We start from the raw sequence: 72,089 nt of genomic DNA, 5'->3' as shown, positions 1-72,089 counted from the left end.
CCTATGCATTGAACCGCCAACCTGGGTAAAAAAAACGAAAAAAAACAGTATTGTTTCTCGAATGACAGTTACCGTTACACACAGTTACGCACTCTTTAATTTTAAGGTCTAATGCAAACTGTAAACAAAGTAAAATGTTAGTTTTAATCAAAATAATACGTTAATTGAATGAGTTATAATTTGAAAGAATTTCGATTGTAGATAGAATCCGATTCTGAACGCAAGTGAATGTACAGACCCCAATTATTATTTGCAAAAGTAATTCCACTGTTAAATAAGCCGATTCATTTGAAGCATCACGGACATGAATCAATTGAGTTATCGAAAAGAAAGAAAAGTTGTGAAGTTGTGCTCGGCCCGGAGCTCCGGCAAGACGAAGACGACTTGATGCTGGCTTGCAAAGGCCCTCAACTCAATTTTGAAGAAATTAATACAGAATCAGATGAAATTGTGACCCGAGAAGCAGGGCATATATTCCGGGTTGACAGAGGCCTAACGAATCGCAACTTTGGATATCAAATCTTTCAACTAAATTATATTAGATTATTAAATTATGAAATTAGGTTTTGCACAATGACGACACAAATGAACTGTCGATGAATCAAATTCATTTTTGATAGTTGCCGTTAAAAATTGAAAAAATGACGAGAAAGTGCCTGTTAAAAACGTGTTCCAAAGTGAAAAAAAAACTGAAAAGATCACCCTGTATGCGTTTCCATCTTCAAGGAGCATTATTTGTATAAGTCGCATTAAGGGCTGAGGACAGTACCGTGAAGTGATAGGTTTTTTGCTATTTTCCCGTTTCGAAAATAAATTTTCTTGGAAACGGTGCAGAATACAGAAAAACCCACCTGACAATGTCTTCGAAATTTAATTGAGAATATTCTGTGAAATTTTCAGAATGATTCATTGAATTTAGCGGTCGTGTTGTATTTTTTTCTGACTGAAGAACTGCTGAAAATTGGAACGCTCGGAAATGCATACCTCTACTTGTTCATCGAATATCCCGGCTTTGAAGGCTTGTATCATAAATCTACCGTGACAAAGTCTAGATAATTTAGTTTAGATGCGATTAGTACATAAAAACATATATGTTATCGCGATAAAAATAAAGTCTTATATTTTTCTGTGAAACAAAGTCAGTTTCAATGCATCCACCATTTTTTTTTTCGCTTTGGTTTCCTGATAGCATTCTGAAAAAGGAGAGAGAAGTAAAATTGGCTCGACAAGGCTGCCAAACACACAGACATTCAATCTTACGATGCGCAAAGGGAATTGAGCGAGCCACGTGGTCGATTTAAAACTCAACACGTGGCCCACTGTCCTCAGATCTTAATGAAGAACGATAAAAAACCTGGATTAAAACTCTGAGACTTAGTGAGGATTTCCGTTGGAAAAACAAATATTTATGCGGCTTGCATTTCGTTTCCGGTAAGTCAATCACAACTAATAGTGAAAACCATAATAAATTCATTGTTAACACATCTATTTAACAAATATTGTACAACGTGACCAGCGGTTACCGTCGTTGTCCAAGTAGCAATTGAAACTTGTTATAATTTACATGTTTCACAATTGCTTCATATCGGTTATTTTTGTTAGATATGTTAGACCATTGATTCAACACGTTTTTGTAAGGGATGTAAAATTCATTCATATTACTGCTTGTGAAACCAACTGAAAAATCTGAATGGATTAAGTTCCATATCCGGTTTTTCAACTGACTGTACGACACGATCATTTGAGCAGTTTCAATTCCGGTTTCCACTTAGCAAATGTTACTGTTGTGAAACATATGAAACAAGAAACTTGTTGCACATCATACAAGAATAGTGCGCTTTTTCATTCACGTAAGCGGATATAAAAGCATGTTTTTAACTGCACACATGTTACTGCATTAGATTTTTTTCAACTGTTTAGTGTGAGACGACTTAAAATTTTTAAATTTAAATGATGAACCTCTGATGAACTTTTAAACTGTAAACAAATACACGTCGGCTGTCAAAAAAAAGTTCATTTTGTGAGGTTATGTTATGTTCGTGCAAACCTAATAAACAACCAACTGGGTGCAATTCGCGAAGATTTTGTTTTTAGCTGCAACACTTGTGATATAAAATAAATGTTTTAATACAACCTGTATACTTCTGTCTGATTTTCGTAAGGGATTTCAGTTGGACTACAAGGTAGAATTTGGTTAAAGTGCATATTCGTAAAACAAAGCATAGTGTGGGGGAATCACTTCTTAGCTGTGGAACACATAATCAATGAAAAGTTGGGGAAATTGAACGATTTGAATTTAATAAAACACATTTCTCTTATTTTTTAAACATCATACTATTATTTTTTTCAGAAATACGTTTATTTCTTAGGCAATATACATAAGTTTTTCTTCGCCGTGGCATCCACAATACATAGTACTTTAAACCTAATATATTTCGAATATCATATTAGCATGTTGGTATTCATTAGTTAATCTAAACACTGTTTTTATCAAGCGATTTGCTATTATAAATTACATTAAAATAAACATTTATTTTGTACATGATCTTATAACTATTTCAGGTTTGATTGTATCAGTTCATCACGTTTATTCAATATAATATAGCTGGCTATTGTTTGAACTCATGGAAGAGAAAGAAGTCTAACATAAAATAGAATTTAAATTGGAACGCCAATGGACTTAATGAAATGATAAAGAAGTAAGTTCATGTAAGGAAGGTCACGACAAGCAAGAATGTCGCGAACTGGGACATTGGATAGTCTACCTTGAGTACGCAAGGAATTAATTTTTTTTTTTTTTTCCATAAATACGTTTATTTCTTAAGGCAGTTTACATAAGTTTTTCTTCGCCGTAGCATCACTTTTACATAATATTCTTATCCTAATTTAATTCTAACATAGTCACAACGTTTAGAATTTATTTAAACATATTCTCTTATAGCTTAAATATCATCTTAGGTTACTCGTCATTAATTATGAAATCTACTCGGAAATATTATTTGAACCAAACGATTAACTTCTATAAATTATAAAATAAGCTGTTATTTTCAGATGGAATTTATTAGTTGAGATCTGACATCACGATACTCCACGCATGTCCAAACGATATGATCAATATCGCGATAATCTTCGCCACAATCACAATGGTTAGTCCCATTGGAAGGAGATGGACGTCGAACGTGTAGTGACATGAGTCTGTAGTGTCGTGGACATGAGTCTGGACATCCCTACTCACATCCAGTCCCCTGAACCATGCTCTTGTCGATATTTTAGGAATAATTGAGTGCATCCACTGACCCAGATCATCTTTATCCCAAGTAGCTGGCAAGTGTTCTTTGGTGAGTCGCGCTATAGACGTCGTTGAAAGCAAACGGTATCTTATAAATTTCACCCTCAATAGCACCACGTTTGTCAAAAGTACATGTAAATTTGTCATTGTTCGAAGTTGAGTGTTATTTTTAACACTTTTTGTTATCATTATAGACTATAAGTTATCAAATCCTCGTGATCGAATCAAAAATTTTCACTAAAATTATGGAAGAACAATTTGTTTTTGTTTATCTGTATTACTTGAGCTCCTTGGTAACGGATTCGTAGAAACCAGAAGTGTTGCTGGAATTATTTTGTTCAATCATTATTAAGGGGTCGGAAATATAGGGTGACTAGTGTAATAATTTTGATTTCAATGGTAGTTTTCATAAATGGCCACGGCCAAGCTTCAATTTCAGCTAGAAAATGGTATACAGATTTTTGTAGTTTGTAAACTTTGTTAGCAAATGACCAAATAATCTCACTTCAGTTTTCGATTCCGGAAGCAGCGGAAAAGGTTGAACAAAACCTGTAAATTTTCTCAGAGATGGTCGATTTTCACAAATTTAGAACGGTGAAACAGTCTTATTTTTGATGAGGAGCACATCTTTATTGTCTATATAGGGGTGCAAATCAGATACTCGAGGAAAAATACACGTAGGAATGTGGTCAGACTTTAAACACTTACGGCTCAGTCTATTTTGTATCAATTATTAATATTATTTCATCATTTGATTGGAAATATTTCTACGATTGGATTTGAATGTATCAAGCCACGTATTTTCAATTATAAATGATTGAAATTTTGATTAGTAGCGAGCAGTGTCTTATTTTGTCTGCTAAAAATCTCCGATATACCGGATTTCCCTGCCATAGATGACGGTTTTGAAGGAGTAAGCGATATATCAAAGGGAAAGCATCGCTCTGATTGGTCAATCGATGCAAAAGCGAAACTGTTGGAAGCACGCGAATCTATAAATATAAGCGAAGTTATAGCTAAAGTTTCAGTCCTACGTGTAGCATGCCGGAGATAGGTTGTTAATTGGTATACTCTGATCTTGTGTCATGCAAGCTCGGATGAAATTCCATGTTATGTCGTTTCGCATGAGAAATTGACAACTACTCTAGGGTAAATTTTGAGTGCTTAAGATTAATTTCTAATTTATATAAGATGAACTCGATTGATAATGAGAAAAAGTTGATCGCTTCAACCGAAATCGCAGAATGGTAGAGAAACTTAACGCTATAAAAATAACTGCTTGCGTACAAAACTTGAACACAAGCTTGGTGAAGAGAAGCTTAAATATTGAAATCCGTATCGCAAGTATGTACAAAGATATAATTGCATACATTTGGGACATTGGTGTAATTTCGTCGGCTATGAAACAAATACAAATCAAGATTCCACATCAAAGGCTCGAACAACCCCATGGGGCTGATTCTTGTAGTTTTTTAAGGTATCAACCGATTTTCACAAAACTCAAATAAAATTAAAAGGTTTTATAGTTATATAAAACTGCTGAATTGTATGCGAGTCTGACTTTTGGTTCCGGAATAACAGTTTAATGAATAAACGCAACCTCGTGAACACACTTCAAGCGTAAGCTGAACTTTTCGATTTGGAACGTACTCAAGAAGGCCAGTTCATTCATATGTTTCGTTTAGCAGACAACGAAGCGGACCGGACTGTATATCTTCAAGATAAGATAGGCACTTAACCGAACCGTTAAACATAGTTAGGCCTAACATAATTTCGCATCATTTCATGCGAGTGGTTTATGTAGCTGAGAAGCATCGCAATGGACCAACCACCATCAATATATAGAAAAATATTTACAGAAACGCCTGCTGCCCTTCCTCCGGTCGTACGAAGGTGACACTTGGTTTCAGCATTGTGTCATTAAGCAAAACCGTTGATGGAGAGGTATAAAGTCAACGATGCAACTATTCCATGTAGCAATCAATTCCAATGTATTTAAACCGATGTATCATAACCAATATGTTCGATGTTTAATTATTTAACAAAGGATCCTCTTATTTACAGTGATTCATCAGCTTCTATGAATTTAGCACTCATCCATATCATATTTCTATAAATACTATGGGCTTTTGTTTATTATAATCATCAGGATGTGAACCAGTGAGCAAATCAAAACTAATTGAAACAATACAAACGTAACAAACACTTTCCAATGGATAATAACAATGCACCTCCTGCTGGGAATCTTTCAGCGCACAATCTGCATGTAAGGGGGTGGATTTGCAGCATGAGTGCCAGTTCCGGCCGGCCTGGGTGATGTCCAATTATGGTGATATTCGATGCGGCTATCTCCAACGAAACAGGAAATTCGCCGAACCCCTGTTCATGCCGTACCACGCAGTCTATTGTTTCCCGTCGTAATGAAGGGCTTCCATTGTTCGGAAACGGAAAATGAACCCGCACATTTCCATAGTTGCCATTTATCCTTTTTTTTCCTCCGCTCTTGTTTTCTACTGGGCCAGTTCGCTGCCCGGATCGGAATCTAGTTCTTGGAAATGCGAGCGAGGCAGAAGGAAATCGAAGGAGTAAAAACTTCTACATGTGGATTTGAACTTGTAACTGCAGTTGCAAAGTGCAGAAGATGAACGTTTTTTTTTGGTGTGCCTTCTGCTATCAAACAATATCATCCAGGGATTTGAATAGGTCCGGAACTGGGTGTGAAAGTTTGCTCGCCATGCTCGGAAAAGTTTGATACAGTGTACGGTGAAAGACGGTAGCTATTAGCTTCGACGGAGACAGTTTTCAATTTTTTTTGGCATTAAAAATGCCTTACTCTTCACTATACGGGGCCGGGTGTCAATTAAAAGTTTCAAAAATAGCCGCGTAACCTTTTTGTGTCATAATTTTGAACGTTAATAACTCGGTCATTTGTTGATGGATTGTTATAATTTAACAACCAATCGATTCGGAAACTTTTAACTTAAACATGTATGACGACGTCGTTTCAGTATTTCAATAGCATACTATTGAAAAAATGGTTGGAATCGACCTATGTTTTCATCCACCAATCCCTGCTTTACAAAATGACGTCAACTTCTTGTTCGGCATAGGAGGCTTTGCGTCATGCATAAAAAACACCGCATCGTTCTGCGTAGTATGAAGAGAAATCTATAAATATAGGCTGCACAATATTTCTTTGCCTAGTTGATGTTTGACTGCGAATGAAACAAGTAGCTCGTCCAGTGAGCTGACTGGATGTTATATGCGTTCACTTGCTGGATTTTCGCTTTTGCATTATGTGTTGGTGAAATTTCCTGCTGTCTGCACAACACCGCTTCGTGTTCGTTTGAATATCTTATATATCATCTAGCTATTGAAGAACCGAATCAGCGTGGTCATCGGTTCTTTTGAAATATCCCATGTATTTAGCAAATTGTTGGTCGATTTTGCCATTAAAAATGCCTTACACTTCGCTTCCCGAGGCTGGGTGTCAAATTAAAACATGCAAAACTAATCGCTTAACATTTTCTGCCATAATTTTGAACGCTCATACCTCAGTCATTTGTTGATGGATTTATATAATTCAACAACCAATCGATTCGGAAACATTTAACTTAAACTTATGAGAAAACGTCATTTGAATATTTCAATTGCATACCATTGGAAACTTGGTTTGAATTTAGTGTTTTATTTTGGTTCTCTGGTAACTATCAGGCCAATTTAGAATTATCGGCCAAAGATTTTTCGGATCTAATTTGCAGCGCTTGTTCCTCGATGATTTGTTAAATGATTTTCCTCATTTTAATGATTCCAAAGCCTCAATATAGTCAGCTTAAAAATGTTTTAATTTGTCAACGGATCAGTTTGCATACTTAAATCTCCATTCCCATACGAACAAAAGGGTGGCGCGAAAATGGATTCAGTATAAAGTTGTGTTATTATGATAATCATAGAAACTTCTTCTTTATTATATGTGACTGAACAAGTTGTTGTCCCACCAGGAATTAAACGCTTCAAAAGATTCAAAATTAAATTCTGAAACTTATCTAAAAGCGGCCTCCTCGGTTTGGTAGTATAAATGAGTTCCACAGGCTCACATATACAGTACAATTAGATGCAATATCATATAGTATCAAAGATAAACTAAAGGTAAGTTTACCTGCGATTTTACATGTATCGTTTGAATAGCAACCCTCGTAGAATTTGGTTAACCGCCAGTTTCAGTTCAATTATTATTTGCTTCAAAACACGCGTTGTAACTATGACAATGTTCATTCATGTGTTAATAACATCAAGTTACAATATGAACAAAATTTCTGAATTTTGTTGCGTATCCATTTTGTATATTCCTAATATGCCAAAGCGAAAATCAATGTAAGTAACTAAATATTTTATGCGGACTGTTTCACATTTTTCTTCCTCGTATTGTTGCCATATTATTTACCGACACTTTCCGAAGATTATCGACGATTTTGAAGAAGGATTAATAAAATTACACTATTACTGAGCTAACTGGTACAACTTTTTTCGTTAAAATAAATGAAATCTTCTCTTGGATCGATTAACTGTTTATAAAATTAATAAGTTTGTACGTTTCTCGAAGATTTTTGTCATAAAATAAAACAGTTTCATTTGTTCAGGATTAAATCTTTAGGTTGTTTGTATCTAAAATTGAGCTTTCAAGTAACTTTGAATTCTAGTTAAAGGACGTTATTCAAAATCTTAACAATGTAAAAAATTGTGGAAAGGGATCAAAATTGAATATAATTAATTATCAAGAAAGAAACTAATTGTCAATTTTATCATTCGCCAACAATCTAAGCGCTTAAATAAACCGGGTATAAATAAACGATATAATAATAATAAGCGCTTAAACTAGAGCAAGTTTGTAATTAGTCGATTGAAAAAGTTTTTAGTTTAGTGTATCATCATCTCTTTATTTTTGTATATATTATGAAGACCCTAGGAACGTTCCATTTTTAATGTTATTGTGCTCGGTCGTGTCTTGAATACAACCCTCTAATTTTTTCTCTGTGTGCAGTATTGCCTTCAGCTACTGCACCGTACTTCAACGCCGAAAGTAGCAAAAAGTTTATACTCGTACCGGATGAAGTTGAGTGATAAATGGCGGATTTGTGCTCTGGCGAAATTCGGGTTCATAATATGACCTACTTTGCTTCTTAGGTGTATCAAATTCAGCAAGAGTTGACAGTATTTTGGGTTGTAGAGCGAAGCTGAACCAATTTTGCTAGGACTAAACAAACCAATTCGAAATATCATAGTTTTACTGCTCATCTGAGCAAAAACGCCCAATTTAGTCAGCTTAGTTGCCATCATAGCTTGGGTACTCCAGCGGCTCGGTTAAAGTTGAAACTTCCAATCCCACAACCAATTATCACCCAGAGCCGCAATTCTATGCCCTAAACTTTGTAGTCCCTCGGATCCAACGCAAAAGAATGAGATAAACAATTCCACAGGAAACGAAATTGAAAATCACGTAACGGAAAAGTTAATTATAAAGATTAAATAAATGAAACGTTGTGGCATTTTTCCCACAACTCCACATGGAGGACGACTGGGGAAAACAAATAAAGTCGTTTTCTCTCCTGCGATGATCCTTGGCCCATGGGAATCAGAGTGTGAGATGCGGTCGAAGAAAGAGTATCGGATTGCTCGGTATTCTTGGTTTTGCCATTTCTCCGGTATCGTGGGATTATATATTGAACCTTTCATTGGTTCATGAGTCTGAACGATCGGTCCAGAGATGGACTGCAATGTATTCAATCTCATTGCCCACCTACTGAACAACTATCAAATTAACGAGCATCATTTAGATTTTTGTTTCATCGTCTAGGCTCCGTCCCCGTCCCAATAGTTTTGAGCCTGAATCAGCCTCTGGTCCTTGAAATGGGATGATATTTTTCTCCGGATGCAGTGACACGATACAATTACAGACACTGCAAAGTGGTCAATTGCAAGCAGCATCCCGTTCCGTGTTATCTAGCTACTGGCCACAACTTTATGTACCGAGTGTAAAACCAGATTGCTACATTTTGTCCTGCACGGATGGAACCGGCACTAGCATATCAGTATTTCGGTTGAATGAGTTCTACGGAAAAATGTATACAGTTTCCTTCAGTATTTGATCTGATGAATGCGAAACCGGTTGTACTTGTAATACCATTTGGTATTTCAATTCGGTTAAGTTTGAACAGTTTCCGTTGGCTTGGAGGGCCGACTGTCAATAGGAACAAGAGATAAATTGCACTCAGAAAGCCGCCACCATAGACATTTTCTCTTGTCCGGCACAGACGAATATATATTCAGAGAAAATTATTCGTAACTAGAAGCCGAGTCTTTGTCATAATCAGGAATTGCAGGTCATTTTGTTTATACCGTGCCAGTCTGCGAATAATCTGTGTTTATTTCTCATGAGAACATTGTTGAACGGAATTGTTTTCGGGAGCTTGAAAAACGGACTTTGTTTTATTACAAAATATTAAAAATTTGTGGAACACAGATTAATCTATGCATCTGGCGTATCTGGTCATACTCAGAGTCGTGAGAAAAGAAAGTTAAACGTACCAATCGGACTGTCAAACGGAACACCAAACGAGTAATGTGAACAAACATTATATTATTCCTGATAAATTCAAGAGGAAAATTCAAAACTTTAAAACTGTTATCAAGGTTTTAAAACTTAAAAGAAGTTTACTTTATTGAAAATATGTGAAAACATTAATTTTGTTTAGTATAGATTCCATTTATTACATGCAATTATTATTTTATTACTAAATTGGTAATCTAGTCACATGAATCGAAGAACTTGTATACAGAACCAATAAACATAATATTCTTTCTCTCTTTGTAGAACAAACCGAATACAGACATGGAAACGAGTTTTTACGTGAATACGGCTTACCTTACTATTGGGTGCTCTTCCAAAATAAGCCCTCTGAGAGAGAGATAAGTTTTTGATCGTAAAAATCTTTTGTTGTGATCAGTAATTTATGGTAAAATTTTCAGTAAGAGGAGCTAACCACAAATAACTCAAAATTGAAGTTTTCTAATCAACGAGCATCAATTCAAAAATCCACCATGCTACTTGGAAATCATTATTAAGAACCAATTTCACTTTCTTTGTAACCATTGAATTCTATTATCCATATTGTCATATCACTACACTTTCGTTAAGGTGTAATAATTACAATACAGATGCCAATTCTGAGTTACTTTTTGCAGTCTTCACATTGTATCCGTCTTATAAGTTTGTTGGTATGAACTAATGAATACTGCAAAAACAGTTCAAATAATATCCGTATTGTAAGTATTACACATTAGTGTAAAGACTGTCACAGAAAGTATGGACGTACTTTGATTTCGCTGTAAATAATTCACAAGTGTTAGATATTAAAATTTTATTCGATATACTGATAATATTAGACTACAACAACAGAATATTATTCTCAACATTTGCTACTTAGCCATTGTAGACTAGCTGGCGCACCTTTTTGCGAACGTTCCTTATTAATTTCCGTACAGACTTCTTGGCGACAAGTTTTGACACTTTTTTCCAATCTTTTTCGAACTGTTGAATGGTTTCGGCTGCAGAGACATGTTTCCTAAGATGTGCTTTCGTTAATGTCCAAAATTCCTCAATTGGTCGAAGTTGTGGGCAATTTGATGGATTCATGTCTTTTGGGACGAAAGTGACATTTTTGGTAGTATACCATTCTACCGTTGATTTCGAGTAGTGGCAAGAAGCAAGATCTTGCCAGAAGACAACAGGATCCTTGTGGCTTCGAATCATGGGTAGAAGTCGTTTTTGTAAACATTCCTTGATGTATATTTCGCTGTTCATTGAAGCAGTGGCGATGAATTGTGTCGAAATCTTACCGCAGCTACAAATTGCTTGCCAGACCATAGCTTTCTTACCAAAGTTTTCGACTTCAATTGATGTCTCGGACTGGTTAAACACTTGCCCTTATCGCACCGTATAATATTGTGGTCCCGGCAAGGATTTGTAATCGAGTTTCACGTAGGTTTCGTTGTCCATGATTATGCAGTTCAAATTTCCAGCAAGAATCGTATTGTACAGCTTTCGAACCCTCGGCCTGATCGATGCTTCTTGTTTCGGACTACGTTTTGGTTGTTTCTGCTTCTTTTGCTCGAACGCCTTCAGTATACGTTTATCCTACTGAGGGTTAGCAGGACCTTTTTTTCGACTTTTCGGTTTATCCTCAAAGGTGTTATCTTCCTGATTGGGTCGTCAAATGGTGAGATAACTAAGTCCTCACAAGTCCCTATTCCATGCCTCCCCGAGCGTCTATGATGACATTTGGTCAATAGAACGGCGTCGACTGGGTGCTATCGCCTTCTGCGTTAGTAGCAGAATGAGAGGGTGCGAAATGGCTTGTAGGTTGAAGCCCATCCTAAAATGCAGTGTTTATCATAGTATATTACAACATATAATTCTGTTGTTTATTACATCATGTATTATTATTATTATTTTTATTATTATTATTATTATTATTATTATAATTATTATTATTAGAAGAGCGTAACTTACATTACGACATCAACTGTTATATTGTATCATAGCATATTATTTCATATATTATCGTCTTACACTATTTTATGTTATTATATAACATGTTGTATGGTATTATACTGCATTGCATTATATCATATTATATTGTATTATATTATATTATATTTTATTATATTATATTCTATTATATTATAGGGTTCATTGTGAGTAGTACTACGTACCTCTGCGCAAAATATAAATTTGTTTTCCTTATAAGTTATCATTTTTAAAGTAACTTTCAACTAAATATCAAGGTCGTCACAAGGTGAGCTTGGTTCTCACTGGTTCCTGTTTCATGCCTACACGTGTGTCTGTGGTGACAAATGGTCTATGGGATGCGTTGATGGCAGAATGAGAAGATGAGAAATGACATATAAATTCAAGTAATATAATATCATAGCATATCGCAACATATCATTTTATTTATTCTATTATTTATTATATAATTCATTGCACTATATTATATTGTTTTTTATTGTTATTTTATAATTATATTTATTGTTATTATTATTAATTTGTCATCAATAATAATAACATATATTATTTTTATAGATGTAGATATTATTATTGTTATTAGAAGAGAAATATTCTACTTCCTGCAGTATTGCGAAGATAGAAGAGCATAACTGACACTCTAAATTAACTGTTATTTTATATCATGTTTTGTAATATATTATATTATATTGTATGACATTGTATTATATTATAATTAATTAAAATATATTATATTATATTATGTTATATTATATTATTTTGTAATCTATTATATCATTTTATGTTATATTAATTTCATTACACTATGTTTCATTGTATTTATCTATATAAAACATTTTGCACGGGGGCGTAAAGAGGAGGGAGCATCAGGGCATCGGACGAATTGATGACTGGACGAGGGATTGTGGATAGCCAGCCCAAGTCACTTGAAGGAAACTTGTTTCCTTCTGAAGGTTTGACATGAGTCTGACGCGCCCTTCTCAAACAAACCATCAGGCGGGTTCAAGCATGTATAGCGATATGCTTCATCCATGCACTGGATATTATGGTTGGAAGAGCATCTTTTATTCCCGCGGAATACGAGTAAGTGACTCTACTTACGTATCCGCCCAACCCTTTTTGTTCGCTTTTCGGTAACAGCTATAGTAAGAAGGTGAATGGATGAGTCATATCGGGGCTACTGTAAGTCTACCCGCATCCACTGGCAAGTCCTTGAACTGATGGTGGCTTCACTTCACATCACATCACATCACAAAGGTGTTATCTTCCTGATTGCATTTCGCACGGCTTTTTCACTTACTCCTTCCATTTTTGCTATCTTTCTTTGTGACAGTTCGAGTTCTGTGCACCATTTGTACACAATTTTTCGACGTTGTTCAGTTGAAAGTCTACGCATTTCGAAACAAACTAATGAAAACGAATAACTGCACAAGTGGTTAGAGAAAAGTGTAAACAACAGGACGCAGCCATAAAAATTGACAGATTCTGAACCATTGCGAAATGGCAGCGGTTTTTGGTTGCGTTCATACTGGGACAGTCTTTAAGTGCAATGGAGTGGCAGTGGTTATTAAAATTTAATTGTGATAAACAAAGTGAAATGGATGAAAAAGGTGTTTTAACAAATTTATTGATACAACGAGAGTTTTTTTTACAATGATAGTTAGATTTTGCGTTTTAAATCACGGTGATAATTTGACTTTTCCATATATGTTATACACTCAATCCTGTCTCTGAACGCCATGTTTATGCATTGCGGCAGTGAAGATCGCATCCATGGAACAAGTCTTGATGTTGGAGATTCAGTTTTCTGGAATTTTAAGAAAACTATGGATTATTGAAAAACCTCTCCACGTTACAATATATCAATTCGTCTGCAAAATTCCGTATATTGTTTTCCATAGATGACTTTTCTATAACTTGAATTGGCGGTATTGATAAAGCAAAAACGTCTCAGGAAACATGTATGTTGTTCATTTGGTACTCATACTCAATTAGGCATGTGGTTCGAAATAGTGGAACACATGGAACAAGCAGGCTGAGTAAAATTTCCACACAAAACAGCTCGTTGCGCGCCAACAATTGTAATTAATCATCTAGTATTTATGTTTTTCTATTCAGCGGTCAAACATTGCACAACTCGATACACGCGAAACAATCGTCGGAGATCTAGCATGCATTGAGTGGAAAATTTTAAATTCGATACAAAACAAATTCGAAAATATAAACCATTGCCAATCTTGAAACAAATTTTTACAGAGCCCTCAAAACTTTAATCTAAAGCACAGTAAATAATATATTCAACTAATAACATCAAAAGCATTTAATGTAAAGGGCACAGTTTTTATCCGAACTCTTTTGACAGTTTTTGAAATCTTTTTTTGACAGTTTGAAATTGACAGTTTTTTGCATAAAGCTTGCTTCATTTAGAATTGGAACAAACTTTTGCTCATATTTTCTCGCTCCTGGTGGACGGATTTGGAAGTTCTTGGCGCCCTCGTGTCGGGAATTTTGTCAGCTTCACGTATGATTTTGGCATTCCGCAAATCGACTGTACTTTGTAAACAATCAACATGGAAGCCGAAAGCTGGAGAAAATTGTGCACAGTTATTTGGAAAATCCATTGTGGTTTGCAGCTAGGCTAACTAAACAGCTGAAATTGCCCAGAAATACCGTATGGCGCGTTATCAAACGGTATAAGGAAATATTGACGACGATTCGGATGCCTCAAGCCAATCGTCGGAGTGGAACTGTCGACCGGGAACTGCGTGGTGAGATTTTGAAGACGATTAGAGAAATCATAATCTGTCGGACTGTAATTTGGCCAGAAAATTCGGTGCTGCCCATAGTATCGTGAGGAGAACTCGACTTCGGGAAGGAATCAAGTCGTATCGAGCTAGCAAACAGCCAAATCGGACCATAAAACAGAATAGTGTGGTCAAAATTCGTGCTCGGAAACTATATGACCAGGTGCTGACCAAGTTCGATGGTTGTCTTCTGATGGGCGATGAAGCCTGTGTCAAGGCTGACTTCGGGCAAATCCCAGGTCAAAAATTTTACTTGGTAACGGATCGGGGGGATGTTCCAGCCAAATTTAAATTTGTTTTTGCCGACAAATTTGCAAGAAAATTTATGATTTGGCAGGGCATTTGCAGCTGTGGCAAAAAAAACGAATGTTTTCGTTACAAATAATACAAATGTTCGTTATATATCTGGTACTGTTAGAAGAATGGAAATATTGGCTTTTATTTTACATGAATATGTTGTAAGTAAACGTGAAATTTAGAAGAGAACCTCTCATTGGTTTATGTGACTTTATGAAATATTCACTTCGATTTGTTCCACTTTCATACATTCAATTTTGCATAAGACAAATGATCGGAGTGTATAAAGAACCTAACTTCGGTGCTTAAGTAGACGTCTGTAAGATCATAGCGATTCTATGCTTATGAGCCCGAGACTGAGCACTAGTCGACTGTATGGGTTCAAGACGCACTAAATCCAACAAAAGTTGTTCGTGTTCGAAGCACTTCGAAGCAAATAATCTTCTCATTTACGCTCTCCTAAATAATCTCCTCAGCCTTGTTTGCGCACTTAACCAATTTCATTATCGTTCGGCTCGTCAGGAGGGACTTGGTACTTCGGTGCTAGTTATAAGAGCTATTTCAGCAACTGCAAGATTAATATGGGTGGTCTATAATATAACTGAAACTGAAACAAACGTATCCCCAGCAAGCCGTTTTAGTTTTATTTATTCGAACAGTTCTACTGTCAAATTCAAAACTGGTGTACGCTGCCGTTCTGTTTTTTCTATATCTCGGTTCATTTTTCATTAGGGCCTATAAGCAAGTGACAGTTTCTCTTTGTTTACTTTCTCTTCTATTAATAACTAAGCGGTTTCCACGTTTATCACTCAACTCTTTGCATGAAATGATACCCGAAACTTTCGATTTTCAAACAGAATAGTAATATCAAAGAAAATCTTTTTAATCACATCACAATAATCGAAAGAGAGAGTGATTAAAGAGAAACTGTCACTTGCTTATACGCCTTAATGGAAAATCAACCGAGATATTTGAAACACAAATAAAACGCTGCTGGGTTTATTTTGTTATAATTTCTAGATGTAAATTTTAAAACTATTATAAAACATGCATCTAGAACTAGAACACTCCTGAACATGCCCTAAGCGTATTGCAAGTAGCAACAACCTTACGCCTGCCTAGCGGTTTATGTTGAACTTCAGGTGGCATTACAGTTCAATATAAACTGTTTAGCACTGACGAGTCGAAAACGAAACGTAAAGATAATGAAATAATCTCCTGTTTCTTCTGACGAATCGAAAATATCGCCCACGGTTCCATTGGAGCAACGTAAAACCATCAGCCCTGAATTGTACGCTACCATTTGGTTGGCAGAAGTTTTCGGAAAAAATGCGGAAAAGGAACCTCTAAAGAAGAATCATTCTTCGTTAAGACCATGCAAGCTCCCATACATCTCGTCAAACGAATGACTGTTTTTAACGTTTAAAACATTGAATCAATGGGTCTTCCACCGTATAATCCTGATTCAGCCCCCGAATGACTTCTTCTTATTCACACACGTCAAAAACAAATTGTGTGATATACGTTTTTCGTCACCTGACACAGCGGTTGGAGCGGAGATACCATTTTTGGAGTGAGAAAAGTGATTCAGTAATTCGAAGGTTCATTTGAATGCAAAAGTAGTTTTTCTCGTGCATTGAAAAAATCTGTTCACCTCACATTTTCAAGATATGCGTCTGTGTAGCATCATGCTTGACGAAATTGTTAACTGTCACCAAAGTAACTGTCACTAATGTAATAACAGTATTATTCGGAGAACGTTTTTAGACAATCAGGAGCAGGCCCGGGTGCATGAGGAGGGAGGGTTTTGAGGGGTTTTAACCCCCCCCCCCTCTCATGGAAGATTTTTCAACATTAGGCTCCATAAACAATGGAGTACTTATTATATAAAAGTGCAAATAACTTGACAAGTCATACTTCGTTCTCAGAATTTTTTTACAGTGTCAATATTGTGGATGACGCATTTTTCTTCCAACCTTTTGCGTTTTCCCCACTTTTTGAACTTCCTCTTTAACCTTTTGAACTTCCTGTTATAAAAATTATGTGCAGGAGTGCATAAAAAACGTATATTGCCGCACCTCAATTGTCCCGATCTGTTTTAGAAAAAATTGGCCTCTTGTTATCACGGATAACGGCCATTGAGTGGAACACAACGAATAATGTTATGAACCATTCAAACACTTTAGAGCTTCACTCAATATCGTCAAGTGGAATCACAAGAACAATCGAAAATGTATTTGTCGGCAAGATGCAGTTCTAGACAAACATGCATATCCGGAAGGAATGCGAAAGCAGCATGATGACGAAACGTACGTTTAAGTAAACCTCATACAACAGCCGGAAAAGATAAATTTAAAATGGGCGATAATTTCAGAGAATAGAAAATACCGTAAATTGCGCAGAAATACTTTATTTGACAGGCTAACTGAACCTGTGGAGAATGAAGTGAGATAAATTGTAAAGTTTTCAGGACTGAAATCATCTTTTATCGATTTGGTGCATTTTGGCGGGAATTAGTTTCATGTCACTATTTCGGAAGTGTGCTTGAATGTTTAAACTCATGACATTCATGACATATCCCCAGAGATTAGAATCCATCAAACTGCCCTGAACTACGTCCAATGGAAACCAGTTGAGTCAAGATGAAGCGGGAAGTCGGAAAGAGATAGAAGAATATAAACTATACTAGTAAAATGCTTAGAAAGTGGACAAAAACATAGGAAAAAGGTATCGAATACGACTGCACAAACTCTTATGGTTATGAAGCAGAAACTTTGAAAATTGAGACTATTTAAAATGAGCAGCTGACATGTATAAAATTGATTTGTTGATTTTATCAGATCAATACAGAGATATTCGTTCTGAAACCTATGCATTCTCCACTTTAAAATGTTTATTTATCAAGGGAATATAAGTACTATTTTACTACCTGTCTTTCGTGCTGGTCGGAAACAACATTAAAATTACAACATTTACCTCAAGTTATATCAGAGAGCAGTTTTTTTTAAATGAGCGTCTGAGTGGAATACCATATAAAGTAAAAATCCGAATACAGTAGAATTGAAATTCTGCTCCCGTAGAACTAAAATACCACACCAGTAAAATTAAAAGGAAGGATTTTGCTGATCTTTGTTTCATATTAGAGAGAATGTTCTGAAAAGTAACGAGTCTAAATATTTTTTTTTCAATCCTTGGTTTCCGACCTTCGTAAGATTCCAACATTTCTATTCGCAATTTATTATTCGGAAACACAAGAACTTTTTCTTCTTCGCCTGCCTTCTGGTTGGCATCATCACACCGGAAATGGAGCCAGTTGATCGCACTGCAACTTTGGCTAGTTAATTTTCGTGTACAGTCCAATGAGCCCTGTTTTCATTGCATTCTCAGTGTTAATTTAACTGATTACATGTGCAAACTGAGCCAAAATTATGCTGATCCCAATTTTATGCTGAAATGTATGTGTACTGAATCGTGCTGATTGACTATTTGAACCGCCACGGCTTGTACTTGCTCATAACACTCGTACTCTGTACAAAATAGTTACACTTTCAGTAGTTTTCATTACATTTGAAAAAAACCGGTCATTCATGTGATGATTATTTTCTTTGCTCCAGCGGTTTGTCGGGGAAACAAATCGATTACTGGCATGGGTTGGGCAGCTTGTACCATATAGTACTGACCTTTACCCGGAGTAGTTTAACTCTACTAACCAGTTTTATCATTGTTTAACTGAAGGACAAGTTTCGCGGCCTTTGGCAAAAAAAAGGCGAGCGCTCGACACCATTGTTGCTTACAATTACGTGCCAGAAATGTCGATTATTTGTTGCGAACAGACTTTTTTCAACTATTCGAATAGACTAGGTGATGGAATGTTCAATTGAGTAGTCGGCATACTATATGCGTGATAAAAAGACTGGTACGAGCATTTATGCTACATTGTGTATTTTTAGAGAATCACGCGAGGGCATTATTTCATTATCACTTGGCACGGTGTCTAGATCATCATAATAAAACACCTCTATTGGAAACACTTATCTAAACGTGTGACTGGCATAATTAAAACTTAGTTGACTTTCAGATAACTTTTTTACCACACCCTTCCAGTAGTACTCATGAGCCAGGAAGCTGACAGACTAGCTGGCGGTCACACATTTGAAGAATAAAAATAAATTATACACGGATAGATGTCGATTTGAATTGCACATGATAAGTGTTATATTACCCATACAAGAAGCAATCAGTTTATGGATGTTTTATGATCAAATATGTCGTTTCAACAGGTTCAAAAGTTTGACATCTTCAACCATTACCATCTTCTGAACATTATGATATTTGAGCGTTACTCGTTTTGTTTACAGTGAGTTGAAAATTTTACTTCAGTAAAAAATGGTATTGAATCGTGAACATTTTCGTGCAATCATTCATCACGATTATCGTCGTGGATTATCAAGACAAGAGTGCTTCAATCAACTTCAATTTTGACTTTCGGCAGTGTAGCACTATCCTGTGCGATTGTAAAAAACGGTTATAACGGAATCAATCGTGGTTGTTCGTCTGCCGATGAATTTGATGAAGGTCGTCCAAAATCAGTTGTTTTGTCAGAAAACATCGATGGCGTGATAAATCTGATAATGGAAGATCACCATGTGACGTTCCGTGAAATGAATGCAGCCTTAGGCATTAGTATGAAAAGCTTATATGTTATTTTGCATGAACATTTAGTCATGAAAAGAATTTGTTCATGTTGAATCCTACATATTTTGACAATCGCTCAAATGAAGACTAGTGTCGGTTGGTGCAAAGAAATTCTGAAAAAAATTTAATCGTTGTGCTTCCAATTTGGTGTATAACATCTACACAGGTGACGAAACATGGATTTACTCATATGAGCCCGAAACTAAACAGCAGCCGACTGTATGGGTGTTACAAGAAGAACCAAATCGAACGAAATTCGTTCGCTCTCGAAGCATTTCAAAGAAAAAGTCACTCTCGAAGCACTTCAAAGAAAAAAGTATAAGCGGACATAACGCTACCGTTGCTTTAGAGGACTGTAAGACCGTCAATTCTGATTGGTATACCATCATTTGTTTGCCAGAAGTTTTTCGTTGAGTAAGGAAAACAAACGCAAGACGCAAAATCATTCTTCATCACTATAATGCAAGCTCTCACACATCGACTCAAAAAACCGAATATTTGAGCACCCAAAATGTCGAATTGATGGGCTGCCCGCCGTGTAGTCCTGACTTGGCACCTAACGACTACTATTTGTTCCCTTCCGTGCTGTGCTATGAATAAGCTGTGGGGAGAGCGATACTCCACAACTAGCCATGTTTTAAGAGCATCTCAAGAAGAGTGGAAAAATGTTATAAAAAGATGGTTCAAGCGTATGCAAAAGTCAATTAATCATCTAGGGGAACATTTTGCAAACCAAAAAACCATTTCCGATCTAATATAAATACTGTTTTCTTTTTCAGGATAAATACATAAGTAACAAACCTTGTACAGGTAGATGGGAGCCTAAAATCCAATCCGAATCCAAATCCAAATTCTAGGTCCTTGTGTTAATTAATGGCCGCACGAACCGATTTCGGATACGATTTTTACTCAAGTTATCTGTACCCAATTGTGGCTTGGAAAAACATTTTTGTACCAAATCACGATATATTGGAACCGCGGGGCTAAATCGGACTATAAAGTTTCACAAAAACATGAAGATCGAACATCGTAGGGCGCCAAATTTTAAGATAACTTTATGCTCGCAGTTCCAAATAAGTGATGTTGAAACTGATTTTAGAGTCTTTATTGAAGACTATTTGCTTTGTAGTAAATCTAGTTTTAATAAGTGATGAGAAGTAGAATGGAAATATAGATATCAAAATTTGTGTAAGTTTCAAGAATCCGTTAAGAATTTCAAATCGAAAATTATGTGACCGGTTGAGTCCCACTTTTTTGTCCGGTTTAGCACCGCACAGACAATTCGTTTTTGAGACGCAACAATAATTTTATTTTCCACGTGATCGGAATCGGTTTACAGTCGATCCGAGGCCACATTGTAGCTTCCTAACGAACCTAAGATTGTCGAATGAACTAAGCGATTTGGCGATTACGTCACTCAAATGAATATTTTTCCAAAACGAGCCTTTGGAACGTGATCCGAGACCATGCCACATCGTTTGAGATATCTTTGAAACAATAGTGCGGTTTGACCAAGGGGGACAACACTTGAAAATGTCATTTCAGATCCAAAAAGATTAATCGCCTTTTCGGTTATGCATTTTCTTGTAGCCACTTGTTCATCTTTGCTGATAATAGTAGCGGATGGTTATGGATCGATTGTCTTTTGTTGGGTTTTTGGTGGTCCGAAATATTACCTTGGTGATTGATACGTTATTGATTACAATATTTGCTTGTGTCAATGAAGCTGCAGAATTGTCACTAGAATCATGACTGAGCTGAACAGAAAGATTGGTCCTAATTGGTTTATTCTAAAGGATACGTATTCCAATCAGTTTCTTGTCAAAAGTTAGGTGCAATATCACACAATTGGATTTAAGGCGGTGCTATTGTTCGGTGATTTTAATTACACAGCTCAGGCCCGTACCCAGGATTTCGTTTCGGGAGGGGCCCAAAGATAAAAAATTAGAAGGTTGTATTCAAGACACGACCGACCACAATAACATTAAAAATGGAACGTTTCTAGGGTTTTGATCGTATGGAAATGGAGATTTAAGTATGCAAACCGATCCGTTGACAAAAATGCTTAAAAATGCTTTATTAAGCTTACAATATTGAAGCTTTGGAATCATTTAAATGAGGAAAATCCATTAACAAATCATCGAGGAACAAACGCTGCAAATTAGATCAGAAAAATCTATCGCCGATAATTCTAAATTGGCCTGATAGTTACCAGAGAACCAAAATAAAATACTCAATTCAAACCAATTTTTCAATGGTATGCAATTGAAATATTCAAATGACTAAGTCTCATAAGTTTAAGTTAAATGTTTCCGAAGTGATATAAATCCATCAACAAATGACTGAGTTACAAGCGTTCAAAATTATGAAAGAAAAAAGTTACGCGATTAGTTTTGCATGTTTTAAATTGACACCCAGCCTCGGGAAGCGAAGTGTAAGGCAAAATCGACCAAAAATTTGCTAAATACATGGGATATTTCAAAAGAATCGGTAACCACGCTGATTCGGTTCTTCAATAGCTAGTTGATATATAAGATACTCAAGCGAACACGGTGTTGCACAGACAACAGGAAATTTCAACAACAAATAATGCAAAAGCGACAATCCAGCAAGTAAACCCATATACAATCCAGTCATCAGCTCACTGGACAAGCTACTTGTTTCATTCACAGTCAAACATCAACTATGCAATGAAATATTGCGCAGCCTATATTTATAGATTTCTCTTCATACTACGCATAACGATGCGGTGTTTTTTATGCATGACGCAAAGCCTCCTATGCCGAACAAGAAGTTGACGTCATTTTGTACAACAGGGATTGGTGGATGAAAACATAGGTCGATTCCAACCATTTTTTCACTAGTATACTATTGAAATACTGAAACGACGTCGTCATACATGTTTAAGTTAAATGTATGACACAAAAAGGTTACGCGACTATTTTTGAAACTTTTAATTGACACCCGGCCCCATATAGTGAAGAGTAAGGCATTTTTAATGCCAAAAAATAACGTTACTGAAGATTGCTTATGTAGCTAATTCTCGGTGTGCCTTTTACGGGTGTTTTTAACACACACTTTAAACTTTTCAACTGAAACTGTTATTGTATTACATTATTGTCTGAGACCTTCTAAATAATTATATATCTGTTTTTGATTTCGGGAGGGACCCGGGCCCCTTGGGCCCCCCCTCTGGGTACGTGACTGACACAGCTCATCTGTAGGATGTGCTCCTGATTATCAATGAACTGGGAAAACAATGCAATATAGTATCTATTCTTGGGTTGTGTCATTTCGATACTTTGCTCTGCCTAAAGATATCGCAGAAGTGGAACTCAATGATCAATACTTCCGAGACTACCCGTCAAATTTTTTTCTCAACCATGAAGGCAATTGCTATCAAACCATCGAAGAGCTCAACGCGAAGCTATGTTGAAGATATTGAGGTTTGAGGAACACATATCACAGTCAGCAAATCGAATATCGATTCCGATAACTCGGAGAGGAATTAGTTGCTGGTGTGGGACTCTACAGCTATGCGTAAAGACTTATTTCATGTAAGAGCTTTAGTCCTGGAATCTTGATGTAGAGATGATGTTCAATATGATACAGTTTCACTAATACGAAATGAATATCAATTTATCTTCGAGTAGTTGTGCTTGTAAATAGTTTGATTTTTGTAACTATCGCATTTCATAATCCTACTCTAAAATCTCAAACACAGTCTAGCGTTCATGTTCCTAGTTCTTAACGAACCAATTTATCAAATTCTTGAAAGTTTAATTAAATAATGCCTCACAAAACGAATTTTATTCAGCACTTTATTTTCTCGTTGAATGTCATGAAAATATTAGGAAAATTTAGAAGAGATCGCATGTGCCTAGACTTTCTTATCAATGGTTGGATGCGCTTCGATTAGTTTCTATTGACTTATTCTGAATAACGTCGTATCGATTTTACGATCGTTATATATATATATATATATATATATATATATATATATATATATATATATATATATATATATATATATATATATATATATATATATATCGTTTATTTACCCCCGGTTTCTTTTTTTTTTTTACGATCGTATTTCATTTGTATTCCTAATAACGCTAGCAAAATCAAAGGTAGCTAAGATTCGATCGAGCCATATTCGATCGAAAAATCAATACGTCGTTATTCAGAATAAGGGTGATTATCCAGATCTGTCGTCCCCCTCGGGTTTGACTGACTATGGGCCTTCTCCATGACACATTTAATTGAGTCCTTCGATCAAACTGTAGTTAAAATTTGCCCGAATCGGTTCAGCTCTCTCTAAAAATATGAGTGGATAGAAAGCGGATGCGGTTTGTTGGTTACGTCATTGAAAGTGTTCACCACTAAAATTTTTATGCATCACTTGTTGGTTTACAACAGTAGGCTTCAAATAAAACTAGAACTTTCTATTATGACCGATGAATAAATACTAGTTGTCAAACTTAAAATATTGAAATCGGTTCAGTCACCTCTGAGAGAATTGGGCGTATAGAAATACACACATGTTCAAATCTATTATCCAATTTCGTCAAACTGGTATACAGTATTGTGGCACCCAATCAAAAATTGTAAAAATTGTAATTTATATAGAGAAAGGCAAACTACAAAAAATGGTTGAAACTAATAAAAAAAACCGTGTGGTCAGCCGAACTTCAATGGAATATCGATAACTTGCAATTTTGGCCTATTTGGTGGAACAAATTTTGCTTCCTGACCCATGTGACCAACCAAAATCCGTTACTTCAGAACCGGGCTCGGATCAAGACAAAACTCAATAGTAGCTTAAGGAGTGTATCGAAAAGTAGTTAACAACATTGATTATTGAATAAAACAGCGAAAAAAAAACATATTTTGAAATCAGTTTTCGATATATTGTAGAAAAATTACATTTTTATGCATTTCACTGATTATATTGAAGAAAATCCTAGTTTCTGTGAAACACTCGCACTTTGGACTTGACATTCTTCATTAAATTCTGCACAGTTACTTTTGTGACTTTCCTGGTGGCAGCTGTCCAGTTTTTTTAACTCCTGCATGTTTTGGGACACTGTATCTTCCTTCCGAAAGTGTCGCTTGACAATTGCCCAATAATTTTCAATTGGCCGAAGATCCGGGCATTTCGGTGGGTTGATGTCCTTTTCCAGGAATTGTACATTATTTTTTGACAACCACTGTAGAACGGAGTTGGTGAAGTGGGCGGAAGCCAACCCGGCCAGAATAGAGGAGGAGCATTATGCTTTCTGTACAGTGGCAGCATTCTTTTCTTCAAACATTCTTCCTCGTACACCTGGGCGTTAATTGTGCCCTTCCTGAAGAAAATCGACGACCGCAAACCACAGGTACAAATTGCTTGCCAGACCAACACCTTCTGCCCAAACTTTTCCATCGCCACCGTGGTGTCAGCGTCGTCCAGGTCCTGCTACACCGATTTCGTATAATATTGCGGTCCGGGCAGCGCTCGCGAGTCTTCCTTGGCGCAGGTTTCGTCGTCGATCAGGATGCATCCGATTTTATTCTGTAGAATCCGGTTATACAGTTTTCGCGCTCTTGTTTTGGCCTGAACTTTTTCCCCTTCTGTTTCTTGTACGTTTTCAGGGAGGTCCGAACTTTAATCCGTAGAATCATCCCGATGCTGATGTTGAACTGCTTGGCCAAATCCCGCATCGACGCCGGGGCTGGCTGGGACCCGTTTTCCTACCGGATCGGGTCAAATCCTTCATGGAAAGGGTCTTATCGAACTTCTCGATAATATTTTCGACACTGGTGTGGTGCACTTTCACCCGTTTTGCAATTTCGTTGTACGTGACACCACTTTCTGAGAACCAAGTGTGCAGAATTTTCTTTCGCGTTTCCGGATCAATTCGACTCATCATTGAAACGATAAACCGTACCGAAACCATTCGATTGCGCAGCAGTTATTGACATGTAAACAAACATGTCGCCGCAAAACACGCTGCAAAAAATTAAGCCATTTCAGACTAATAACTGTTTGAATGTTGCTAAATACTTATCGATACACTCCTCATGGTGCAAAATAACCTTTTATTTGAATCTAAGTTACAGTCGACTTTGAAAACCTTGAGTGATAATATTTTCATATTCGTACACCTGATATCCTAATATTATGGAACCAGATGTCGGATTCTGATGAAGCGAATACAATTTTCTTGTTAGTATAATAAGTCATCTGGGGCTCACAAGTTCCTATCTCATACCATCCACGAGTCTATTTGGTGTCAACTGAAAGTAGACAAGTCGTTCTAGAGCCAAAGGATACTTGGATACTGCGATTCTATTTTAGCACCACCGCAAATGAAACAGTTGTCAGTTTTAAATAACGTATGCTAAGGGATTCATGTCAAATTGCTATGTACTGGAGTTTAAACGAATATAAACAATAAGGTAAAAAAGTTTTTCTTAAACCTAAACTTTTTCTATATAATACATAAAATTTGGCACCTTGCAAAGTTACTACTTGAATAAGAAACCTTCTACGAAATCGATTCTTGCAACGTGAAGATTTATTCCGTTGCCATGCATTGTTGTGGTGTTTTTCTACCGACATGCATAAATTGTGCGATGAGCTGAAAAATCGAAAATAATAATAAAATTTCCTTCCCCTTCACGTTTCTTCCATCTCCCCTAGGAAAACCTGTTATGAAATCCCCGGCATAGTTGTTGAGGTTGAATCCCAGTTCGTATCTTGGGGCTGCAACCAAGCTAGCTCTAAAGTCAATACCTATTGTTATCGGTGCGACGGTTACCACCAGGAATGAGTGTTGCAAAACGTGAGCCCCTCCCTACCTTGGAGCATTTGCCTGTTCTACTACTGGAACCAACTGAATGGGCCAGTAAATCACTGAATTTATTGTTCAATGTGTTATCCAGAAAAACTTTCCATCGTTTATTGCCATAACTAACAGTTAGCACTAGTACAGTCACGTGAAGATTGAAATGGAAGATGCGAGAATTCGGTCAAACCGGTTGTGTGAATGAAGAGGGCTGGGTTCGTTTTAGTAGATTTTTTTACGCAAACTTTTCAAACTATGTATCAAAATTCTAATCAAAACTAGACCTCCCAGACTTCTTTACTTTATAATTTAAATAGTTATATTGACTTTACGCATTAGCAGATTATTTATGATATTAGTATTTCCATTACGAAGATGAGATAAAATTCTTGAAGTATCTCTTGTTTTGATAACTATCGGAATAATTAGTGGAAGTACTTGTTGGAGCTTTTCAGCTACAAGTTGGTTTGGACAATTTTGAAATGTAGACTACTGTAATCAACACTAATGTAGACTAATGTAATCGTTAACTATGAGTACACCTTTGAGGTTTTGTGCGAGAAAGTCCATAAAGACTTCTAAACAAACGTCAACTTCCAGAAAAAATCAAGTTTTTCCTAAAGTGAAACAGAGAGAGGATTAACTGCAGTAAAGCGAAAATAGATTGCGAACAAGCACTTCATTGAGAAAGGATTATCGCCAAATAAATTAAAAGAAAGAAGGAGCTAATGTTTGAGCGGCCCGAAATGGCATCAAATGGATTGATAGCATCAAGGCCATGCAATCATCATTTTTGTACTTCATCATCAGCGAATTCAGCTCTCTTATCTCACTAATCGGTTTCAGTAGCATCACTGAGCAGGTTGAATAACTGGGCAACCATTTGGATAGAGAAAACATCGCCTCAACATCATAATCTCAAGCAATCAGCAGATGAGCGCTGAGCGCACGTAAAAAATTAGAACCCACTGAGAGACGATTTGTGAGCTGTGAATTGATGTGTTTGTACATCAACACATTGAATCGGATTCTTACGATACTGTATTGTCATTTCCATCCAACTCTCAACACATGTTCTTGTATGCTGCAAACCGTGTACGGTTCAGTAGCCAGTTTTGTTCAGTTCGAGGCAAGAACCGCTACGCTACGGTTCGGTTTTACGTACATCGGTGCGCGTGCTCATTTTGAGTACCAGCAAAAACACAACCGAAGTTAGGTTGTGTTGGCTGCTCTGTAGGGTAAATACCAGCAAATGCAGCTTCAATCATAGTAACCTATGAGTCAGCAGACAAAATTTGACAGCTCTATCAGTCGAATTGTAACCGTGATGGCAAAAACAGTGAAACAACTCCGTTCAGAAGTGTGCGCGTTCAACGAGCGGCATCCTGCCGCGTCGAAAACGGACATCGTGTGCGGTCGCCGGATACGCCCGTTCTAGCATTTACATCATCTTGAGACTATTAGACAACAATCGGATCTTCGAAAGGAAGCCCGGTTCCGGACAGCCGACGACCCTGAGTGACAAGAAGCTACAACGGAATCTGAATCCATAATACCTTTCTATCTACATATATTAAGTATGTAAGTTTGTATGTTTGAAACGGCATAACTTCGAAACTACTGAACAGATTACCACCAAAATTGGCAGAGGTACTTCTTGCTTTTCAGAGATAATCATAAAGATATTCTCATAGGGCAGGGAGCGTAACAAGTGTCATTAACAGGGAGGGGGTCATAAAAAATGTTAATAATTTGACGAAAATCGATACTTTTATTTAAACCATAGAAATATTTTGCATACCTTAGATATGATTACATGGGGGGTGGATGCAGTAAGTGCCTTTAAAAAGGGGGGTGTAATGTTTGTAACGGTATACAGCCGAAACTACTGAACGGATTGGTATCAAATTTGACACAGATACTTCTTGATCTTCAGAGATTGTCAAAAGTGGGGTCAAGGAAAAAATTATCTAATTTGACAAGAATCAATACAATCGATATTTTTCGACAGGCACAGATATTTAGGATCTAGGAGATCATCGTAAAGATATTTATACGCGTTAAAAAATAGCAAGTGTCTCTACTAAAGAAGCTCTCAATTATTTTTATATATCGGAATAATTTCTCAACAACTCACCAAACTTGGCACAGGTACTTTTTGCAATTCATAAATAAGGGTATTTTGTTGTTGTTTTTTTTCGAGATCAGATATTTATTGCACAGGTGAACAAAGGGTGGACTTTGTAGCAAGTGACTCTAAAATGGGGTGTAAAATCTAAATTTTTTCTTATTTGTCGCCAAACGAGGGAAACAGGAGAATTTAGACTAGGAAAAGGGGGTCTTGAAAATCAATTTTCACCTCTCCCCATCGACAGTTTTTGACGAGCACAGATATTTTGTACACTATTCAGAGGGCAGATAGTTGTAGAAGAAACTATGCAATCAATGTGCATTTTTTATGTAAATTGAGAAAACTGTCAACCCAAGGTGATGGAAATGAAACTTACGAAAACATTTGTATTAACTGAATCGTAATTCTACAGTACGAACGTAGTTATGATGAGAAACAGCTTTTCGTTATAAAATATTCATTATCACAATCTTGATTGATCATGTGAAAATAATGATATCATAAGAATGTTTCTAACGAGGAGGGAGTAGCAAGTGTTTATAACCATGGAAGCCTACACACTAAGATTTAATTCCTTTGTTCGGTAATATTTTTGACGAGAAATTTCGGTAATCTATAGAAATGACCGATATTTCGGTACATATGAGTTTTCTTTTACAATAATTACGCAAACTTTTACCGGAAAATCAGTCTTACGTAAATTTTCCTTACAGAATTTTGTAAATAGATATACAATTCATACGGTAAATCTGAATAGTCGCCGAGTACGGTAAAAACCATACTGTCCGTATGGTAAAATTATCTTCCAGTAACCGGACTTCTGTGAGAACTGATTGTCATGAAACTAACTGTCAAACAGTTTTTAGTAAGTGTCTTTTTATTAACCAAACGAAAAAAAATCTTGAAGAGTTCATCGAATGGATTGAGGTACAGGTGCAAAAGTTTTTAAAACAATAGAACAACTAAAAGCTTTATGTTTACTTATAGGCAGAAAATAATTTTGTATCACTTGTCCACTTGTTTTTTTGTGGGATAAAATCATAGCCACAACAGGTTGGAATTTCCTTCATTCGTTATTGTGAGTTTGTCTTGTTTTTTGAAATCCGAAAATCCAGAATTTCCAACAAAGGAAAACAAACAAACAAAAAATTACCCAACAATCAGTTAGATCCAATTGGTTTACAGTTTACGGTAGTTGTTTGACAGTTCAGCAATTACCGAACGATCGGTAATCAATTTAATTACCGAACTGATTACCAAAGGTTCAGCTGTTGAAAGTTCGGTGAATGGTTAAAGCCGGAATAAAATAAATGATATATAAAAAAAAGAAAATTCGGTAAAAAATTACCGAATTCTGTGAAATTTCCTAAGTGTGTAAGGTATTGTAGATTGAATGTGACGAGGAAGGTTAATTGAAGTACGTTACGAGCACATATATTTTTTGGAACTCAGAGGTTACTAGGAAGGTATTTCTAGAAAGAAAGGAGTTTAAAATGTTCCTAGCAAATGGAATCAAACGAGACGAGAATACCGTGAAAATTATGATTATTGTGAGATCTGAGATGGGACATTGTCCGCATTCTGAACATTTACGGAGTATTGTTCAATCAGGCTGCCGTCTAAATTGTGTTTCACTACGATCTCAATGGGGTCCTGCCTTTCTAGCACTTTTTTTCGGCCTTGCCTTCACGAAACATTTCCAAGCAACGCCGCGTGATTCAGCTAGTTAACAATGAAAATGCTGTATAGTTTCTAAAATTACAAACTTGATACGATGTACAAATTAATTTAAACCTGTGCGCCGATCAAAATTGTCAACATCGGCGGCGGGTCTTTTTGATCATCGGCGGCGGCGGCGCATCGGCGTGACGCCATTTTCTGAAAATATCGGCGGCGCGATGCGGCGTAATCAATTATAAACATATTAATAATTTTAATATTGATTCACACAGGACAGATTTTCTATTTTATTATTTTCTCGACCTACAATAAACGATCCTAATGTTTATGTGATCCATTAAAGCCAACGTACAGTGGGGAAAAATGGCCCAAAAACGCGACGATTTTTTATAGGCATGATATAGCGGACCACAAAGCACTTTTTCGGTGTAAAATGGTCAGTAAAATCGATTCCATGCATTTAGAAGGACCGCACGAAATGCTATCATGTTCATTTTACCCCAAGTTCCCCTTCTATACTGTTTGTATTCAAGCTTAATTATATAACATAAAACCGAAGAACTTTCAGACGAGCGAATCGAGTTTTTCTGATTTAAAAAAGTCTAACACATCGATTGCATATAGTTTTACTGACAGCAGAAAACTCGTTGTAACGGTTTACCCCATTTTTTTCTAGTTATAATATTCAGTTGAAATATGATCTACAATCCAAAAGCAGATTCAATACGATATATCAATATTGGTTCATACTACGTACAAAACATCTGTGATCCGTTCAAACACAATGGGAATGACAGTACTAGCCTGTTTAACCCGTTTTACCCCACACACCTAGAAAAAATCGTGTAAACTTACGTCTTCTGAGACCGACATATACGAGCGTCAAAAATGACTCATTTTTACAGTAGATCTAACACATATTTGAGGCATTCTGGCATATTTTTAAGTATTGAAGCATGTAAATTTACACGTTTGCTTCAAAAGTAGTATATGTTCGACACATATGTAAATCATTCTTGTAAAATTCAGTTATTTTACGAATTATGTTCTTATCATTTGAGATATATGCGGATTTACGTCACCAGTAAATTTAAGAATTTTTTGCTGTGCAATTTATATCCAAAGTCGTATTTCTTGTTTAACTTTCTTTCGCATACCGAAAGCAGGCTGATTTCGGTTGATGAAAATCGATTGATATTACGGAGAAAGACCTAAAAGTAAGATTACAAATAAATTCAATGACCGCACGAATCTTGTTATACCGTTTTACCCCAGTTTATTTCATAAGTCGTATCAATCTGCCGTAGACGAATCACTGTCAGCAGAAGACACTGACGATACTGATGAGTGATTATAAAATAATAGTGGAAATTTATCTGCGCAAAAAAAAAAACGAAAGAATAAAAACATAAAAAAACATTTTTTTAAAATAATTTTTCGAATCAACTTACATTGATCATGTTACTGCGAAAATGTTCAAAGAGCTGCTTAAGCCAATGCGTATTTTCAACAAAATGGTAGTATAATATAACCAATCTGTTTTATCAATAATCTATTCGACCTATAATATTCGACCAGACTCTTTTCAGGATTCAGAAAAACTTTACCTTAAAACTGTTATAAAACCTTCAGTGGCAGTTATAAACCATAAAATGTATTTGGATCGTTGAAGTTTTTTTACGTAATATGGACCAATATTGATAGTTTGTATTGGATCTGCTTCCGAATGGTAGATTAAAAGGCGGAATTGAAAGAATATTAAGGCTCAATTATCAGCCTGCTTTCGAAATACGAAAGAAAGTTCACTCATAGATACAACTTATGACATACATTGGGGTAAAGAGGGTTAAACGGACTAGTACTGTCATTCCCCATTGTTTACTTGCATCATTGTAGTTTACTACGTAATATGAACCAATATTGGTAGATCATATTGGATTTGATTCGGAATTGTAAATCTGAATTCAACATAAAATTATATATGTGGGAAAATTGGGGTAAAACGATGTAGCGCGAGGCCTGCGATCATGGAGACCATCTGTTAATTATTTTTTGAGGTTATATGCGAAACATAGAACTGTCTTGTTTAACCATAATTGGTCCAAACACCGATCAGTAGAACTTTTTTTTCTGTAAATTCATGGAAGAAGATGACTGGGGGTAAAACAGAATACGGCTATTTGCGATCAATCTTATTAAAAACAATTAATTTATCTTACTTATGAACATGTCAGGAATACCTTCTAATTTGTCGAATTCAATTTTTTTTCCAGAGTTTCACAGTTAGTTTTCGAAGTAAAATCAGAAAAAAAGGAATTGGAGCAAAACAGGCATGTCAATTTTGTGGATCTTCTAACTAGGTACCATAAATCGATTCTACTAAAAAAAAATTCTTACTTTAGGTTTTTATAAAATTATTGAGCAAAGTCGCGTTTTCCCCACTGTTCAACGTTGTGAATAGAGATGGTAAATGGTTTCAAATGCAGCGAGTGTGATTATTTGGAGATCAGTAATAAATAGTATTGACTATTTCAATGCATTTTCATGAAAACCGAGAACCGAATAGTTAAGTGTATCTCTGTAATATGATGATGGATTAGACGCATTTAACTTGTTTCGAAATCACTATTTCGATATTGTACGCCACAAAATGGATTGATTTGTCGATGGGATCGAGTCCATACTGGAATCACCATTTACGAGTGAAACGGTGGCTCACAAAAGGATACAGTTCAAAATGGTGTGGTGCACTTTCACCCGTTTCGCAATTTCGTTGTACGTGACACCACTTTCTGAGCACCAAATGTGCAAAATTTTCTTTCGCGTTTCCTGATCAATTCGACTCATCATTGAAAACCGTACCGAATACAATCGATTGCGCAGCTGTTATTGACATGTAAACAAACATGTCACCGCAAAACACGCTGAAAAAAATTAAGCCATTTCAGAGTAATAACTGTTTGAATGTTGCTAACTACTTATCGATACACTCCATATTATTGAACCAATCAATAATCATGTAACCTAATTGAATTGTTAGAAATTGATATAGTTAACATTTTGGTCTAATCTTGTTTCCAAGAATCGCATAGATGGAATCCAGACTAAGGTAAAAAAAACAAAAAATCGTTATACCGTACTAAGGGTTCAACAAAATAGGTATAAATAAACATAAGTGACTAAACATAATTTGCAACATTTCGAATCGTATTCTTTTAAATATTTGTCAAACGTGTACTCCACCAGAAACACATTGATACGATCATTAGGTCAGTTAGTAGTGCTAGCTCTAGCTATACTTTATATTACTTGCCGTATCGGCATTGCCACTGCGTGCAACTATCGTGTTGGACGGAACAGACAAATAATTACACCCGCAGTCGACAACCTGTTGTGAAAGCATTAATTTTTATTGATATGCATATGAGTTACATTCCTCTGCTTGCCATCTCACGCTGTTCCCCGTACCCTTGTAGTCCCCGTTCGATCGAAGTGCGAGCGCGTACAGCATGTAAGCTCAAAACGACCCGCAGCCGATCCGCGTGTTCTAGCGTGTAAGATGGTGATGCCACACTATCAGCAGTGTGCGGGAAAGTGCGATTGTTATCATGCGTGTTGAGAGTTTCGCTCCACCTTCGCCGTACACCTCCGGGACCAGAATTGTGGAGAGCTGTTTTGAGACCTTGCTATAGTATTTACTACGAAAAGACGATGTTTGGAAACATGTTGCGCGCGTCTTTCTTTGAGAAAACAATTCGACTGATCACGTTATCACTGTGGCTCATCATCCACCAATACCAACACCGTAATCACTTGTCAGCAGTGGTAAATACGATCATACATGCTGGCAGTGAAGCTATTGAGCCTAGCTATCACGTTCAGTCGTTGCTGGGGGTTGGACGGAGTGAGACAGGGTATGCGCGGTTATCAGAATACCGGATCATTTCACTGCTTTTGTTCAGTATTTAAGCAGCAGTCTTCCAGTGAAGGTCAGTAGAACGGAGCAACGGAGCCGACAGGCTTCTGGAAGTGTATCGATTCCATCGATAGACCGAGCGTGTTGAAAGTGCCGCTGATCGTTCCTGCCGGGATGACCCACTAACCACTTCAGTGCAGCTCCTAGCGCCACCAGTCAGGATCTGTTTGAAAAGCTTAATATAGCTCTTTGTGTCACGTGTTTGATTAGCCTTAGTATACAGTAGAAAGTATGAATTCCTCGCGGGCGAAGAATAGTTGGCGATTAGTGTTAAGTGGTGCTTTGTGTGTACTAATCTGTGATATCCATTGGGTGGCCGCGGCAGTATTTAAGTCACCCAACAAAGACGGTAAGTGAAGGTTGGCTTCTCTTGGTTCAAATTGTTGTTGCTCGTTAGGCTGTGCAAATAAGCATGCGCGAAACAAATTCGTAAAGTGTTAATTGGCTTGGTAAATGTTTTATCGTTGATTTGAATGCAGCCAAACAATCGAATTTGACAGTATGCGGTTTTGGGTGTTCGGCCTTAGTACATCCAGTCTCCTGATTCTTTTGTTTTTCCTGAATTAGTTTGAGAATGATTTTCCCTTTTCTATTGGGTAAAAGTAAACGAAGGGCATATGTTTAATATAAGGTCATTCAGAATAAATTATTAACTAAGACATTTCGAAAAAAAAAGATCTTTTTTTTTCAATAGTATAATATATATTTTCAGGCACACTGCTTAAGCTCTAAGATGCCAAGGGTATTTCCTAATCTTAATTAACGACTAACTTAAAACTAGAATAGTATCATTAGATTATGTCGTCTAGAATTTTTGAAAAAAGCTTTTAGCTGGTATTCGGCAGGTGTCGGTGAATTGAATATTGCATGAATTCCAAATGGTGCTATATATGGCCGCTTCCTTTCGGTTCGTGTGGGTCCGCGGGAAACACCCCCAGGCTACGAAGGCCCGGCGGGTGGCCCGCATGCTGGTCATCGTCTGGAGCGTAGGACCGTAGGCGGTGATGGTGATGTTACGAAGAGATGAGAAAATAAAAAAAGTAAATATTGTGAAAACCGAGGTAAATAGGGGGTATGGAAACAAAATGTCTGAAAACTACAGAGATCTAATTAGTTGCCATCGAGATGGTGAAGAGACATGGAAGGGGGGAACGAAAAGTTAGTGACAAAAAAAGATCTTGTTAGTTCCAATGAAGATGGTGGACAGGGACGGTGATCGAGAGAATCGAGCGGATGTTAGTGTCGAACCTGTAGGTGGAGATTATACTTTCTGAGCGAGGTATAACAGATTACACTTGGATATTAATGTGTTTGAGGTACTGGTATATAAGAAGCATATAAGAGATATCCCGACTAGCCAACACATCTCGGACCGGAACTTCAGGTGGTCTACCTCGGGCCCTTAGGGAGTCCTTTAATAAAGACCTGGCGTCACGATACTCCGTACACGTCCATACGACATGCTCGATGTCCTGATAACCGTCACCACAAGCGCAGAGACCGCTCTCCACGATTCCAATACGCCGGAGGTGCGCGTTGAAGGTGTAATGGTTTGACATGAGCCGAGACATCACACGAATGAAGTCACGACTCACGTTCATCCCCCTGAACCAAGGTTTCGTCGATACCCTAGGGATAATGGAATGCAGCCATCGTCCCAGTTCGCCATTGCTCCATGAAGTTTGCCAACTTTCGAGAGTTTTCTGACGAGAGATACTGAAAAATTCATTGAAGCAGATTGGTCTTTCATAAATATCACCTTCTAATGCGCCCACCTTAGCCAATGAGTCTGCCTTTTCATTGCCCGGAATGGAACAATGCGAAGGGACCCAGACTAACGATATTAAATAAGACCGTTCAGATAAAGTTCTCAAATGTTCCCGTATTTTCCCCAGGAAATATGGGGGATACTTTCCTGACTTCATTGCCCGGAGAGCTTCTATTGAGCTTAGACTGTCCGTGACAATGAAGTAATGGTCTTTGGGCAAGGTTTCAATGATCTCGAGGGTGTACTGAATAGCAGCTAATTCTGCGACGTAGACTGAAGCCGGATCACTGAGTTTGTACGAAGCGGTGATGTTCTGATGGAAGATTCCGAAGCCTGTGGACCTGTTGATGTTTGATCCGTCAGTGTAAAACATCTTTTCACAGTTGACTGTTCTAAATTTATTATAAAAAATATTTGGGGCCACTTGAGGGCGCACGTGGTCCGGAATTCCACGAATTTCTTCTCTCATGGATGTGTCGAAAAACACAGTAGAATTAGTAGTATCCAAGAAATGAGCACGGTTGGAAACAAACGAAGAAGGATTAATATTCTGAGCCATGTAATCAAAATACAAGGACATAAAACGGGTCTGAGAATTGAGCTCGACAAGCCTTTCGTAGTTTTCAATCACCATCGGATTTAAGATATCGCATCGGATTAGCAATCGATATGAGAGATCCCAGAATCGGTTTTTCAACGGTAAGACGCCCGCGAGCACTTCGAGACTCATCGTATGAGTCGACTGCATGCAACCTAAGGCAATACGCAAACAACGATACTGAATTCTTTCCAGTTTAATGAAATGGGTGTTCGCGGCAGATCGGAAGCAGAAGCATCCATATTCCATTACGGACAATATCGTTGTTTGGTACAGCCTGATCAGGTCTCCTGGGTTTGCACCCCACCAAGTTCCGGTTATTGTGCGAAGAAAATTGATTCTCTGCTGGCATTTTTGTTTCAGATATCTAATGTGACATCCCCAGGTGCCTTTGGAGTCGAACCAGACCCCGAGATATTTAAATGTGAAGACCTGAGCTATGGTTCCACCCCCTAGTTGAAGCTGTAGTTGTGCTGGTTCTCGCTTTCTTGAAAATACGACCAGCTCAGTTTTCTCCGTAGAGAACTCGATACCCATTTGAAGAGCCCATGTCGACAAGTTGTCGAGGGTATCTTGTAATGGTCCTTGGAGATCGGCAGCTTTGGGTCCTATAATGGACACAACGCTGTCGTCGGCAAGTTGTCTTAGCGTGCAAGATGTGTTGATACATTCATCAATGTTGTTTACGTAAAAGTTGTATAAAAGGGGGCTTAAGCATGAGCCCTGAGGAAGACCCATGTAACTGAATCGTATTGTCGACAAATCACCATGTGCAAAATACATGTGTTTCTCGGACAATAGATTATGTAAAAAGGTATTCAAAACCGGCGAAAGACCATGCTGGTGCAGCTTCTTAGATAGGATATTTATAGAAACTGAATCAAAAGCCCCCTTGATATCTAGAAATACTGATGCCATTTGTTCTTTACGAGCAAATGCCATTTGAATTTCGGTTGAGAGCAACGCAAGACAATCGTTCGTTCCTTTACCCCTGCGGAAGCCGAATTGTGTATCTGAAAGTAAACCATTAGTCTCGACCCAATTGTCTAGACGGAAGAGAATCATTTTTTCGAACAACTTCCGGATACAGGAAAGCATAGCAATCGGCCGATACGAATTGTGATCGGAGGCTGGTTTCCCAGGTTTTTGAATGGCGATAACTCTCACTTGTCTCCAGTCGTGTGGAACAATATTACCCTCGAGGAACTTGTTAAACAAATTCAGCAAGCGCCTTTTGGCAGAGTCAGGAAGCTTTTTCAACAAGTTGAATTTAATTCTGTCTAACCCCGGGGCCTTATTGTTACACGACAAGAGCGCAAGTGAGAACTCTACCATCGAAAACGGTGTTTCGTTTGTATTCGAAGTCGCGGCGCGGGATATCTTCTGTTCCGGAACAGAATCAGGACATACTTTTTTAGCGAAATCGAATATCCAGCGGTTAGAATATTCCTCGCTTTCGTTCGTTGTGTTTTGGTTGCGCATTCGTCGGGCTGTGTTCCAAAGAGTGCTCATCGATGTTTCTTTTGTTAATCCGTCAACAAACCGTCGCCAGTAACCTAGTTTCTTTGCTTTAACTAAGTTCTTCATTTGCTTATCTAGCGCTGCGTAATTTCTATAATTATCAGGTGTTCCATATTTTCTGAACTTTTTGAATGCTAAAGATCTTTCCGCGTTCAGTGATGAGCACTCTTTGTCCCACCACGGGTTGGGAGGACGAATGTTAGTATTCGCGCCGGGTATACGTTTCGTCTGAGCTTGAATCGCAGTGTCGAGAATCAAGCCAGCCATAAACGTATACTCTTCCTCCGGAGGAAGTTCTTGTGTTGTTTCTAGTTTCTCAGATATCGATATTGCGTAGCATTTCCAATCAATATTTCGTGTGAGGTCATACAAAACATTGATTGTTTCCGATGGTCTTAATCCGCTGGCGATTGAAATTACGATAGGCAGATGATCGCTACCGTGGGGATCAGGGATTACCTTCCACGTGCAATCCAACCGTAGCGATGTCGAGCAGAGGGATAAGTCCAGCGCACTTGGTCTTGCTGGTGGTGCGGGAATTCGTGTCATTTCTCCCGTATTCAAGATTGTCATATTGAAGTTGTCGCAAATATCATGGATCATAGCTGATCTGTTATCATCATGCAGACAACCCCATCCCGCACCGTGAGAGTTAAAGTCTCCTAAAACTAACGTCGGTGCGGGAAGAAGTTGCATGATACTGCTGAGCCAGTGGTATCCAACTGAGGCTCTAGGGGGAATATAGATGGAAGCAATACAAAGGTCCTTGCCTTTAATTGTGACATGACATGCGACAACTTCAATACCTGATATCGAGGGGAGGTTAATTCGAAAGAAGGAATAGCACTTTTTGATCCCCAAAAGTACTCCTCCGTAGGGATTATCTCGATCCAGGCGAATAATGTTAAAATCGTGGAAGTTTAGTGATACATCAGAAGTTAACCAAGTTTCGCACAATGCAAATGCGTCACATTTCAGATTATTTACTAAGTATTTAAAAGGATCTATTTTCGGGATGATACTTCTACAGTTCCACTGTAAAACAGTGATCGAATCCTTGACCTCGTTCGAAAAATTAGCCATCGAAGGAAACGATTGCTGAGAGGAGGGGCCATTTTGCAGTCAGCTGCATCAAAAACATTTTAACTTTTGGCAGGAAAGTCATCAAAATACCTTTTAGGGGGTCAGAAATGTTGAAGACGGAAAATATAAAGTCCACAATGTCACTGAATTTTACAAGTCCAGCACTTGATGTGTTTTCTGGTTCCTTGGGGACTTTCGGGGTTTTGGGTGTCCCCGGAAGTGTTGGATATTCTTTCTCCGATTTCAAGTCTCCGGAACTAGGAGCTTTTGGCTTCTTCTTTTCGTTTTTTTTACCAACACTTCCTTCTGCTGTTACTTTTGGAGGGCCTTCAAGAGATATCTTCGAACCCTTTCTAGGGAGTTTAGGAGATGATATATTTTTCCTCTTCCTAAAACTACGAGGGACAGTTGAAGATGTACCTTCTTGAGGATCGTCAGAGTCGCAATCGTCCGCAGACAAACAGGTGTAGGGGTTCTGTTCAGGTGGTGTGGCGATTTTCAGCATTTCTGCGAACGAGCGGTTTGATCGTTGCTTGAGAGATCGTTTCAAATGATCTCCACGCAATTTATACGCAGAACATGCTGTGAGGTCATGCGGGGCCGCCCCACAGTAAAGACACTTTTCAATGTCTCTGTCGCAAACGCCATCCGCATGACTCTCTCCACACTTCGAGCAGCGGGGCCGATTTCCACAATGGGAAGCTGTGTGTCCTAGTTGTTGACAACTAGTGCAATTCATTACCCGTGGTACGAAAAGTCGTACAGGTAGACGAACCCTGGCCAGGAGAACGAATTTCGGCAAAGCCGAGCCGGAGAAGGTCACCCGATACGAGTCCGAGTGGGGATAAGACTTTGTCCCATCCGCGGCGATCGATACTGAATGCAAACGTTTGCAGTCCAGTATCTTGACATTCTTAAGCAAGGGATCTTTAAAACATCCGACCCCATGTTTGAGAATGTCCTCGCATGTCAGACTTGGATCCGTGATCACTCCGTCTATCTCGACTTCGCGAGCTGGTATATAAACGCGGTAGTCCCGCGTAAAGTGATCGTTTCGAGCGATCTCATTAGCATGTTTCAGACTGGTCAACGAGACCCTGAGCTTATCGGGACGAATTTTTGAAATAAATTTCAATGTTGTATATTTCGACTCCAAGTCTTTAGATATTTTCAAAATATTAAGCGGTTTATTCTTCTCTTTGGTCCGAAAATAAACCACATAAAGGCCGGCCGAGGGTGAAGGCTCTTCGGGATACTGTTTAACCCGGTGAGTCTTACTATTTGGGGCAGATTTAAAATCTGTTTCCATTTTATCTTCGGGGGGCAGGGGAGAATTTAATGGACTTGCCATAGCGCGGTTGAGGTTCCGCGCAAATTATAGGGGGAGTCAAAATATAAGACGATAAAGGGACACGAAGGGAAAAAATATTATACTTAGCTAATGATCCGTAGCAACTCGGCCGCTGAGGCCAAGCGTTAGTTACAACGACCTCCGAGAATAAATATGCACACAGCACCGGTTCACGGCACCACACTAAACGTCGGTTCACTGTTCTTATTGTTTTAACACAATAGCACCCGGCACTGTCTAACGGTATTTATTGTTTATACTGTATTGATCTACTGCACAAGCTCACGAACAAAAGATCTGATATTAAATGACCTTGAAACGGATTAGAATGGATTAACGCACAGCTGCTCTAATGCAAACTACCATCCGATCGATACGACGGTCACGAAAGGAATGGAAAAAAAAAAAAAAAAAAAAAAAAAAAAAAAAAAAAGATCTTATTTTGATCCATCTAGTGGTATAATTACCTACCTACAAACTGAAACAGCTCTCAGACCGGATAAGACATCTCTGAGAAAACGGAGTGAATTCCACTTTATCATGTAATTGTGGAAAAAGTAAAATTCTCGATGTAGGTTCTTATGGTCATCAATTAACATGACTTGTTAATTGGATTAGTTTTGAGTCATATTTGAAATGTTTTTTACGTATTTTTGCACAGCCGTTCTACACGACGGTTCAAAATTTAAAACACTCATCACCGTGTACTCATCGGATCTGTCTTTTGGCTCTGGAAAAGACAGATCCGAAAAAAAAATCAGAAGTTTTGTTTGGGGTCATAAGAATTTTAGTATGTCAAAATTCGAGTTCTATATTGGTGTTTTTGATTACACTTCTGAAACCGGAATCTGGAAACCGGTATAGCCACCAACTAACATAACGTACTAATATAACCAGTTATGTGCCCAATTTAGAAATTAATTTCTGCTTTTTGCATCGTTGCTGTGAACGACGGTTTGGAAGTCAAAAAAAATCCACAGCTTTCAATTCCGGAACCGGAAGTTAGAAGTTTGAAATCACACCATCAGATCTTTCATATGAATTTAAGTTTGTGAAAATCGTGTAAGCCATCTCTTTTTTCCGGTACTTTTGGAACTGAAAATTAAAGGATCGGTGTCGCCGAAGTTAGTTTTAATAGCCAAAAACTAGCATGATCCATAAATTGGATTCGTTTTCAACCCAATTTAGAAAACTTTTTACGTTTTCGCTTTTTCCAAGCAGAAAAGATATGCATTCAACGTGGAAGCCGACGTTTGAACGAGACCCGGAAGTCCGAATGCCGTATACCATTCGAATGAGTTCGTTGGGATTGCAAAATGTTTGTGTGTATGTGTATAAGTGCGTGTATGTGAAAAAAATGTGCACTTGATTTTCTCGGAGATGACTGAGCCGATTTTTACGAACTTAGATTCTTATGAAAGGTTTCACAATCACATAGAATGCTTTTGAACTTTATCTGGATATTACTTTCGATTCCAGAGTTACAGGGTGATAAGCGAAAAAATAAAATCGAATTAAGTCCTTTGAACTAGTCATATAATACTTAGGTTGTGCATGTTTCGTTAGTTTATGAGCAAGTTCCCGGTATCGGAAGTATCCGAAACAGTGGTCAAAAACTCTGAAACGGTACTCACTTCATGTTCTCAGAGATACCTAAACCGTATGACCTTTTATTTCTCAAACTTTGAATGAAAGGTCATGCGGTTTCATAGATTGCTGTTAAATTTTATCCGGATCTGAATTCCAGTTCCAGAATTACAGATGTTCAAAATCTCATACCGTCATTTAGAGCGACGATACAAAGTACGGAAAAATTATTCTAAATTTGACTCAAAACTGTTTCAAACTGAAGTTTATCTCAGTTGCTGGTAAATTGGCTCGTAGTTTTCGGTTTCGGAAGTACAGAAAATAGTGGTAAAAATGTACAAAAACGGAACTTTTACTCTTCAATCTATGTTTACAAGAAATCGGAGTGATTACCGTTTTTGAATATTGGACCACTATTTTCGGTACAAACGGAAGCGAAAAGTGGAATCCGTTATAACTGAAATAAGATTTTTTGGTAATCTGATAGCAAGCTCTACGAACCTGAGAGACACATGAACAATTTTCAGGGAAATTACAGCTGTTTTATGAGACATTTATTAGGAAACCTGACTAAATTCTACTAGTGGTGTAATGATGCCTTTCACAAACCACCAGAAGTTTCACAATTACTTAAAACATCCACCTTCTTGCTGCTTAAAAGTACACGCGGAACTTTTGAGAACTTTTTTTTTATTCAAAAGATATTTTTATACAGTCCTACTTGCGTACAAGCTTTGCGTGGCCGATTGAGCCGATTTTTTAAATAATTTTTTTTTGTATGGGATCTCGTTGTCACCCTTTTTCTAGGGGGAGAGGAGCTTCCATTTCCCTCCTGCGAGAATTGAGGGGCACTTTGTTCGTGGCTCGTCTCGTCATCCATTGCCGCATCGGTGGTATTGTTGTTGATTTCCATCTTGAGTTCGTTGCTAGTTGCTGTAGATTCGCCTTGTTGTACATTGGTTGCAGTTGCTGGTTGGTTAGAGGGTAAGTTGTTAACTGCAGCTGGTGTACTTTGTTCTATAGGGGATACTGATGGATTCATTGTAGTTGGTGGCTGTCACAGGTGTACTGGGGTTGCTTGGGGTTGGTGTGAAGGAAGCACCGTGGTCCTTTGGTGTAGTTGTCTCCTTGTCCAGTTTATCACATGGCTTACCGTAGTGAACAGCTTTTTGGCAATATTGACATGTGGCCATCTGATTGTCATAGGTAACAAGTGATTTGAACGGGATTCTTGTATTCTGACCGAAAGTCACATAAGAAGGAATAGGCTTCTTCAAGCGCATGCGTACCAAATGTATGCCATTTAGAATACCGGGGAAAAAGTTCTTCCACTTTTCTTTTTTTGATAGAGAGAATCTTTCCGTATTGGGACATAGTTTTGCGAATATAAGGATCGATAACGCCTGAGGGAAGATCATGCACACGCACTTCTTTAGCACTATCTTCCATATATACTGGAATGTTTTACTTAATGTTTTCGTGCTCCACATAGTGCACATTATTGTCTTTTGTGAATTGAATTGCATCAAACTCTTTATAGAACTGGATGTAAACAACATTATTTGTCTTATTGCATTGATGTAAATGCACACGTTTAATGTCAAGATGCATTTGCCCCTTAAGCAAACCTTCAAGTTCTCGTATCGAAGGTCGAATTTTGCACTGCCTGAAGTAAACAATAATTGTATTCTTTCGTATCGGCGGTAGCTTTTGTTTGTTTGGTTCACTTATTTCGAGGTCGTTCTGCTGTTCACTACACAATACTGTACTTGGTTTCTTCCGTCTCGAACGTAAGCGGTTTTGTTTTATCGACTGACTTGGATGAGATCTGAAAGCGAACTGACTTTTGAGAACTTGAAAGTACAGAACAAGTTCCGCGTGAACTTTCTCGCTGCTTAAGAATACGCGTGGTACTTTTGGCAACTTGAAAGTACAGAACAAGTTCCGTGTAAACTTGTTCGCTGCACAGAAGCTGAACAAAGTATTCTAGAGGCAGCTTAGAAGTTCGTTCGGTTGCGTCGCGCGAACATTCAAGTGTGGACAATTACTTTAAAATGGGCTGCTTAGAATGCTATTGATGAACTTTGAGAGCTGCTTAAGCCAAATCAGTCCCTTTTATCAGAACTTTTGGTTAGTTGGGTTGCGAATTTACTCATACTCTCATAAATATTACTGTGGTATTTTCCAAAAAAACTTTTCATTCAATCTTAAACAAAAACAAGAAAGTTTGACCGAACAAAATTGAAACTTTTTATGATTGAGCCAAGTTTAGGAGATTTTTCTTGCATCTTCGATCTAAATGTCGGCTTAAAACACTCTTCACTCTGTAGCCTCGGAAGCGGAAGTCTAATCCAGATTAAATTGAATAGAAGTTTATGGGACCATAATGTCTTTCATTTGAGTCTAAGTATGTGGAAATCGTTTCCGATACCTTTGAGCAAGTGAAATTAGTTTCGTTTTTGAATCGATATTATCAAAATTGGTTCGTTTGACCTGCAACTAACATAACCTACAAATTGGAGCAGTTTTGATTTAAGCTTAATTTAAGTATTTTTCTCTATTTTGTTTAGTCGCTCTGAATGACGGATATTTTTTACCACTAATTCCATTGCTTCAAGAACCGGAAACTAAGAACTATATATTCGAAATCAATTTTTCTAATGATTAGTTCTAATGATTTTGTTCGTTTTTATATGACGCTCTTGAAAAAAGAATTTTCTTTCTGACATCTTGTAATTCTTGAACCGATCAGTTGACGGTCAATGGGTTGATCTGATGTAAAACGGAACGAATTCACATATAGATACTTCAACGATAAACTTAAATTGAAGGTATTACAGTTACATAATTTTATTTGGATCCGAGTTGTGGGTCAAGTATTATAGGGAGAAAAACGTTAAAAATTTCAAAATGTCGTTTAAAGTAACAATGCAAAGAACTTACAAACCCTTCGATATTTTGCTGAAACTTGGTTCTCCAAGGTCCAATTTAAATTTGCTAGAATTGGGGGTCATTCAATATTTAACTAAACAAACCATTTTCTCAAGTATTTCCGATTCATTCGCATTTATCGTAATAAATGTTGATATAAGTTTGGTTTTGGAAGTAGTTAAAATAACACAATTTCCTAACAAGTAAATAAACAGCTACGGTGAAGAGAAACTTATGTAAAATTCCTTGATAAATAAACGTATATATATATTAATAAATATATTACTCCGAAAAAATGTTTAGATATTCAATGTTGATCAAGTACTGTCACGATAATTTCGACGATATGTACGAAGGGTTAACAAAGCTGACCGATTATGTGCTTTAGCGACACTATTTCGGAGAGTTCTCGGAATGTGTATCAATAGTTGGTTAAAATTTTACCGGATCATTTTTATTCTTAACCGAATTTCCGCGAGTAAAACATAAAAATCATCTCGAACCATCAGTGACTGAAGACGTGATAATACTGCTTGTCATAGAAACTAGATTTATAGAAATTACAAAGTTGTATACAATATACGACTAAGCACAATGACATTGGAAATGAAACAATTCATGAGTTCATATAATAAATATAAATTTTTGATTATGGTTGATGCACTTAACTAAAAACTTATTCTAGTCAAAGCGCATAGATTGTTCGCGAATAAGAAAATTGACGATTTCGTTCTGTCATAATAATTGATTCTACCCTTTCCAGAAATTCTTATATGACTGCCGTCAATTCTATTATCTACTAGAATAAGTTATGATCATTAAGAAAACATTTGATTTCGCTATATTGTGGTTGTATTCAACTTATAATACTATGTGAAATTAGATTCGATGTTTTTGTAAACGTGTGTCTGTGCACCTCATTTATACTAAACGTGGGAGGCCGCTTTAAGATAACTTTAACAATTTTATTCTGAATCTTATGAAGCATTGTATTCTTGGTAGCCTGAATTCGTTCTATATGATCCTTGAAAGCAGGATTTTTATCGAACATTGAATCAAAATATTTTGCTTAATCAGTCCATATCAATTAGGTTACATGATTATGGTTTAGTTTCCTAATAGTAGAAATTTTATGTGTTGAAGTTGAATGATAGGTTATTGTGTTTTTGTCACATTTAATTACAAATTAGTATTTATGATTATCTTCATAACACAACTGAATAACCATTCTACCTTTGAACTGAATCTATTTTTCGATTGGTAGTTGAATTATATGAATCCCTCAACAAATGACTGAGTTCTTATCGTTCAAAATAATGACAGAAAAAGGTTACGCGACTAGTTTTGCATTTTTTCATTGACACCCGGCCCCGTGTAACGATTTTTAATACCAAAACTTCCATTCATTAGTAAAGACTCATTTGGATTGGATCCAGGAACTGAATTTTAAAACTGAGTTTAGAATCTGGATTCACCAGAGTTTTGGACTAAATTTTAGATTTAAGGAGTGTAGTTAGCAACATTGATTATTGAATAAAAAAGCGAAAAAAAAAAACATATTTTGACATCAGTTTTCTATATATTGTAGAAAAATTACATTTTTATGCATTTCACTGATATTATATTGAAGAAAATCCTAGTTTCTGTGAAACGCTCGCACTTTGGACTTGACATTCTTCATTAAATTCTGCACAGCTACTTTTGTGACTTTCCTGGTGACAGCTGTCCAGTTTTTTTTAACTCCTGCATGTTTTGCGACACTGTACCTTTCTTCCGAAAGTGCCGCTTGACAATTGCCCGATACCTTTCAATTGGCCGAAGCTCGCTGGGTTGATGTCCTTTTCCACGAATTGTACATTATTTTTTGACAACCACTGTAGAACGGAGTTGGCGTAGTGGACTGAAGCCAAATCCAGCCAGAAGAGAGGAGGAGTCTTATGCTTTTTGTACAGTGGCAGCATTCTCTTCTTCAAACATTCTTCCTCGTACACCTGGGCGTTAATTATGCCCTTCGTGAAGAAAATCGACAACCGCAAATCACAGGTACAAATTGCTTGCAAGACCAACACCTTCTGCCCAAACTTTTCCATCGCCACCGTGGTGTCAGCGTCGTCCAGGTCCTGGTACACCGATTTCGTATAATATTGCGGTCCGGGCAGCGCACGAGAGACTTCTTTGGCGTCGGTTTCGTCATCGATCAGGATGCATCCGTCTCTATTCTGTAGAATCCGGTTATACAGTTTTCGCGCTCTTGTTTTGGCCTGAATTTGCTGTACCAGGGACTTTTTCGGCACTTTCAGTTTCTTGTACGTTTTCAGGGAGTTCCGAACTTTGATCCGTTGAATCATCCCGATGCTGGTGTTGAACTGCTTGGCCAAATCCCGCGTCGACACCGATGGGTTTTTCCTGATGTACTCAACCCCTTTTAAGTCCCGGCCGGGCTGAATGGGACTCGTTTTCCTACCGGATCGGGGCAAATCCTTCATGGAAAGGGTCTTACCGAACTTCTCGATAATATTTTTGACACTGATGTGGTGCACTTTCACCCGTTTTGCAATTTCGTTGTACGTGACACCACTTTCAGAGCATCAAGTGTGCAGAATTTACTTTCGCGTTTCCGGATCAATTCGACTCATCATTGGAACGATAAACCGTACCGAAACCAATCGATTGCGCAGCTGTTATTGACATGTAAACAAATATGTCACCGCAAAACATGCTGCGAAAAATTAAGCCATTTCAGAGTAATAACTGTTTGAATGTTGCTAACTACTTATCGATACACTCCTTAGAATTTAGTTTTAGAATTCAGATTTAGAAGTTAGTTCCAGAAGTTAAAACTAAGCTAAAACTAAGACTCTAGAAATGAATCTTTATTTTAAATTCTGGAGCTAGTTTTTTGGAACTGAATTTAGTGCCTTAATTTCAGTTTGGAATTCGTATCCAGAATTCTCATTCTGGAACAAATGTCAGTGTTCTGAAACAAAATTCAAGATATGTATTCAGAATATAGATCTGAATTTTGAAGTTCTGAGCTCCAATTTCCAAAATTCAGATTAAGCAGTCCAGTGCCAGTCATACTTTGGTATAGATGTACCGCTACAATTCTAGAAGTGAGGCAGTAAAAGTTGCAAAATTCACACAACAATCAACTAATACGAACGATTATTGATATTCGAATATATAAAAGAAGCATGACAGTTTTGTTCGTATTCGCGTCCTCCAGTTATGAATCTGACATTACCCATCCGTTTTTTAACTGACTGTATAATAAGTTTATTTGAGCAGGTTCATATTCATATTCCACTTTAATATTATTTCTGTGAAACATATCAAACTGAAAACTTGTTGCATAACATACAAGCAAATTGTGCTTTTACAATCGCACAATCGTTGCGAGTTGAGAGATACAGCTCAAGAACAACGTTTGTTACTTGGGTCGTCTTGTGAATCACACAGATAAAAATATTTTGTGAGTTTACATCTATTTTCATGCACATATTTGAAGCATGCAATTAAACATAAAGTTATTTTACAATTATGTAGGTTTCAATATAATTTAATCGAAAAACTAAGCGTTAATTGAAAGATACAGTTATATTCATTGAAAATTCAATGCAAAATTCAAAATTTCGATTCAATCCATGGCTATTCTATTTTACTATTGATTTACATGTCATGTAAATTTCATGATTTCTTCCTGGGCATGTTAGTAACAATCTTGTTAGTGATCACATAAATTAACTTTGACTATACTGTTCTATAGTTTCCGCAAGTACCGGAATTAGGGACCCAATACCCCAAAACAAAACCCGCTTCCATATCCCAGCGATGGCTCAACCGATTTTTTTCTTACTTCCGGTTCTGGAATTACCAGGAGACGAGTGCTCAAAATTTCAAATCGTCGTTTAGAGCGAAGAAGCAAAAAACGAAAAAAAAAAAACTTCTGAGTCGAGTTAAAAATTTCAAAATGTCGTTTAAAGTAACAATGCAAAGAACTTACAAACCCTTCGATATTTTGCTGAAACTTGGTTCTCCAAGGTCCAATTTAAATTTGCTAGAATTGGGGGTCATTCAATATTTAACTAAACAAACCATTTTCTCAAGTATTTCCGATTCATTCGCATTTATCGTAATAAATGTTGATATAAGTTTGGTTTTGGAAGTAGTTAAAAAAACACAATTTCCTAACAAGTAAATAAACAGCTACGGTGAAGAGAAACTTATGTAAAATTCCTTGATAAATAAACGTATATATATATTAATAAATATATTACTCCGAAAAAATGTTTAGATATTCAATGTTGATCAAGTACTGTCACGATAATTTCGACGATATGTACGAAGGGTTAACAAAGCTGACCGATTATGTGCTTTAGCGACACTATTTCGGAGAGTTCTCGGAATGTGTATCAATAGTTGGTTAAAATTTTACCGGATCATTTTTATTCTTAACCGAATTTCCGCGAGTAAAACATAAAAATCATCTCGAACCATCAGTGACTGAAGACGTGATAATACTGCTTGTCATAGAAACTAGATTTATAGAAATTACAAAGTTGTATACAACATACGACTAAGCACAATGACATTGGAAATGAAACAATTCATGAGTTCATATAATAAATATAAATTTTTGATTATGGTTGATGCACTTAACTAAAAACTTATTCTAGTCAAAGCGCATAGATTGTTCGCGAATAAGAAAATTGACGATTTCGTTCTGTCATAATAATTGATTCTACCCTTTCCAGAAATTCTTATATGACTGCCGTCAATTCTATTATCTACTAGAATAAGTTATGATCATTAAGAAAACATTTGATTTCGCTATATTGTGGTTGTATTCAACTTATAATACTATGTGAAATTAGATTCGATGTTTTTGTAAACGTGTGTCTGTGCACCTCATTTATACTAAACGTGGGAGGCCGCTTTAAGATAACTTTAACAATTTTATTCTGAATCTTATGAAGCATTGTATTCTTGGTAGCCTGAATTCGTTCTATATGATCCTTGAAAGCAGGATTTTTATCGAACATTGAATCAAAATATTTTGCTTAATCAGTCCATATCAATTAGGTTACATGATTATGGTTTAGTTTCCTAATAGTAGAAATTTTATGTGTTGAAGTTGAATGATAGGTTATTGTGTTTTTGTCACATTTAATTACAAATTAGTATTTATGATTATCTTCATAACACAACTGAATAACCATTCTACCTTTGAACTGAATCTATTTTTCGATTGGTAGTTGAATTATATGAATCCCTCAACAAATGACTGAGTTCTTATCGTTCAAAATAATGACAGAAAAAGGTTACGCGACTAGTTTTGCATTTTTTCATTGACACCCGGCCCCGTGTAACGATTTTTAATACCAAAACTTCCATTCATTAGTAAAGACTCATTTGGATTGGATCCAGGAACTGAATTTTAAAACTGAGTTTAGAATCTGGATTCACCAGAGTTTTGGACTAAATTTTAGATTTAAGGTGTGTAGTTAGCAACATTGATTATTGAATAAAAAAGCGAAAAAAAAAAAAAATATTTTGACATCAGTTTTCTATATATTGTAGAAAAATTACATTTTTATGTATTTCACTGATATTATATTGAAGAAAATCCTAGTTTCTGTGAAACGCTCGCACTTTGGACTTGACATTCTTCATTAAATTCTGCACAGCTACTTTTGTGACTTTCCTGGTGACAGCTGTCCAGTTTTTTTTAACTCCTGCATGTTTTGCGACACTGTACCTTTCTTCCGAAAGTGCCGCTTGACAATTGCCCGATACCTTTCAATTGGCCGAAGCTCGGTGGGTTGATGTCCTTTTCCACGAATTGTACATTATTTTTTGACAACCACTGTAGAACGGAGTTGGCGTAGTGGACTGAAGCCAAATCCAGCCAGAAGAGAGGAGGAGTCTTATGCTTTTTGTACAGTGGCAGCATTCTCTTCTTCAAACATTCTTCCTCGTACACCTGGGCGTTAATTATGCCCTTCGTGAAGAAAATCGACAACCGCAAATCACAGGTACAAATTGCTTGCAAGACCAACACCTTCTGCCCAAACTTTTCCATCGCCACCGTGGTGTCAGCGTCGTCCAGGTCCTGGTACACCGATTTCGTATAATATTGCGGTCCGGGCAGCGCACGAGAGTCTTCTTTGGCGTCGGTTTCGTCATCGATCAGGATGCATCCGTCTCTATTCTGTAGAATCCGGTTATACAGTTTTCGCGCTCTTGTTTTGGCCTGAATTTGCTGTACCAGGGACTTTTTCGGCACTTTCAGTTTCTTGTACGTTTTCAGGGAGTTCCGAACTTTGATCCGTTGAATCATCCCGATGCTGGTGTTGAACTGCTTGGCCAAATCCCGCGTCGACACCGATGGGTTTTTCCTGATGTACTCAACCCCTTTTAAGTCCCGGCCGGGCTGAATGGGACTCGTTTTCCTACCGGATCGGGGCAAATCCTTCATGGAAAGGGTCTTACCGAACTTCTCGATAATATTTTTGACACTGATGTGGTGCACTTTCACCCGTTTTGCAATTTCGTTGTACGTGACACCACTTTCAGAGCATCAAGTGTGCAGAATTTACTTTCGCGTTTCCGGATCAATTCGACTCATCATTGGAACGATAAACCGTACCGAAACCAATCGATTGCGCAGCTGTTATTGACATGTAAACAAATATGTCACCGCAAAACATGCTGCGAAAAATTAAGCCATTTCAGAGTAATAACTGTTTGAATGTTGCTAACTACTTATCGATACACTCCTTAGAATTTAGTTTTAGAATTCAGATTTAGAAGTTAGTTCCAGAAGTTAAAACTAAGCTAAAACTAAGACTCTAGAAATGAATCTTTATTTTAAATTCTGGAGCTAGTTTTTTGGAACTGAATTTAGTGCCTTAATTTCAGTTTGGAATTCGTATCCAGAATTCTCATTCTGGAACAAATGTCAGTGTTCTGAAACAAAATTCAAGATATGTATTCAGAATATAGATCTGAATTTTGAAGTTCTGAGCTCCAATTTCCAAAATTCAGATTAAGCAGTCCAGTGCCAGTCATACTTTGGTATAGATGTACCGCTACAATTCTAGAAGTGAGGCAGTAAAAGTTGCAAAATTCACACAACAATCAACTAATACGAACGATTATTGATATTCGAATATATAAAAGAAGCATGACAGTTTTGTTCGTATTCGCGTCCTCCAGTTATGAATCTGACATTACCCATCCGTTTTTTAACTGACTGTATAATAAGTTTATTTGAGCAGGTTCATATTCATATTCCACTTTAATATTATTTCTGTGAAACATATCAAACTGAAAACTTGTTGCATAACATACAAGCAAATTGTGCTTTTACAATCGCACAATCGTTGCGAGTTGAGAGATACAGCTCAAGAACAACGTTTGTTACTTGGGTCGTCTTGTGAATCACACAGATAAAAATATTTTGTGAGTTTACATCTATTTTCATGCACATATTTGAAGCATGCAATTAAACATAAAGTTATTTTACAATTATGTAGGTTTCAATATAATTTAATCGAAAAACTAAGCGTTAATTGAAAGATACAGTTATATTCATTGAAAATTCAATGCAAAATTCAAAATTTCGATTCAATCCATGGCTATTCTATTTTACTATTGATTTACATGTCATGTAAATTTCATGATTTCTTCCTGGGCATGTTAGTAACAATCTTGTTAGTGATCACATAAATTAACTTTGACTATACTGTTCTATAGTTTCCGCAAGTACCGGAATTAGGGACCCAATACCCCAAAACAAAACCCGCTTCCATATCCCAGCGATGGCTCAACCGATTTTTTTCTTACTTCCGGTTCTGGAATTACCAGGAGACGAGTGCTCAAAATTTCAAATCGTCGTTTAGAGCGAAGAAGCAAAAAACGAAAAAAAAAAACTTCTGAGTCGAGTTAAAAATTTCAAAATGTCGTTTAAAGTAACAATGCAAAGAACTTACAAACCCTTCGATATTTTGCTGAAACTTGGTTCTCCAAGGTCCAATTTAAATTTGCTAGAATTGGGGGTCATTCAATATTTAACTAAACAAACCATTTTCTCAAGTATTTCCGATTCATTCGCATTTATCGTAATAAATGTTGATATAAGTTTGGTTTTGGAAGTAGTTAAAAAAACACAATTTCCTAACAAGTAAATAAACAGCTACGGTGAAGAGAAACTTATGTAAAATTCCTTGATAAATAAACGTATATATATATTAATAAATATATTACTCCGAAAAAATGTTTAGATATTCAATGTTGATCAAGTACTGTCACGATAATTTCGACGATATGTACGAAGGGTTAACAAAGCTGACCGATTATGTGCTTTAGCGACACTATTTCGGAGAGTTCTCGGAATGTGTATCAATAGTTGGTTAAAATTTTACCGGATCATTTTTATTCTTAACCGAATTTCCGCGAGTAAAACATAAAAATCATCTCGAACCATCAGTGACTGAAGACGTGATAATACTGCTTGTCATAGAAACTAGATTTATAGAAATTACAAAGTTGTATACAATATACGACTAAGCACAATGACATTGGAAATGAAACAATTCATGAGTTCATATAATAAATATAAATTTTTGATTATGGTTGATGCACTTAACTAAAAACTTATTCTAGTCAAAGCGCATAGATTGTTCGCGAATAAGAAAATTGACGATTTCGTTCTGTCATAATAATTGATTCTACCCTTTCCAGAAATTCTTATATGACTGCCGTCAATTCTATTATCTACTAGAATAAGTTATGATCATTAAGAAAACATTTGATTTCGCTATATTGTGGTTGTATTCAACTTATAATACTATGTGAAATTAGATTCGATGTTTTTGTAAACGTGTGTCTGTGCACCTCATTTATACTAAACGTGGGAGGCCGCTTTAAGATAACTTTAACAATTTTATTCTGAATCTTATGAAGCATTGTATTCTTGGTAGCCTGAATTCGTTCTATATGATCCTTGAAAGCAGGATTTTTATCGAACATTGAATCAAAATATTTTGCTTAATCAGTCCATATCAATTAGGTTACATGATTATGGTTTAGTTTCCTAATAGTAGAAATTTTATGTGTTGAAGTTGAATGATAGGTTATTGTGTTTTTGTCACATTTAATTACAAATTAGTATTTATGATTATCTTCATAACACAACTGAATAACCATTCTACCTTTGAACTGAATCTATTTTTCGATTGGTAGTTGAATTATATGAATCCCTCAACAAATGACTGAGTTCTTATCGTTCAAAATAATGACAGAAAAAGGTTACGCGACTAGTTTTGCATTTTTTCATTGACACCCGGCCCCGTGTAACGATTTTTAATACCAAAACTTCCATTCATTAGTAAAGACTCATTTGGATTGGATCCAGGAACTGAATTTTAAAACTGAGTTTAGAATCTGGATTCACCAGAGTTTTGGACTAAATTTTAGATTTAAGGTGTGTAGTTAGCAACATTGATTATTGAATAAAAAAGCGAAAAAAAAAAACATATTTTGACATCAGTTTTCTATATATTGTAGAAAAATTACATTTTCATGTATTTCACTGATATTATATTGAAGAAAATCCTAGTTTCTGTGAAACGCTCGCACTTTGGACTTGACATTCTTCATTAAATTCTGCACAGCTACTTTTGTGACTTTCCTGGTGACAGCTGTCCAGTTTTTTTTAACTCCTGCATGTTTTGCGACACTGTACCTTTCTTCCGAAAGTGCCGCTTGACAATTGCCCGATACCTTTCAATTGGCCGAAGCTCGGTGGGTTGATGTCCTTTTCCACGAATTGTACATTATTTTTTGACAACCACTGTAGAACGGAGTTGGCGTAGTGGACTGAAGCCAAATCCAGCCAGAAGAGAGGAGGAGTCTTATGCTTTTTGTACAGTGGCAGCATTCTCTTCTTCAAACATTCTTCCTCGTACACCTGGGCGTTAATTATGCCCTTCGTGAAGAAAATCGACAACCGCAAATCACAGGTACAAATTGCTTGCAAGACCAACACCTTCTGCCCAAACTTTTCCATCGCCACCGTGGTGTCAGCGTCGTCCAGGTCCTGGTACACCGATTTCGTATAATATTGCGGTCCGGGCAGCGCACGAGAGTCTTCTTTGGCGTCGGTTTCGTCATCGATCAGGATGCATCCGTCTCTATTCTGTAGAATCCGGTTATACAGTTTTCGCGCTCTTGTTTTGGCCTGAATTTGCTGTACCAGGGACTTTTTCGGCACTTTCAGTTTCTTGTACGTTTTCAGGGAGTTCCGAACTTTGATCCGTTGAATCATCCCGATGCTGGTGTTGAACTGCTTGGCCAAATCCCGCGTCGACACCGATGGGTTTTTCCTGATGTACTCAACCCCTTTTAAGTCCCGGCCGGGCTGAATGGGACTCGTTTTCCTACCGGATCGGGGCAAATCCTTCATGGAAAGGGTCTTACCGAACTTCTCGATAATATTTTTGACACTGATGTGGTGCACTTTCACCCGTTTTGCAATTTCGTTGTACGTGACACCACTTTCAGAGCATCAAGTGTGCAGAATTTACTTTCGCGTTTCCGGATCAATTCGACTCATCATTGGAACGATAAACCGTACCGAAACCAATCGATTGCGCAGCTGTTATTGACATGTAAACAAATATGTCACCGCAAAACATGCTGCGAAAAATTAAGCCATTTCAGAGTAATAACTGTTTGAATGTTGCTAACTACTTATCGATACACTCCTTAGAATTTAGTTTTAGAATTCAGATTTAGAAGTTAGTTCCAGAAGTTAAAACTAAGCTAAAACTAAGACTCTAGAAATGAATCTTTATTTTAAATTCTGGAGCTAGATTTTTGGAACTGAATTTAGTGCCTTAATTTCAGTTTGGAATTCGTATCCAGAATTCTCATTCTGGAACAAATGTCAGTGTTCTGAAACAAAATTCAAGATATGTATTCAGAATATAGATCTGAATTTTGAAGTTCTGAGCTCCAATTTCCAAAATTCAGATTAAGCAGTCCAGTGCCAGTCATACTTTGGTATAGATGTACCGCTACAATTCTAGAAGTGAGGCAGTAAAAGTTGCAAAATTCACACAACAATCAACTAATACGAACGATTATTGATATTCGAATATATAAAAGAAGCATGACAGTTTTGTTCGTATTCGCGTCCTCCAGTTATGAATCTGACATTACCCATCCGTTTTTTAACTGACTGTATAATAAGTTTATTTGAGCAGGTTCATATTCATATTCCACTTTAATATTATTTCTGTGAAACATATCAAACTGAAAACTTGTTGCATAACATACAAGCAAATTGTGCTTTTACAATCGCACAATCGTTGCGAGTTGAGAGATACAGCTCAAGAACAACGTTTGTAAAGATAAAAATATTTTGTGAGTTTACATCTATTTTCATGCACATATTTGAAGCATGCAATTAAACATAAAGTTATTTTACAATTATGTAGGTTTCAATATAATTTAATCGAAAAACTAAGCGTTAATTGAAAGATACAGTTATATTCATTGAAAATTCAATGCAAAATTCAAAATTTCGATTCAATCCATGGCTATTCTATTTTACTATTGATTTACATGTCATGTAAATTTCATGATTTCTTCCTGGGCATGTTAGTAACAATCTTGTTAGTGATCACATAAATTAACTTTGACTATACTGTTCTATAGTTTCCGCAAGTACCGGAATTAGGGACCCAATATCCCAAAACAAAACCCGCTTCCATATCCCAGCGATGGCTCAACCGATTTTTTTCTTACTTCCGGTTCTGGAATTACCAGGAGACGAGTGCTCAAAATTTCAAATCGTCGTTTAGAGCGAAGAAGCAAAAAACGAAAAAAAAAACTTCTGAGTCGAGCTCAAAACTAATTCAATTAGTTACTAACCACACAAACCAACGTCGGCTAGATCGGTTTTCGGATCGTGGCTCCGGATCAAAACGTCGCAATCAAGTTCCTGGAGTTTTTGCGAGTCACCATATACGTGTGTGATCTGGTGTTGTCCTGATGGAACACGGAATCTTTTCTGTTAATGGAATTGAGCTTACCACGAAATTATAGACTTCTTAGATTCTGTGAATTTTGAGATCGTCTACACTTTTCAAGTTTCGTAGAGTTTCCCTTTCCAAAAAGGAACCCCTTTCCAAAAAGGTTTTGTCCCAGTCCGACGGAGTTATCAGCGGTTTGGTGGATTACAACGGATCCCGGAAACGTGGTTCTTTTCATCCGGGACGAGATTGTCCAGTTTCGCTTCTGTTATTGTTTTGTGTAATGCTGCTCACGAATGAGACATAGAATAGTTATTGAATCGACTACCGGCGAAGTAGATTGATGAGATGTTAATATTTTAGGTAGTAGCTTCATGCAATTATTTTGATAATAATGATCATTCACAGCAGGGCTCGTGTATTGCATTCACTATGTTGCACACATCCTGTTACTGATAAGCGAAATGCACACTTATAATTTTTCAAGATCGCTTTTAGAAGTGATTTTGTAAATATGACTGGTCTAGACAAGACTAGATGAGCTAGGTGTAGGTAAGTGAAGATTAGATTAGACAAGTCTAGGCTGAACTAGACTAGAGCAAGACTAAACATTGTTACCAGTTGGGTTCGACCAAGAAAATTATGCACTGATACCAGTTGTTTTCGACCTTTGGAGGACCTATGCTTCTCAACATAAGCCTGCTTCGTCTAGAATAGTTCTAAAGCTTATGAGCAGGGTTACCAGTTAGGGAAATATTGAACTATGATCAATCGAAAACATATCAACTTGTTTTGGCAACCGTGTTTTGATTGTGTAAAAAATAGTGTTTGAACAACTCTTAGTATTGTAATTGTCAATTTCGATTAATATATAGAAACATAAAATATTTGAGTAGTCATCATTATTGATCATACGTAACTTCTACGCTCAAATTTTCTAGTTCATATAGCAAAATTTTAGTAACTAAGGAGTTACTTTTTTTAAGAGTTGTTCCATTTCTCAAATTTTTGATCCGAATCTTGGTAAACCTTCTTCGAAATTTGAACAGCCGAGTGAACGGCAATCATCTCGGCAAACTTTAAATAAACCCACTTCCACAGTATTTTTAATCTGACAGACAATTTTCATTCACCGAGATTTTGTCAATATATTTAGCTACTTGTTGGAACAGATTTGTAATATAACCCGGTGAACAACCATAATTAGGTTAAAATCGGGTATAAATAAACGATAAAAAAGATTTGTAATATATAATAAATATTGCACATTTAAAACCAATTCTCGAGCTTGGTATAGTATCAGTAATCGATGTTATGTTTTCCGAGAATAGTTTGGTAGATTTACTAACTTTACAAAGTGCATCTTTTTGTCAAGTTTACTTTACAAAGTGCATCTTTTTGTCAAGTTTTGGCGAAATCTTGAAGTGAGCTCATCAGTGATTAACAATTATACCGAAATCAGTAAACGCGTTTGCCGAAATTTTGAAATATTTGTTGGCTTTTTCCGAAATTCTGCAAGACAACTGTTATTAATGTTTTACAATTTTAACATTCTAATTTTAATCTCATCAAGATGGCATCGTAACAAGGGACCGATTGTGAAATTCAACCCTCTGGTGGACAGTGATGTTACTGTGGTTATTATTTATATATATATTTATTCAATGCCACTGTCTCTGTTGTAATGAAATTCTGATTTTAACTCGATTTAGAATGCGCGTTTTTGTTTTGAAATTGTTTTGAGCGCTCTCTCGCCCACCGAATGTCTGAGATATGGAATTATTAATGTGGCGTTATTATCATTCTTTCGCCATCTTGAACTTCTTTCCCAGCATCGTTTGCCAGCATGATTCCAGAAATTTCCATCCTGGCGATCAATATAAGTGTAAATGAAAAAAAAAATGGGTTGAAAAAGTCTGCAGTCAGCAAGTATGTCTAGCTGGCAGCCATTTCTCTATAAAGTATGATACGCAAAACTGATTTGGCGAGCAAAAAAAAAAGTCGCGACAATTTCAAAAGTCTGTAAATTTTGACGGAAGTCTGCGAAAAACTCGATTTTCAAAAGTCTGCACAAGAAAAAATGTCTGCAGCACTATGTACGAAACCTGCAGATTTACAGACTAATCTGCAGATCTGGCATCTCTGGTGGCCAAAGTCGTGTTTGTTTTTAATTTTATGAGCAGGGTTACCAGTTACGGCAACATTGAACTATGATCAATCGAAAATATATTGATTGATCAACTTGTTTTGGTGTTTTTGATTGTGTAAAAAATAGTGTTACAAACTACAATATTAGATTAGAAGCACTATAATCGAAGGAACTATTTGTTTTATTTGTTGTCTCAGCTGCTTGCCATTCTAGCTTTTAGCTGCATCAGCCATAATCTAACAACCTTTATATACAATTCAAAACTTTCATGGCGGTTTTCTGACATTTTCTTTTGCCGTTGTTGAGTCTTGAAGTCCTCTCTTGGATTCAGCGACTCAGAGTCGGAGTTCTGGAATCTCTTAGTAACAGTAATTAAAACAGTACAACAAATGATAAGCTTGAACACCATTATCAGTCATAACATGTGATGCTTCGATTCGAATAAAGTAATTGCAAACAAATCGTATCATATGTTTTCAGCGTTAAACACCAGTCCGACAAATCGGGCTTTGCACACTGAGTTAAATGATCATTTTCACATTATATGAAATTTCCAGTTTTATTTATTAGAGCGCTTTATATTAAAATTATACCGGAATAAGTTCCATTGAATTTTCGCCTAAGTTGTATATGATATTTTTATCAATTGCAAAATGGTTATGAAGAATCGAAACTTATTGGACTTAATGATTTTATGTGGAGCTTCAAAAAATTATAACCTTATACAGAGCCGGTGAAACATATTAAGCCCAGGTGGGTAATTATTCGTACCGGGGAGAACGACTCACTATTTTGAAGTATTATTTAGTCGATTTTTAAATAATATTTTGTTTCGATATAACTTTGCATGAGACGCGTAAATTCGAAGCTTGAAGTGTTTTCGATATTTTGTTGTAAAACAAAATTGCGCATTTAAGGGTTAAATACAATATAAAACTACAAAATTTCTGCCAATATTTGTTTGAAATATTAAGTCAGCAGTCTTTTAGGTTCCGTATAAACATATTTGTGTTTTCAAATTTTCACAATTATTTTTTTGAGAATTTCGGTTACCCTGATCGTTTAGTTGGTTGGGGTTGATGGTGAAAGATGTCTCGCATGAATCGAAAGCAATGTCTTGGCATTACATTCCTTCCGTGGAATTTGGCCTTTCTGTTTCAACAGACTTCGCAGCCGATTCTTAGCATACAGAATTATTTTATGGCTAGTACTACGATCCTACACTATGAATAATTCCACGTCGGGGCTCGAACATATGACAACTGGCTTATAAGACTAGCGCCGTATGCATTGAACCGCAAACCCGGGCGAATCGAACGGTGCACAGAACAAATCCAGCCGCTGATGTGCATAGTCCCGGGACCGACTGTGATTACGTTTGTAATGTCAAACTATCATCATCGTTCAGAAGACAAGTGTCAAATTTTCACGTCAATCGCACCACAAACACTGAACTTACCGACATATTAGTGATGTTACTTTTTGATTCACGAAAACTTAAAAATAACGAATTCCGTTTATTGATAAAACATTGCTTCCTATAAGGAAAAACCGGGCAAGTCCAGCAATGGTTTAAGAAGTGTTACTCGTACTCAGATTAAAAACAAAGATTTGTGGTATTCTGATTATAGGGTGACCAAAAGCTGTCATCCGGAAAAAAATGTGAGCAAGTTTTGATAATCGTTATGGATGAACACAAGTTCAAAGTCCGACTGAGCTGGAAGTGCTTTTATGATCGTATGCAAAAATCTGGGCATGAAAAAGATCTTTTCCAAATAGGTGCATATCAAAAGCAACAAGGCATCAACAATCCAGAGAACTGTTTAGTCAACGCATCAACAATCCAGAGAACTGTTTAGTCGCAATGAACAGGATTTTTTGCGTTGGTATGAAACAGTGGACGAACAGCGTCAGTTTTTAGATACTCGAGGTATAATTAACGTCGACTATCTTGAAAAGGAAGTACCAACAAACGTTTTTAGTTAATAATGCGTTAGAAGTTATTAATGCGTTTGAAGTATGGAATCGTAAAAAACAGCCTCATATGAAGCAGAAAAAATCATCTTTAACCAAGACAATGCACTGAGCCTGAAGTCAATGAAAATAATGGCCAAATTGAACGTATTGGGCACCGATCTGTTTCTTCACCCACCATATTCTCAATAACCTAGCCCCAGCGACTACTTGTTATTAGATGATCTGAGAGAGTCATCACCGCAACTGAAGCCTATTTTAAGGCCATGGACAAATCGATCTATAAGTATGATATAAAAAATTTAGATAACAAATAAAGAAATTTTGCTCAAGTAATGTTGTTTTCCTAGTTAGTTCCCGATCTTGTTGGACGATGTGGAAGCAACCTTCTCTACGGCAGTATCGAACCACACAGAGTGCAAGTCGATTCGATACTGAATTTGGTTTTCTGTGAGTAATTTTCTCAAATGCGAACAAACTCATTGAAGAGCAGAAATCATATGGAAACCGTGAACCTATACGAAACCGTCATATCAATTAGAGGAATGAGAATGGTTTGAAAAACAGGGAGAATCAGACATTATTCGTGGTTGAGTTGTAGATGTTCAAAACCTAACCACTGTCTATATGGTTTTACTTCTATATTTTGAATCTGTACTATATTTTGAATCTGTACTCCGGTATAGAAAACAAAAACGCAATCCTACGTCAAAAGATTTTGAGTGATTTCATTTTTTGTGAAGATAAAGAATGGAAAGGCTAGATGTGCCAAGGTTGATTTTAGCAAGCTGAAATCTTTTACTAACTTAACTTTCGCAAGAAGAGTTGGTCTTAAGCATCTCATCAATGCAAATCACTCGAGTCTCTGGTATGCCGGAAAGTACCGATAAAGGTCTTTTACCACTTACTATCCGAACCGACAAAAGAATAGTTATCAGAAGTTGTTACTTTCTCTAATAGTTAAAAAGTAAAAATAGCATGATGGGTTTTCATCAGGTAACGGTGAGTGCAGCGCTACTGAGTACCGCTTACAACCTAGGCGAAACAGCCATCACGCTGTGACTCTGGGGGCATAAGCAATAGTTCGAACAAAGCTTTCATTCTGATGTTCAACGAGAGATTGAGAAAAATATCCATTCAGAAGACCTTTTTCGGTACTTTCCGGCATACCAGATACTCGAGTGATTTGCATGAATGAGATGCTTAAACTCGACCCTAGTCACTAAAAGATTTCAGCATGCTCAAATGACCATTGTCACGCCTCATCTTTTTGTTGTATATCTTCACATCCTTGCTCTACCTTGAGTACTAGCATTTTATTATTCTGATTTTATTTATTATTCTCAGTTATAATAAAATTACTTCCATTGTTATAAATGATACTAATATTACTATTATTTTTCGTTAGAAATTTCAGGTGGGTAATTACCCACCTTTGGAATTTTCGGGTGGGTAGTACTACCCACCGTACTCACCTCTTTCACCGGCCCTGACCTTATATGTATATTATGAAATGTCATCTGCGTCCGATCCGTATAACACATCCAATAAATATACATTACATAATAGGATAAGTTTTGTCGGGTTTTAATTTAAATTGTATATGATATTTTAATGAGTTTCGCTATGCTTACGCTGATTTAGACTTGATGTATCTTTTAAATATTTAAAGTATTATTTTAAATATTAAAAGTTTTCATATAACTGCTATGAATTTTACGATGCGTACGATTCATATGCAGAACCTAATGAACATACATACATACATAAGAGTACTTCAAAAGCTAATCGAAGCATTGGTGCCTGTTTCTATCGCAATTATTTGTGTTTATGCCTGAAAAATCATTTACAGTGCTGTTCGAAACAATGGCAGCGCGAAATTGTTTTTCGAGAATAAAGTCGCCAACTTGCATACGTACTTTTCCACACTAATTTTCTTTGCAGTTATTTATTGTATCAGACTAGTACTTCAATAAAATAATGACAGCAGATTGTGAGAAAAAGTGAAAAATGTCTCATTGAAAGTCCTTCACTGATAAAGGAAGAAGTTTTTGAGTAGTTCCACATAATTAAAGACTGTCCCAGAAAGTATGGACGCAACCAAAAACCGCTGCCATTTCGCAATGGTTCAGAGTCTATCAATTTTTATGGCTGCGTCCTGTTGTTTACACTCTTCTCTAACCACTTGTGCAGTTGTTTATTCGTTTTCATTAGTTTGTTTCGAAATGCGTGGACTTTCAGCAGAACAACGTCGAAAAATTGTGTACAAATGGTGCACAGAACGCGGACTGTCACTGAAAAAGATAGCAAAAATGGAAGGAGTAAGTGAAAAAGCCGTGCGAAATGCAATCAGGAAGTTCGGTGAGGATAACACCTTTGAGGATAAACCGAAAACGGGTTGCAAAAAAGGTCCTGCTAACCCTTAGTTGGACAAACGTATACTGAAGGCGTTCGAGCAAAAGAAGGAGCTTTCAGTTCGGGATGTGGCCAAAAAAGTGGGCACTTCGAAGTCAAATGTTCTTTGTGCTAAAGAACTTTTGAATCTTCGAACCTATAAGAAGCAGAAACCACCAAAACGTAGTCCGAAACAAGAAGCATCGATCAGGCTGAGGATTCGAAAGCTATACAATACGATTCTTGCTGGAAATTTGAACTGCATAATCATGGACGACGAAACCTACGTGGAACTCGATTACAAATCCTTGCCGGGACCACAATATTATACGGTGCGAGAAGGGCAAGTGTTAAACCAGTCCGAGACATCGTTTGAAGTCGAAAAATTTGGTAAGTAAGCCACAAGGATCCTGTTTGTAGCTGCGGTAAGATTTCGAAATCCTTCTTCACCAATGCTCCAATGAACAGCAAAATATGCATCAAGGAATGTTTACAAAAACGACTTCTACCCATGATTCGAAGCCACAAGGATCCTGTTGTCTTCTGGCTAGATCTTACTTCTTGCCACTACTCGAAATCAACGGTAGAATGGTATACTACCAAAAATGTCACTTTCGTCCCAAAAGACATGAATCCACCAAATTGCCCACAACTTCGACCAATTGAGGAATTTTGGTCGTTAATCAGAATAAGGGCGAATATTCTGTTGTTGTAGTCTAATGTTATCAGTATATCGAATAAAATTTGAATATCTAAAACTTGTTAATTATTTACAGAGAAATCAAAGTGCGTCCAAGCTTTCTGGGACAGTCTTTAAATACATCCCGATACCTGTCATAACGTTTGCTTAGAAAAATAATGGACGTTTTTTTCGGATGGTGATAAAATAAAAGCTAAGACAGATAATTGCTTTTGATAAATTTCCCAGGGAAGGTAATTATTTAGGCTTACTTGCTAAAAAATTCTACGAAAACATGCGTGCAGACATGTTTTTGAGTTCTTTATTCGTTTTTGAAATTTTCGATAGGACACAGCTGGGGAACGTTGGGCGGGTTCGACGGCTTGGGTACCATATCGATATTCAGCCACTACTGCTCCTCCAACGATCGCTTCTAGTAGTGAGCTGGCGCCAGATCCGGGCATAACCCTTGCCCTTATGGTATTTCTTGATGAACGACGTAACTTCCTACAGGCATTTCGTACAGTAAATTTCCCCGTTCTCGGTCAGTTCGGAGCGAAAGAAGAGCGGCTTTGACATCCCCTTCTCATTGATTATCAGCCACAGTAGCACCTTCTTAGGAAACTTGGTGTGTGAAAGCGCTGTAGGCATTTTTCCCTCGGTCTTTCTCTTCCGATTTCTTTGGAGCTTCTTGTCGCTCTGGGTCGTCGGCCGTCCATAATCAGGCTTTCTTTCGATGCTCTGATTGTTGTAAATTCCGGAACAGGCATATCCGGCGTTCACAAAGTGCCGCACGGTGTCCGTTTTAAACGTGGTGGGGTGCTGTTCTTTGAAGGCGCACATTTCTGAATGGAGTTGCTTCACTGTTTTTGCCATCGCGGTTACAGTTCGACTGATAGTGCTGTCAAATTTTCAATTATGGTTGTTTGTTGATTTTTTTCGGTGAGAATTGAAACACTGTTCTTAACGTTTTTTGTTCAGCATAACGTTTCGGCTTACTACTGTGTACACCACGTTCGTCTGTTTCCCTGGTGGGATTGGATCTTTTAACTTAGTGAAAATTTGATTCTTAATTTTATCCCTCGGTTTAAAAGCAAGTTTTGTGCTGTACTTTTTTAAAATTCTTTCCAATTTTTCACTAAGTCCAGGGATGTACGGAACTGCAACATACGACTGCACTGGATCTTTTTCTTTTTCCTCCTGCAGGCTGTTGTAGTGTTTGTGGACACGTTCCTTCAGTATTTTGCAAACAAACCATTTAGGGTAATGGTTTATTTGCAAAATTTCCTTGGCTGTTCTTATGGCTGATGGACGATTCTTACAGTCGGATAGTTTGATTGCTCGATCTATTAGTGCAATCGCAGTGTTGCATTTGTGCGAATAAGGACTTTCGGACTCAAAATCCAGATATCTCCCATCAGATTGTTTGGGTAACCATATTCGTTCGATGTGATCGTTGTTTTCCGTCTTCTTCATTTTCAAAAGTAAACTGAAGTTTACTATGGAAACTATTAAACGACTCTACGATGTCCTGAATGTGTTCCTTTTTTCCCACACAGAAGCAGTCATCCACGTATCGTCGATACACATTCATTTGTATTTGTTTTTCCTCCATCATGGTTCGACTTTGCCAACACCCGAATACTGGAACGAATCGAGAACCAGGAGAGCAGAGTTACAGCAGAAATGTTTCACATAAAAATACTCGGCGAGGAGAGAACAGTCAATCTCCAGAGAGAGTGTGGAACTTTCTGCACTACGTACAATGGTCTGGTGGCTAAGTTCCGACAGTATTGGAATAGTAAGGATGATAGGCGGTCAGAAGCATACGATAACCCAGCCGACGGCAGTGAGTGAACGAATGGAGTGATTAAATATTGTAAAAGTTTTGTTGAATGTAAGTCGATTGTTTGCTTTTCTTGTGACTGTTATTTGATGTAAATTTGTATTTGAATTGTAAAATGTATGTACTTAATGACGAAAAATATATGTTGTAGGCGTCCGACGATGGCTGAAGAGTAGTAAGCCGAAACGTTATGCTGAACAAAAAACGTTAAGAACAGTGTTTCAATTCTCACCGAAAAAAATCAACAAATAACCATAGGGTAACAGAGGTATTTTGGCCACTTCATATATTTTGGCCCACCTAACAAACTATATGGATTCAATCGATCTTTGGTAACCCATGTTGCATCAGTTTGAAGCTAATCACATTAAATTACCTATTGCGGAAGGATTTTTCAAAGATATTAAAACATTTGGTGAATATTTTTACAAAGTGGGCCAAAATAAAATCGATCCTAAAGCGGGCCAAAATACCTCTGTTACTCTAATTGAACAAAGTTGCGGTGACCAGAACAAAAAGAGAGCTGTCAAATTTTGTCTGCTGATTCGTGGGTTACTATGATAGCTGCTGTATGGGTAGTTTCGTCAGTGCGGGTGAAGGTGAACTCATGAAAAATCGGCAATTTTTGTTCATTTTTTAATGTAAACGTTACGGAGAGATTTCGGAGTACAGTACTGATGTTTTTCTAGTTGATGCCAAGCATTAGATTAGATTGGATGTCGTTTATTTTACCCTGGTTTTAACTATTTAGTCATTTACCGGGGAGAGATGCCAAGAATACCACCTAAATAAATAAAACACCATTTGAACAATGTATCTTCACAACTTTGCTGGCTGAAGAAAACTTCTGTGTTAGAGCTGCTATTTTTTAGAGCAGTCCTCATGGCCGAGTATTTCATTTATTATTCATGACTAGACGTAGACAAACACAGAAAGTTAATGAAAAAAGCAAATCGAATGCAAGTTACAATTTCGTACAGCACTGTATTAGCTACTAGTTGACATGGAAAAACACGAGTATTCGTATATTTGCAACTATTTAAACTACAATAAAAACTTCTAGTCAAAGTAATAAATAGCACATATATCTACATGAATTCAATATATATCTACAATAAATCTATACAAAAATATAAATCATTCTTTTCACTCTTTCACTCTCCGACACAGATGCCACCTACTGGAGGAACAATGCGGAGACCTATCTGAAGCGGGTTCTTCAATACGATAGCCACCAGCATGGTATTGGGGTTGCGAAAAACGTCATTATTTTCGTTGGTGACGGAATGGGTGTTTCGACTCTGTCCACCGGTCGGATCTTCAAAGGTCAGATGGCCGGTCGGTCCGGTGAGGAGGAATCGTTGACTTTCGATCACTTCCCGTACACGGGCTTTGCGAAAACATACAACACCGATCGACAGGTGCCCGACTCGGCTGGAACGGCAACGGCATTGTTCACCGGTGTCAAAACCAAGTATGGCGTAATCGGAGTCGATTACACGGTGACGGAGACGAATGAGCTGAGTGCTAGCGTGTCCAATATCATGGAGTGGGCACAGATGGCCGGGAAGCGCACTGGAATTGTGACCACAACGAGAGTGACACATGCGACACCGGCAGCGACCTATGCGCACTCGTTCAACCGGAACTGGGAGTGTAACATAAAAATACCTGACAATTTGCGGAATAAGACGAAGGACATTGCTCGCCAGCTGGTTGAAAACGCACCCGGGAATAAATTGAATGTCATACTGGGTGGTGGCAGAAGCGAGCTTGGAGTTAGTATGCCTGACCTCATGAATACGGATAACAAGATCAACGGATCAATGGACAAACCGTGCAACCGGACGGATGGTCGGAACCTGGTGAACACTTGGTTAGAAGACAAAAAAGGATTACCGGCTGCTTTTGTCATGAATACATCGCAACTTCTAAGCACAGATGTTGATGAAATAGACTACCTGTTAGGATTATTTGCTAACGAACACATGTCCTACGACAGGCTACGTGATAAAACTGGTGGTGGCGAACCTTCATTATCTGATATGACTGAGAAAGCTATTCGAGTCCTGAAACGCAAACACTCGAATGGTTTTGTTCTGATGGTGGAAGGTGGCAGAATAGACCATGGTCATCATCAGAATATCCCTCGGTTGGCGCTTAGTGAACTTGTTGAACTTGATAGAGCAGTAGAAAGAGCACTGGGTCTGATTGATCTGGAGGATACGTTGGTTATCGTAACGGCAGACCACTCACATGCTATGACCTTCAACGGTTATCCCGACAGAGGCAATGACATATTGGGTAAGTTGCTACCCATTTCACCGAATACCAAAGACTCAAATTGTATTATTTTGTTTTCAGGCTTCGGTAATCGTCCGGACAAACTTCCTTACGAAACTATCAGCTACGCCAACGGACCCGGATTCCGTTACCATCGGGCCAACGATAATCCTGAGGTGCCGAAGCATCATGGAACCTGGATCCCGGTGGAAACGATGGATCGCTCAGCTATAAGCTATCGCCACCTATCCGCCCTACCGTTGGATGATGAAACGCACGGTGGTGAAGATGTCGCCGTGTTTGCTGCCGGTCCCGGGTCCGGTTTGGTGCGGGGAACCTTCGAGCAGAACTACATTGCCTATGTGATGAGCTATGCGGGCTGTATGGGACCGGCAAAACGAATGAACGAAGGTTGTTGGCACAGAAAGAGTTCCTCGGGAGTGGTGGCATCCGCCTACGGAGTTGGTACCGTTACTCAACTGTTGATCAGTATTTCATCCGTGATGGTAGCTAGGCTGTGTCACCATTTCTAATCCGAATTTATAGTATACTTTATGTAGTATAATTCAGTTAAGTTAAATTTAAAGTATTTTAAGTAGAGTAGAATAAGTTTTGTATAGTTGGAGTATAATTAGAATCTAAATAATAGCAAAATTGTAAATATTCAATTTACCAACTATCACAGCCCGAAAATGTTGATTTGATAAATCATTCACATTGCTTCGATCTTTGTGTACCATAGTTTTTATTTAGTATGCACCCGAACTAAGACGATTGAATTGTTAGTTGTACTAGATAATGAGGCAGATTTTCCAATCTCCATGTCAGTAATAATATGAAGTATCACCTTATATGTTTTGCTGGTACGTATCAAGATGTAGGGGGGGGGGGGGTGGCTAGGTATCAAAACACTTTTATTTAGGTAGGGTTTAGGGTCTAAACGATGAAAATAATCATCATTTTTGCGAATTTTTTTTCCAGATCAATCGTTCAACAAAATAAATTCAAATGTTTTGCATGATAAAAGCATCATTCGAAAAACGTTGGGTAATTTTTTCATGGAAAAATATTGAGAAATAAGTCGGTGAAGAGATATATCATGATTTGCAGTGTCCACTGTATCTCAGCGCAGACTAATCAGAAGTGAACGCAGCATAGTTAGAGAAGAAGTTTTTCTAAACCCCAACGTTTCTGTTTGATTTTTTTTAATTTTTTTTTAAATTTTTGGTGGTTGTTCAAAGTAAAAACTACGATTTTTCACGAAAAAATTCGCCGAAAAGGAAAACGTTGGGGTCTGGTTTTTTATATGTAGAAAATGTGTGCAAAAATTGAAAAAAAAAATGGTTCAGTAGTTTTTAGATGACGAAAGACACGGACTTTCAAAATCTGCTTTCGAGAAAAATGCGTTTAAAGTTTTTTGTCTGTAAAATTAATGGTAACAATTAATTACTCCAGTGAGCCCATAGGGTCTAAAATTTTCAAAAAAACATATTTTTTCTTTTATAATTTATTATGATGAAACCTGAAGAATGTTTTGCCAAGTTTTGAAGTCAATCGAAGTAGAAATCTTGGGCCTGTGCGCCGAGCTCTTGCTTCTTCGTAGAATGAGATAGTCATAGGTAAAATTTACCAGAAAATTCTTCAAATGTTTTACTATACGAAAATATAAAAAAAATAATAAATTATTTTTCAAAAGTGTTAGAACGCCCTTTAACCACCCTAATTTTTTTCGAGTATTAGTCGTCGTCTTTCCAAAAGACAGTCTAGATAATTTTGGGAAAGTGTATTTTTGAGATTAAATCTACATGTATAAAAGTTTCACATGTACATTCATTTAGAGACGTATGTAACATATTTTAGAATATCATTAAAACCTTACCAATTCAGTAACAAACCGTTCCTAAAAATAAACTTACTCCTATGCTTAAAGCGGGATTAAAGAAATTTTATCTATCGTGTGTTATAAAACTGGCTATGACCGAAATATTAACAGAACTAGGGAAGACTGGGGCAACAACCAACAATCAACCACGAGGTAAGTCCGATCACAAGCAATCTTTGAAAGTGTTGTTGAAATTTTTAAATTAAGTGCCCGCCAAAAGTTTACTCTTCCAGCAACTTTATTTCATACAAGCTAAAGATGACGCGCGTCTATGCAAAGAAGTTTAAGAAAAAGTCATGTTTGTCAAAATCATGTTTAAAACAGAAACTGAATGAAATATTTTATCCTTATTCAAACTTCATACAAGTAATACTACAAGTTATCCTTTTAAATAATCTTACACTGTTTGTACATTGATCGAACGTATCCCACTATTAACCTCGACCAGACGAGATGTTAGAGCAGATGTAATTATAAATTTTTATTGGATAGTATTATGTATAATTTGACCACTAATATGTAAAAACTACAGTCAGTTGATCGTAGTTGGCTGTTAAAATATTTTACTCTCACTCGTGATATCTGAATTTCAGACAATCTGCAACATTTTATTTGAAAGTGTGCGTGACTTGAGTACAACTAATCAAGCCTTGCAAGAAATATAATCGTTCCGCGACACATTCGTGGTGCCTATTGAAAGGCGTTCATTTTTTCATTTCATAGAAACATATGTCGTTTTCGCTTGATGCCAAACCTAACCCAGTTTCCACTTTAATTGCCCAGTTTCTACTTTAATTTAACGTTGTTGAACTGAAAATCGAGTCAGTTTCGAACCTGGTTTTTATATCAGGTATGCTCAAACCCCCGTTGCTAAGTGTGAAATCAACATAGTTTCGTGAAAAGTGTTTGTTTGATCAAATTACCCTGGGTCAGTTTCAGTTTGCTTAAGCGAAAACGACAATAGAAACATGCTGAGACCATTATCGATAATATTTCGCTTTGCAAGAAATTTGGTAAAAATAGTGTTTGGAGAAAACGCGAGTAAATTTTGAGTAATTCATTTTGCTTATGATTTAGCAACGGTTTGAGAATATATGACTCGATGATCACGTCTCATGGTTAAGGAGGTCCGCTAGCGTTAACGCCGTTTCTGAAACCTATTTTGGAGATTTTTTAAATGAAAAACCGTCATAACAAAATAAATGTTTATAATACATTTACTTTTTGAATCCATTTGAATAATCTTAGGAAATTTGTTGAAGTCATTACACAGAATAATTTTGGAATTACACAGATCATCAGGAACAGATATAAAAGAAAGATGCTCCTCTGCGGTCATGATTAATTTTTGTGGGATTTTTTTTTCCTTTTTTGGTTTCAATTCACCTAATAGTGTAACGATGCCTATCTCATTTTCATTTTCTCCTGTATATTACAGAAAAAATTCCACGAAATAACAAAATTTAAAAAAGTTTAGAAAATATTTTTGAAGATTTCTGTTGCATAATACCGCTACATTAATTTACCACATTTGAATTTAAGTAAGTGAAAATGTATTCAATCATATGTGAGAAAGTGAAGTGAGCTCCATTTTATTACTATTGTTGGTACTTCCGCAACCAAAAGCTGGATATCGGCATAGTGACATTCGGTTCATTCAACCATGCACTAATATGACCTATACAAATTCAGCAAATCATTTATGGGACTATC

The 72,089-nt window shown here is 37.1% G+C and overlaps 1 protein-coding gene across 1 annotated transcript; it reads left to right on the top strand.

The window, feature by feature from the left end:
- The first annotated feature begins 34,185 nt into the window (after positions 1-34,185).
- Positions 34,186-69,490, top strand: LOC131433905 (alkaline phosphatase 4-like). Its single transcript, XM_058600513.1, has 3 exons — positions 34,186-34,638; positions 67,382-68,515; positions 68,576-69,490. The coding sequence occupies exons 1-3, from the start codon at positions 34,521-34,523 to the stop codon at positions 69,025-69,027; spliced, it is 1,704 nt and encodes a 567-aa protein (XP_058456496.1). The 5' UTR covers positions 34,186-34,520; the 3' UTR covers positions 69,028-69,490.
- The last annotated feature ends 2,599 nt before the right edge of the window (positions 69,491-72,089 follow it).

The sequence above is a fragment of the Malaya genurostris genome, chromosome 3 (genome assembly GCF_030247185.1).
Source record: "Malaya genurostris strain Urasoe2022 chromosome 3, Malgen_1.1, whole genome shotgun sequence".
Lineage (NCBI taxonomy): Eukaryota > Metazoa > Arthropoda > Insecta > Diptera > Culicidae > Malaya > Malaya genurostris.
Note: the sequence above shows the minus strand (reverse complement) of the source record. Positions and strands in the feature narration are given on the sequence as shown.

Bases quoted from the DNA above. Each gene is read 5' to 3' on its own strand.
- LOC131433905 (XM_058600513.1), top strand. From the start codon at position 34,521: ATGAATTCCTCGCGGGCGAAGAATAGTTGGCGATTAGTGTTAAGTGGT. The intron at 34,639-67,381 runs GTAAGTGAAGGT...TCTCCGACACAG, and splicing joins TAAGTCACCCAACAAAGACG to ATGCCACCTACTGGAGGAAC. The intron at 68,516-68,575 runs GTAAGTTGCTAC...TTTTGTTTTCAG, and splicing joins CAGAGGCAATGACATATTGG to GCTTCGGTAATCGTCCGGAC.